Raw genomic sequence first — 72,089 nt, 5'->3', positions numbered from 1 at the left:
TCTTTCACGTAAAATTGAAACACAAGTGCATAAAACTAGGCTGTTCGGAAACCTCTGAGCAAACAATAATAACATGTTTAGGTTTCACCGAAGCGTGTGATATTTAATTTACTGTATAAGGTCCCATGCATGCCACAATAGTGAAACACAAGCAAATAAAGAAACGATCCGCGGCAATAAAAATTACCGCGATCGACTGCTTATCGGACTGCTGCAGTACGAGATCCCCATCCCCATCTATACATCATCTAGTTTTACGGTTCTTCCTCATGGGTAAAGTTCTCTGCATCGTTGGTAGGCCCATCTCGTAAAGAAGGCGCCTGCGCTCTGTAAATAATAAAGCTTTAAAACTGATTACGACGTGTAAGCAGCTTTCCATTACGATTCACGAGATGGTCCTGGTTCTTTGGTCCAGAGAGCCTAAAGATACAGTTCCTCCTTTAGCGCTAATGAATCGACGCTCTGGCTGATCACATTAAGAGGAAATCTTTGGGTGGAGATAGGCTCTTGCGCTCTTCTTCGGCCGGAGAGTTGCACCTTAATGCAACCATGCAAGTGCAAGTGTATGACGAACTCTTTTTTTTCGGTATCGGGAATGTGTTGAGGCGCAGCTGGAAGTTCAGTGGTCATCATCAATAAAAAGATTGTTATGGATGGATGCTGACTAAAGCCCAATGGATGATTCCTGCCTCAAGAGTTCTCAAGAAGATGGACTTATGTCAATTGTTCTAACTGCTAGGTACGAACGACTAGGAATGTGCCTTTTTACAGCATTCTTGAAGTAAATTACCCTAGAAGAATTTGACTTCATTGTATTCCTCCAGATCATTTCTAGAGTTACTTCTTCATGGTAGGACATCTTCGATAAAAAGCACATAATTGATGAACACGCCGATTCAGCTCATTAAACCTACTAACCTTGACACATATTACATTGAACCAGATAGCTACCTATGAAAAATCATGTTCTGGACAAGTTTCTGGGCATGATTCTGAACCGGAAAGTAAGCGGTTTCAGGATGTTTGTTCTAGAATGTAGGGATGTTCCGAAACTTATTATGAAAAAAAAGCTTATAAATATTAACATTAAAAATGTGCCTACAAAACATCGAAAAGAAAATCACAAGATATGAAAACTTCGAAGTCAGCTTCAAGGAACTGAGCATCCCTATTCCAGAAACAGACTCATTACATCAAGCTTTCAGGCTTTTTGAATCGGTAAAGCCGTGGCAAGTCATAAAACAGCAAACGAACCGTTGTTGCCTGAAGCCCTACAGGGAAAATCCGTGCTTCCAGGCTTGGATCCTATCAAACGTCAGTTCGTCAGTATGATGATTGAAGGTGCATCGACCCCTAGAAGAATCGAAATCCGCCAAGATGCATCCGCAGAAGCAGATTCTTCTGGTAACAAACTATCCCGATCAGTCTTATCGTGAATTCGCGAGACGACGCATGGACAAATTGGATCGGTCTATCAAGTGAATCTTCCTTTAAGAAAAATTGGTGCAACTATGGAACGATTGTTAGTGTTGATAACGGTTCTCTATCAGCCGGTGCATTTGGCGAAGGAATATCCGGAATCGATATTGGTGCTGTTGATTTTGGCCCTCATATTCCTACTTGGAATAACGGAAGTGTTGATTCCCAAAACGTTGCTGCCGAGACCGAGTGGGGCCGCCAGACCTAAAAGTGCGCGATACTATGTTAATCAGCTGCCCGGACCGCAATTTTTACCGTTTTTGGGGAATGCCCTGCAGATGGTGATGAATCGTGAAGGTGATGATATCATTGATGACTAGAGACCAAAAACAAAAATGTTGTTTTGGAAATGGATCGTTTATTGAAACATAGTAAAAGAAAATATTATTCAAGTTAATAGAAATTTTATCTATGATTTATTCTAGTATTTTATTGGACCGAATCGATTTTGGGGTCATTTTCGATTTTCCCAAACCCTGTCTAAAAGCTTTGTTTTGATTCAAAACTTATCCATGATTTTATGCAGAATTGTTTTGCAGCGTTTACATGAGTTAATTTTAATTTTAGGTTTTTATGGAAAAATTTAATATTTTGTACTGAAAATTTTTGGTTTCTTCTGTGAAACCGAGCCGAGCCGAGAGGGGTTTTGCCAATTTACAAATTCTTTAAAGAGCATTTTCCAGTAAAAAGATTTGTCGAAGACTGCCACTGCGTATCTAATTAGACAAAAAAAATTGTCAGCTGTTGAGTAGGGATATGTTTTTTTGCGCTGTGAAACAATCAATCCATTTGTAATCACTGCTGGTGCCTATCGAAGTATTGCTTGAAAAGTAGTTATGCAATACTTTGATAGGTATCAGCAGTGATGTCAAATGAATTGATTGTTTTTCAAAGCCAAAAGACCTACCCATATACAATAACTGATAAATTTTTTGCCTAATTAGATACGAAGTTACAGTCTTCAACAAATCTTTTCAGCGGAAAAGTTTGTTTAAAGAATTTATAAATTGGCACAAAAACCATAAGCGGGCTCGGTTCCACATAAGAAACAAATATTGTGTTGATTTTTCAGTACAAAATATTCAATTTTCTCATACAAACCTAAAAAAGCATCAAAAAGGGGGATCTACAAATCATTGAGAAGTTAAAATTCATGATCATAGTTTGAGTGTGCCGAATTCGGAAATTCTCGTATCTCGGGAAACGATTGAAAAATCCTGGCTTCTTTCGTCCATAAACCTAATGTTAAAACGAGCAAACGACAACGAGTATGTAAAAACAAACGATTCCAATAAATAAACACATTCGATCAACGTTGTGTATACACACAACTTATATGAAAGTTAAGTGAATTCTACTCGCGACGCGAGTTCTTTTTGCTACCTGAAATTCACGTAGGTCTCACGTGATTTTCATGGTGGCAAAAATTCATGTACATAAACATGTAGCGTTCTTGTGAAGATTTATCTGAGTGTGTGAATGAGTAAACAAGGGGGGAGGCAACCTGATTCTTTTTGCGAGCAATAATTTTTTTTCTTCTTTTTATCCATCGGAAAAGACGTTTGCTGTGTTTTTCTCCAAAAATAGTACTTAGTATAGAGTTGCAAAAGTAAAAATTACAAGCAATGACGAACCAGAATGATTTTGAGTTAGTCTGCTATCAACCATACTTCTCTAGCATTTGACATTAAGTTCGGGTCCTTGACAGTCAAATGGCAGGTTGGTTGTTGTCATTGATGGTTGTTAAATTCAATGACAAAGAATAGGAATGCCGTAATACGAGAAACGTTTCTGTGGTTATTTGAGAAACTTCACTTCTTCCAGCGGGGAGAAAGGAAAGAGTGGGGGGGGGGGCTTCCATACAACTGGAGTACTATTCTATCAAATGGAACCAAATTTGGCATGGCAGGATATTTTTGTACAAGAAATGCTTCTATAAATGTCTGGTACTTCTCACTCCTTCAATTGGGTGTATTGAATGGGGAAAGGAAAGAAGGTCTCCTTTACAATTTTCAGCATAATTGTAGAGCCGATCGAAAATATGGAATTAAATTTGGCATGTGAGAGTATTTGAATATGAGAATATTTTCTATGATGAATTGAGGCTCCTCCTAACTTTCACTAGATAAAAAGATATAAATAGAGAAGGGGCCTTCCATACATTTTTTTTACATAACTCGAGAACCAATCGAGAAAATGAAATCAAATTGAACATCAAAGGGTATTTGAGTATGAGCAATATTTCTATGAACATTATGTACTCACCTCTTCATCCAGTGGGGGGATAGGGAGAGGGGATAGGACTCTTTTACAAGTTTATGCATAACTCGGAATCTAATCAAGCAAATGGAACCAAAGTTGGTATTTGAATACGAGTAATATTTCTAAGATTACTTAAAATCATTCTAGAGAATAGAAGAAAAAGGGAGGGCTTCCATACATTTTTTTGCATAGCCAGGGAATTTATCTACCTAATGGACAAAACTGAGTGTTTTTGGGAACGAAAAAAATGGGTTTGATTATCAAAATCATCGACCTCGTTCCAGCAGATGAGAAGGACAGGGGGGCTCCGTTAACAGTTTTTTTTTGCATAAATCGAAAACGATATAATTTGAGATCTTCCTTTTCAGAACAGGGTCGGGAAGAAAGAGGCAGGTTATATTCATTTATAATTTAAGTTGAAATAACTCGAACACTCTAATCAATCAAATGGAACCAAATGTGTCATGAGACGATTTTTAGATGATTAAAATATTTGCATGGTATATTTTGTGAGCCCTTCCCTCATTGGAAAGGAGAGATGGTGGGGAATTGTTATCAATTCAATAAGAAAAGAGCTCATGAAGCTAATAAAACAGATTTAAAATTTAAAATCTTGAAAATAAATTTCTTTAGTGGGTTGATTGTCGCCTTTCATTATCAAGTTTTTTAGTTAAAACGACTTCATTTTTACATACCCAACGTTGCGAACCTTAAAGGATCTTCATCAGGAACAAAAATGTATAAGGTATAAGGTCATGTATAATGAAACAACAAAGATTAAATGATAACCCCACTTCAATAATTCACCGAGTGACTAACAGAACAACCAAATAAATAAATGGAACCAACAGTTATTGTAAAGATCGAAAATAAATGTTCAAATCTTTCACAAACATCAATGGATTAGCATCAAAAATAAATAAAACACTAAAACAGGGTTACACTCGTATCAAAACAGCAACTAAACAGAAAAAAAATTTGGATCTCTATTCCCTTATTTATTTATTTTTGTAGTATAAATAAAATAATTATAAATGCAACGCCTGCTACATACGAAACACAATTCTCAAATTAAAACAACGAATGTCTCCAACGAGCTGAAACTATTATGGGAAAAAGGATATACTAACGAGGACTACGCAATCATTCAACTACGCCAACAAACAACATTAGTTATTATAAGTTTGTAATCATTAAAAGATAACTTGATTTACGGGTGTTAAATAAAATATGAGAATTTTTTCAATCACATATAAAAAAATTGTTATTTTTTTACCATCGATTTCAGTATTTTCTATTAACAATACTAGCTGACCCGGTGTGCATTACTACACCTTGCAAAAATAAATGTTATTTGTAAAAATTTATTCAAATTTAGATATTTGTAAGCATTTTTTTTTTTAAATCAAACCTCATCATGGTTTAGAACCAACAACTTTGAGATGAGAGCTGCAGCTGGAGTTCAGAATTGCAATTCAAATATGGTATATATTATTTACTGAAGCTTGATCTCTAAACTTGTTTTTCAAGGTCTGAAATTAGTACTCTGTTTTTAAAGCTTCATAATGACTCAAATAATGTCAATATTTATGGATTTTCCACCTTTTTCCCCAAAATGGAAAGTTACGAACTTCTATAAAAACATTTGTCACATCTATTTTTGAGTTATGCTTAATATCCGTACGCAAGAAAACCCTCTTTTAAAATATGGTCCCTTCTTTTAAAAGCTCTTTATCTTAAACTTACATGGGAGCTCCCCCATCTTTTCCAATTTTGTTCCCCACTGCTTGAAGAAGGTAGGCTGATTTATCCGGCTCGAGTTTACATAAATTTCTAATTGAAAGAAAATGATCAGCATATTGCAATTTATTGCACATTGTACTTGATGGAAGTATAATTTTGAAAACCGATCAATAGCGTGAATCGGACAGTTTTTTGAGTATATTCCTGATTTTCTGTATTATGAGCACTTCCTGCCCCTGATTAGCTTTAGATGATGTATTTTTTAAGTTAAAAAAAATAAGCTATCGAAATTTGAAAAAAAAACGATGAAAAGGATTTTTATAAACATTATCAAACAGCTTTTTTCACCAACCTCGCCCTTCGAAGCAGTTTAAATATCTATCCTTTTGCGTCAAAATTATGTTAAAAAATGTATCGCCATATGCCAAACTCGTGGACATGAGACATTATAGCTTGAAGTTTTCCCAAAAAACACTTAGGGGCCGTTCAGATACCACGTGGACAGAAAAATGAGATTTTTGACCCCCTCCTCCCCCTCCGTGGACAAGCGTGGACATTTGGCAAACCCCTACCCCCTCCCCGGATGTCCACGTGGACAAATTTGAAAAAGTTTTTATTTTAAATATCTATAATTTGACAGTTAGAAAACACCACTTTTTGCCTTTTTGTTATAGAAATGACTGATTTTGTAAAACCGAATAAAAATTTCCTGATTTAAAAAAAAATATAAAATTTGAAATTTCTTAATTATTATATTTATCACTTGCTTTCAAGTAGCTACTTATTGTTTAAACTTAAACTGGAAAGGTATGCCACTTTAAGACTTTGATTTAAACATCTTAATATTTATTCACCTTTAGAAAATATTTTGAAAGTAAGTATGTCCACGTGGACATGACCAAAACCCCTACCCCCCTCTCCGTGGACAAGCGTGGACATTTCCATACCCCCCTCCCCCCCCTAAGTTGTCCACGTGGTATGTGAATGGCCCCTTATCAGGGTATGAAAATTATCGATTTCATACAGTGCATTTTTTTTCTTTTTAGTATATTTATTAAAGCAAAAAATATCAGTTGCATCACTAAAAAAAATCCTCCGCTGTTTTTTATTTTCTCTTTGAAAGTCAAATATTCAAAAAAGTTGGCAAAAACAAATTTCTAAGTTAACGTGTAGATGCAAAGCTTATTTTCAGATGCGACAGAGTAATGGCTTTAAAATGGATTTAATACGTTTATCTGTTTGTTTGTTTAATCAAGTTTCATTTATATATCTGCAGTATTCTAGCAGTATAAATTTATGTTTGTTATTCCACTTTTAACGAATGCTGTTCAAAGAAAATGACTTTCATTTACAAAGACATATAAGAATTTTAAATATCCGCTTCAGTTTAAACTTTCGGAATACCCCTTCTGGTCTTTTCAACATATTGAATCATTTTAAAGATGAATTTCTTAAAAGTTCGACGTTTGCCCTTGCCCCATCGTGTAAGTTGACAGGAGGGGATATTGTTTTGAACACTTTCGAAGTATACTTAAAATTTCTCATAAAAAATTTGCTTCCAGTTGAATATGAGTTTTAAAGTCTCACTTTTCAAAAAAGAAGCGGACCAAAAGTCTCTTTTATGCAGCCATGTAACACAAAAACACTTTTCATGTTAAGTACGTACTTAAATTGGTATGTAAGCAAAAAGTACGATGTTTTTTTTCAGAATTATTTAAAATCAAAAGGTCCCATTTTCATTTCTAAATTCGTTTCTGTTGTGTATTTGGGCTGAAGTAACAATTTTTAGAAGAAAACATAATTTTATATTTTTTTTGGAACAGAGAAAAGTTGAACCTTTGAATATGCTCTAGTGTTACTATAATGAAAATTCTTTCGAAAAACGAATTCCTTCACTTTTGGTCAATAAAAATCAGTTTATTTCACTGATACCTTTCACTTATGAACACGTCAGTCCTATCTTATCTAATTTTAAGAAAAGGCTCTTGATCAGTTCATGTGGCGGATCAGATTTTTTTATCTTCTTTTTCAGTTAAGTACATTTTTACATGATCAACAAAATGTTTCCGATCTACCTATGTAGACAGCTTATTCATATTTCTGTTTTCAATATAATTCAAAAATAACCTTGGGTTAAAAAATTGTATGTAAATTCTTTTAATTCAGTGTTTTTTTTTTTCAATTGTCCGCAAAGTGTCATACCATTATTTCATTAGCATCAGAACTAAATATATATTTTTTATTTCCACGTGCTGTGTACAATTAGGCAAGAAAAGCACATCTAGGTTGCATATCGCCCCCACGTGCATAAGAAATATAGATACTTGGTAGAGAAACAGGCGCCTAATTGTTCAATTTTTCCAGCGATCAACGAACAGCTTTGGTTACTATCCACTTGCGACGACATTTGCTTGACCATAGAGACGAAAAACAAACCCTTCAAAGAAAAGAAAATCTCTAAAAATGGATGCCATGACTTTTCAATTTCAGATTTTGGCAAAAAAAAATGTGTATGTTTTATTCGATCGGCAAAATGTCAATCAGGATAACGTCTAGGCGTCATTCATAATCATGTGCTGTACAAATGAGCTAGGAATCAAGTAGAAAAAAAATCACATCAAGGCTTCATATCGCCACCCCTTGCATTAAAAAAATGCTTGGTTGAGAAATACGCGCCAAAATATTCCCACTGATCAGTATGCTATGCCATGGTTACTATCCTCTCGCGACGTATGTTTGCGACGCCTCGACCATGGAGACGAAAAACAAACCGCCCAAAGGAAAAAAAAAACCTTGAGAAAATGGATGTCATGACTTTAATTTGTTTCGAAAAACTACATGTTTTGTATGGAAGCCCCCTCTCCATTAAGTCGGAGCGGTTTGTAACTATCATAGAAACCATCCCCGGCATCAAAAACCCTTAGATGCCAAGTTTCACGATGATCGGTTCAGTAGTTTCCGAGTCTATAGGTAACAGACAGACAGACAAACATTCATTTTTATATACCGTCAAATGGGGCATCATGCAACAGCGGGGTTCGATGCAACATTTATATAACACTACATTGAATCAATTTTTAATTTAATGTATTGTAATAAAGTTATCTTTTAATGATAACAAAATAATGATGACATAATTTCTCGCATCTTAAGCTAGTTGTCTTAAGTTTTTTGATTTTTATGTAAAACTAGCTGGCCCGGTGTGCTTTGCTACACCTTTCAAAATCAAAAGATATTTTCAAAAATTATTAAAATTTTTTATTGTTTTATTGGCATTATATTAATTTAAATTATAACATAATTCATAAGCAACCGCTATAAAATGAGAGCTGCAGCTAGAGTTTCAAATTGCAACACAAAGATAACTTAAACTAATATTTTGAATCTTGCTCTATAAATTTGTATTTAAGATATGGTAATTTTAATCTATCTGGAGGGTCACAAATCAATCGTACGCAAACAGTCTAACTTATAAAATATGGTTGTTTTTGCTTGATATGTTCTGGATTTATGCTAAAAAAAATGATAAGAGATCCCCCTCTCCTGTCCTTCCCTTCACCCCCTGCTGAATGCAGGTCGTGATCTTTAATAATCATTCCCATTTTTTTTCGTTCCCAAAAATCCTCTTGTATAAAAAATATAGTTCTATTGGTTGATAAGTTAATAAGCTTTAAAACAAAATGTATAAATAGCCCCCTCCTTTCTTCCAATCTCTTTATACAGTAAAGCGTTAGGGTCTATAACAATCGTAAAAACATTTCTCGTAATTGAGAACTTATGCTAACAAAATTGTATTAAGCTCACCTCCATCCTCCTATGTACCTACTCACTGAAAGGAGGATGGTGTTTCAGATAATTCAAAGAATCATACAAACATTATTTTCCATGGTAAGTTTTGTCTATTTCTCGGATTTTGTAAAAAAATCTTCCCTTCCTATATACCCAATTATATTATCCTACTGTACATAGAAAAAGTATTTTTCGTACTCACACTTTTTGATGCCAAATTTGGTTTCATTTGCTGGATTGATTCTCGAGTTATGCAAAACATTGTATAGAAGCCTTCCTTTCCCCCTTTATATCTTTTCCGCAGAAAAAAGGTGGGGCTTCATTTTATAATTAAAACATTTCTCGTATCCAAATACCCCCACATGCCAAATATGGTTCAATTTGCTCGATCAACTCTCCAGTTATATTGAAAATTATAAGGGGGACCTCTCCTACCCCTTTTCATCCATCGCTTTGAAGGAGTGAGGGATGCAGTAAAAAATGTACGAAACTCCCCTCTCTCTTTCTTTTCTCCCCGCTGGAAGAAGGGAGGGGTCTCAAATAATCATTAGAACATGTCACGTTCCCAAATAACCATCCATGCTAAATTTGGCTCCATTTGCTTTATTAGTTTTTGAGTTGTGTGAAAAAATATGAAAGAGCCCCCCCCCCTTTCAACTGAAAAAAGGAGGGGTCTCAAATAATCATTGAAATATTTTTCGTATCCAAATACCTTCTCCTGCCAAATTTGGTTCCAATATCTCGATTAGTTTTCGAGTTATTTGAAAAATTGTACAGTAGGCCCCCTCCCCCCTTCCTATTACCCCACTGAGAAGAGGGAGGGGTACCTTATATTTATTGAAATATTCCCTGTTCCCAAATACCACCCCATGCCAAATATGATACCATTTGCTTGATTGGTTCTCGAGTTATGCAAAAAATTGTCTTTTGTTTGAGAGGCCCCTCCTTCCCTTTCTGTTAGGGGGAGGGGTCCCAAACCATAATAGGAACCTTCCCCGGCCTCCAATACCCCCACCTGCCAAGTTTCACGTAAATCGGTTCAGTAGTTTCTGAGTCTATAGGGAACAGACAGACAGACAGACAGACAGACAGACAGACAGACAGACAGAAATTCATTTTTATATATATAGATTTAAAAAATCGAGCAATAAATGTACAAATTTTAACATTTTTTGATGCCGAAAAAAACTTTACCCAGTATGACGGATCGGCTTGATAAAATTACCTACAAACTTTTTACAGGTTTCCTCATGTTATACCAACATTGTTGGTGTAAAAATATTTTTCGAACAATCACCCAATTTTTTTAAATTAATATTTTTAAAATTCAGTTAGGTGTCTGGGGTTAAATGCAACAAAATGCAAATCAAAGAAATACCTTGTAAATCTCGTTTCCATGTGCTGGAATATGAATGTTTTGCATCACGCGTTTGTAAACATTTAAATTTCATTCATCTAAACATTTATTTTTATGATTTCAGCTTGTAGAATTTTTCGTAGTATTATTTAACCCCTAAATGTATGCAGCATCCTTATTTTCAGAAAAAATGTCAAAATTTGTTTTTACAGACCCAAAAACTACTGCAATTGGTGCTGTCATACGTAAAAGTCTTTAAGGCATCGCAAATGTATTAAAAACTATGAATTTTTGTATGTGTTCATAAGATTTACAATTAAAAACAAAGTTTGTTGCAAGTTACCCCATTTTCTAAGGAGTGTGAAAATCGCATGTTTTTAGAAAATTAAAAATAACTGAAGAAACCAATAATTTTTTTAACTACGCCAATTTGATGCCCCAGCATCCTTAAAACTTTTGATGCATAAAGGATACGATTAACTGTGAACATAAGTTTTTTAGAAGCCATTGAAGTTGAAAATTGTTGCATGTTGCCCCAGTTGCCGGTATATAGATAATGTATTTTCTTCAAAAAAAATGTCAGTGAATGTTTGAGTAAGGGCCGTGGTCTGATGTTCGACGCAACTTTGTAGCGATGCTCTCACAAGAACGTTTTACGGCACTTACGTCCATTTTCCGGATACAATTCCGGATTCTTGTAGTCAGTTGCTTCGTGTCCTTGGCCCTCCAATTGTTTATATACACTAGGGCACTGAGTGAGCCAAAGAAATCCTCTATTGGGCGGCACTGGGGCAAGTTTGTTGGGTTACGATCTTTCGGCACGAACGGTATCTTTTTCTCCTCAAGGTACGCCAGCGTCTTCTTGGCGTAATGGGAAGACGCCTTGTCCGGCCAGAAGACGTACACCACCGACACTGTGATTTAACCGTCTCAATCTGCTCCTCCGTGTACTCCGGCGACCTCGTCTTCTTGCTGCAGACGATTTCTTCCATCTTGAGGGTACGATGGATCAATACGTGGGAGCAGCCATATTTCTGACCGGCGCGCGTCACGCAGGCTGGTTGCGTCCTTGTTGTCAAACAGCTTCTTTAACGATGTCTTCCTCTGCTTCGTCATTATCGTCACCGGACGACCACTTCCGACCTTCCGCTCTACGTTCAGGGAACCCAGGATACGATATACCTTACTGACAGGTACATTTTCTTCCTTAAAATGTGCCACCGTGAACTTTTTTCCTGGCTGGAAATGCGTTTCGTAGAACCGTACAATGCGTTCGCGGAACACGTGCTGTTTCGACGCCATCTTTGCTTTGACTAAATTCAAACTAGCAAAACCAAACACGCCTACTGTTTCTAGGGAGCCAAAAGAGCAATTTTCTTGGAGAAAGAAAATTTTACGCTCTTTATTTGAGTTACTAAAAGGTATTGAAAACATTCTCATTTTTTTTTTAAAAACCCGTTACATAACACTTATTTAAAAATTAAATAAGTGCAGTGATATACAAATGTTGTATCTAACCCCGCTGTTGCATGATGCCCTGTTTGACGGTAACCTACAAAAAAAAATCCAACACATTTTGAAATAGTTTGAAAACAGAAATCAACAGCAGTAAACGGTACGCCGCACACAGGGTTAAATGCACCTAATAATCGATTAAAATTATTTGCGGACAAACGGTAAACGATGCCTTTTTTTCAGTGAGTTATAACCTCAAGACTTCGGCCGAGTTCATATAATTTTTTGAGTGGGTTTTGTTGGTCAAGTTATTGGCTTTCCATTGATAGATAAATTTAACATTAGTTTTGGATAGATTTTTTAGAAACTAGCAATCAATAATGAGCTTTTTCCTCTATAAAATTGAGGATTTTTTTCTTCGAATTTAAGTGATCCTAGAGGAAAAAGCTGATAATCGATTGCTAGTTTGCAAAAAATCTATCCAACACTAATGTTAAATTTATATATCAATGGAAAGCCAATAAACTGGACCAACAAAACCCAATCAAAATGTTATACGAACTCGGCCGAACTCTTAAGGTTATAACTTACTGGAAAAAAGGCATTATTTTGGATATTTTGTAGTAGATATATCTCCTTTCTTAGTTGAAATATGTATTAGACATGTTCCACAAAATTGTATGTTTCAACAATTTGAACAACTTTCTCAAATATATCAAGTTTGTAAATCGTATACTATTTAAAAAGATATTAAATAAAAACTTAGAATTACTTGTATAACTTTCAAAATGCTCGTAACTTTTATAATTTTCATGCGATGTTGATAGTGTCTACAACTAAATTTCTTATATTTTGAAGATCTACAACTTTTACTCAGACCTCAAGTCTCTAAACTAATGATTTTAAGATGTACTTTTTTTATTTCCCCTCCAGGTTGAAAAATCACTCTTTTCTTTCAAGAATTTTAAAGATCATCAAAGTAATATGGAAATGTTGTGAAGACATCAAATGTCTATCGTTTACCGTTTGTCCGCAAATAATTTTGATTGCTTATTACGTGCATTTGCCCCTGTGTGCGCCGTTCAAAAACGAACCAAAACACTTTATTGGTAAGGATCACTAAGATTCAGTAGACGTAAATCTTATAAGGATCGAAACGTTGGATATGTAAAAATAAAGTTGTTTTGGCAAAAAAAAAATTGAGACTGAAAAAAACTTAACAGTCGCCCCATCAATAACGAAAGTTAAAATTTCTCAAAATTTCTTTCTACGTTTCAAGTAGGAAAAAACTTGTTTGTATATGAAAATTTCTAATGTATGTAAAAATATAATTTCCAAATCTTGAAATATTTATTTTTTCTAAGGCTCGCAAACTCGCTCGCTCGCGTTTAGACGCAAACAGGATGATTTATGTGAGAATTCAAATTTTTTCCGTAGTAAATGTACAGTTTTGGTGTAGTTTTTGTGGAAGTTTGAGGTTAATTTTTGATATTAAAAAAAGGACATTTTCCAAGAGTAAGCCAGTTTATGACAAAGGCTAGAAACCCTATCAAAAGGTAAAGTTTGAAGAAAAAAATAAATGGGGAATAGTGTGAGGGCCTAGGAAATTAAATGAAGGTAGATTTTTTTAAACTTTTGTAGTTAAAATTATAATAGTAATGTTAAAAAATTAAGCCCCTTAATTTATGCAGCATCATGGTCCATCTTTCGATTTTAATTGTTGTTCGGCCATAACACATTATCAGGCATCAGAATGGGGGTAGGCTTTGTAGCGGCACGTTATCCAAACATACGGGAAAATTGTGCCTACAAAAATTTAGAAGGTGTTTTGTACCCAGCTAACATGAAATCGTTATAGAAATGATAATCCAAATCGATTAGTACCACATTCTCAATAACCATCGTAAACACCTTGGTATTGAGTGCTTTTCTATCATTCATTTACGACAAGCTTTGCCCAAAAAAAAATTTAATAGCAGTTTAGTCAATTCGTAAATATGTCTCCAAAAAGTTGAGAATATGCTAATTCGACATTTACGATTTGAGCGAACTGATTTACGATAAATGGGCGGTCCTTCAATTGACACTCTATCCAGTCTCTTCCTTTGATCGGTTCGTAAAAAGAAAATCTCATCTATAGATCTATGTATAGCGTGGATAATATCAACTGATGAGTTGGCATCGTGGTAGGACATCGGACAGCGAACTCGGAGGACTGGAGTTCAAATCTAGGAGAAATTTTTTCTTCGTTTATTTTGCTTTTTGTGGGAAATATATCGCCTCCACTTTTGTAGTTATATGCTATTTTGGTAAGTTTTATACAATCTTTACATCTGGTATATTTGTTTGAATAATTCTGTTGCTCCTGCGTTAAACCTTCATAAATGTTTGCTGGCTATCCTTTATGATCAAGAAAACTCGTTAAAACAGTCAAAATAGAGACTCATCAATGTTACCCCAAAGCATCAAATTCTTAACAGAGACAAAATTGAAGTCTAGTACCAGTTTAAAAAATATGAAATATGCCGCATTCCCCTTAACAGAAACAATAATCGAAAAATATTGAAAAAAGTGATCAATCTTACCCCGGATTACGGTGCTGTGTATTTCGAAATTATATCTCTGGTGAACGTAACGACTTACATAGTAGTCATGGTGGAGGAGAAATACAGGTTAAATCCCAACTTTCAAACCGGATAAATCGAGCTGCACATAAGTTAGGGTTGCCATCCGTCCCGCAAAAGCGGGACATGTCCCGGTTTTTTGTTGAATGTCCCGCTGTCATTTGTTGAATGTCGCATTCAAAAAAAAAGCGGGACATGTCCCGCTGTCCCGCTTTTTCCAAAAAATGTCCCGCTTTTTTTCTTGGAAAACTTTAACAAAGTTCACTTATTTACACTAGAAAAAATCAAACTTTAGCCTCAATTTGAAGTCATTCGTTCAACACAGAAGCTTTCAAAAACTTTTTCTCTGAAAAAGCAGCATTTTTCATATTTTCTATAAGGCAACTCTAATGTTCTTAGTATTTCAGAAAGATTCTGATTCAGTTAACCGTCCTCGGAGCACGTTTATCCAATGCAATCAATGTAAATAACTATGATAACTATGGTATGATGAAAATGTTGTTTAAGTTGCTTCCAAATGATTAAAGATCTTAGTTTTTCGTCTGAATCTTAATTAAACTGCCGTATATTATAAACCACTTTTTTTAGACTTAATTAGCCAAAGTATGCAAAGATGGAAGTTTTCTAATTTTTCAAGTTTTTAAATTTGAAATAGGGTTAGTTGCCCTACTTTGGACCCTTTAAGCGGTGGTTTTTAAATAATCACGCTTCTATCATGAACAAACGGGAGGTTTATATCTTTCAAGAAGTTTATTCATAGTTCATGATCTTACCTGCAAGTTTCAATGAGAATTTTCACCTTTATTGAAAGATTTGCAAAGATATGGATGATGAAAATTTCCATTTTTGAACCTAATGTTCCTATTTTGGTACTGAACTGGTTCATTTCATTGGACCTATAACTAAAATGCCTATAAGAGTGTGATTCTTCGAAAATTAACAAACAAATTTATTAAAAATGTAATATTTAATCAAATGTTATCATAAAAAAGTATATCAGCTTTTGAACGATTAAAACCACTTAAAATTCTGTTATGAATATTTGATACACTTTCACTTCCAGTCAGCTCTATCAGCAGAACTACAGCTGAAACTTTTTTGTGTTTACTTACTCGAAGTTTATTTGCGTAAAGTTGAAAAAAATGTTATAAATGTTCAATATTGGTTCTAAATTATGTCCCAATTGAAAATTCGCACCTTTGTTGATTTGTTTGGTTTTGAAACAAAGTTTTGGTGATGTCAGGTCTAAAGATGGAACATCAATATCAGAAGTCGCCTTAATTTGGACCCCCCCACTAATTTTCCGAATTTTCCATTGTTTTTCGTTTATTTTAGCAAAATTAGGAAGTATGGTTTATATTCTTCACAGCGAAAGTAATTCTCCTATAAACTTTGGCTTGCACTGTAAAAAACGTGATTTTTCCTTATTTACTATAATTTCTCATAACGTGCCCTACTAATTGAGGTGTCTGATTCGCCACTGATTAGAGGGTACATTATTAAAAACATTGAAAATTTTATCGGGAAGACTTTTTATGACAAAAAAACGGTTTGATAGGATTCAGGAAGAATAAGAGTTCATTGTGTGCTCAGCACCATCTTTATCCTATGCTAGCAATACGAATAATTTACAATTTCCGACAGTTTAGGACTAAAGTAGGCTCTAGGTCCAAAGTAGGAGCACTCACCCTTTATTTATTACTACACAATGGTTTTATACGCGGTATGAAATCCGCTGTTAACATGTAGGACTTAATATATTTTCTCTCAAATTCTAGAGAAACGTAAAAATTAAACGTGTTGATGGCAAAAGCCAAGGAAAATAGAAATCATGTGAGAAAAAAGTGAACGAAATAATTCCGTGTTAAAAAAACCTTAGTGTACTTTCTATGGATAACTTTAGATGATGTTTGGCTATACAATTAAGCTGTTTTTTTATAAATTTCTCAAATGTTCCGCTTTTTTCGGTTGTGGCCCGCTTTTTATCGTGAAATGTCCCGCTTTTTTTCTGAAAGTATCTGGCAAGCCTAACATAAGTAATTTCTCAGAATACACTTCACAAGAGTTGTTCATAATTTCTCAGAATACACTTATAATTACTAGTAAAGCGCTTTTAGCATAGTGCAAAATTTGAAAACCCTCAATTAGCGCACTTTTTCATTCGAATCAATACAGTTTGAGAAGCAACGTGCCTCTTTCAGCAGCACGTTTTCAAACCACGCGGCACGCTTTCTTAGCACTCCCAACGACCAGCAGCTTGCACGCAACATTGATAGTTTCAAAAAGGTTTTGTGCAACCAGGCTCGTTTCCAATTCGAAAGCACCATCAAATTGAAAGCTAGCTGCGGCTTGGGGCGAGCTTTTCGGAAAATTGTCTAGGGCTTCCAAACCAACATTTCTATGAACGGTGTTTGTCGATTGATATGAACAGTCTTAAAATGTTTAAAAAAATTAATTTGTTGAATCGATTTTTCACAGATGAACTGAGCAAAATAACCGGTGTTCGTAAACTGTATGGCCGACGACAGGGAATGTGTCGACTTTGGAACGGTTCAGTCCCCTACGTGTTGATCTCTAAAGCTCAGGTGATCGAAAAGATTTTCACTGGATCCAGTGGTCAGATCAACATCATAAAAGGTCGAGACTATGACTTCCTGAGACCATGGCTAGGGAACGGTCTCTTTACGCGGCCAGCTGCTGGTTGGTATCATCGACGGAAAGCTTTAAATCCTGCTTTTAACTATGGGATGCTGCTGGAATATCTAGAAGTTTTCAACAAACAGGCGGAAACCCTGGTTAAGCAACTGGAGAAGGAAGTTGACCGTCTGGAGGGGTTCGATTGTACCCGATATGCTACTTTTTGCTCATTGGATATTATTTTCGGTAAAATGACATAGCATTAAAGTTGAATAAAATAAATTTTGTATTTGTATTTGTTTTAGAAACCGCTATGGGTTGTTCAATCCACGCACAAAAAAATATTGAAACTGACTACGTCAAAGCACATCAAGAGTAAGTGAATTCATAAATCTCAGTCACTGTTTTTTTTTTATGAAAACTCGTTTTTTTTTCAGTAATACCGACTTTTTCATTTTTTTTTTTAATTATCTTATTTGTTAACAGGATTATTAAAATCGTCACTAACCGCATCAACAATGTTTGGCTACAACCAGAGTGGATTTTTAGATGGACCAACCTCTACCAACGTCATCAAAAGTGTCTCAAAGTATTGGAAAAATTCTCCGATAAGGTAATTCATCAGAAAAGGATTCAGTTGGGCAATCAAAAGCAGTCTACTAACATTGACTGCGAAAACAACGACATCGGAACAAAAAAGCAGCGAGCATTCCTAGATCTCCTTTTGGAAATTACTCAAAACGGAGTAGGCTTGACCGATAAGGAGATTCGAGAAGAAATAAATACCTTCATCTTGGGAGGCCATGAAACGACTGCTACCGCCATAAGCCTACTTCTGTTCCTGCTGGGAACGGAAGATCAAATTCAGCAACGACTGTTTAACGAAATTGACGCCGTCATGGGCCACGATCGAGATCGACCTCCTACGATGATCGAGCTCAACGAAATGAAATATCTGGACTGTTGTATTCGTGAAGCTCAGCGACTATTTCCTATCGTTCCGCTTATCGCTAGGCGACTCGTCGAAGACGTTCAAGTAGACAAGTACACTCTTCCAGCGGGAACTAACGCAGTAATAGTCATCTATCAGCTGCACCGAGATCCGGAAGTGTTTCCTAATCCGGAAAAATTCGACCCGGATCGATTCCTGCCAGAAAACGTTATTGGTCGTCACCCATTCGCGTACATGCCATTCAGTGGAGGCAATCGAAACTGTATCGGTCAAAAGTTTGCTTTACTCGAAGAAAAGGCGGTCATGGTGGCAGTTCTCAGAAAATATCGAATTCATTCGCTAGTTCGGCGTGAGGATCTCACCCTCTACGGTGAGCTGGTATTGAAATCCAAAAATGGACTTCCGATAAGAATTTCCCGGCGAGAATAAAATGAAAGCTACATAAATTCTAGAAGCTATGTTTTTATTTTCTTTTATTTTCATCAACCAGAAAGCAACGCCAATTTGTTTTCATTTAAATTGTCGTCTGATCCGAAATTAACACCCAAATAAACAGTTTTGACGCCGGTTTTGGTTGACCGAATACCGGTAGCTTACTTATTTAATTAGAGTATAGATACTAATAATATTAACATACTCGGCGAATGAGGAACTTGTGAGTGTCTTCCCATGGGCTACCAATGTCGATCGACACAGCCAGGAAGTGCCCAAAATTTGAACTTCCTGATTAGGGTTCAACGTATTTTTTTGTCATGCTTCCGCATCCGATTTTCCTTCCTTAGTTTTTTACTTATTTTTCCTCACTCACTAGCTTTTATTGGATTTTTGGGCACGATGATTTTTCTCTCTCTGATTTCTTTCATGATTAAGAAAAGAGAGTGAGTTTGACATTTCAAATTTCCTATTCGTACGTTCTCAATACACAATAAACCGAAATAAGTCATGATTATATGTGAAGTTTTGAAAAATTACTTTTAAAACAGTGCATTTTTTTTTTAAATAAACTGCTTATAAATTGCTGGCTGGTCGCCTAGAATGGGCCTAACTAGGAGTTTTCGATCTTTAGGAGAAGATCAATGTCTAAGATCGATTCAGATGGACGGTTGTAGGATCGATCTACCTTAAAAATTGAAGCTTGAGGATTGTGGTTATCAAAACGACAAAAAAAGAACACGAAGCTTTAAAGGTAAAGTAACTTTCTATCTTTGGTAGATAGAAATGCTTATAAACGCTTTAATTGAAGTCCTCAATTTATTGAAATACTCCAAAATTTGAGATTCATTTCTGTTTTTAATTCAATTGAACTTTGGTCAAATTACTCTATTGTTTAGCTGTACAAAATCAAAGAGAAAGCTTATGGAACTTTTTCTCAAATGAAAATTTCTTGCAGTCTTCGAGAAAGTCCTATATTTTCAATGTCTTTGTAACATTATACAGTTTTTTTTTAAAAAAAGCAAAAATTTTTCAACACTCCCATATCAGTCAAAATTAGTACTTAATTTTTTGTTATTTGCACCGATGTAATTTGTGTTGCTATCTGCTATTGGAAAAGGATCTTTCTTTTCATATTGTTTTTGAATTATTTCTAGAAAATCATTTTTAAGTAGCGTTAATATTGTGCCCTTCGAGCAATAAAAAACACTTTTAATTTTATTCATACCGATGCCAATTTGCTACTTTTCTCAACAAAGGATTAAAATTTAATTATAGGGTAGAGGCACTAGTTATTGAACAGGTACCAGATATTGAACACTAGTAAAACATTTACCGATTAAAACAATAATACACAGTAGAAAAATGAATCAAAATTCGTTGTGCCACTGTTGAAGCATTTTATACCTATGTTCAAATTTTTATCAAGAATCTCGGACTCTTAAAGCCACAATCCCCGAAACTTGAATATGTGTTCAAATTTTGACTTGGTTTTTCGACTGGATGAAGAAAACAGCCTATTTTTGATTGGGGGAAAAATTGGATAAAAGACAAATAAACGTCTAAGATAATGGTATGAGTGTTTTCAACTAAGTCTTTTTGAATGGTTTCTGGAAGAGTGGCAGCCTTTATTATCCTTATTTTCTTAAAATTTAACAAATTAAAGTGTTCAATCATTGGATCACAGAAAACGCCAATGTTTCAATTATTGAACGTTCAATCTTGCAGTACTCGTTTCGTAAAGAAATGCATGTACCAGTTATTATATCTGTTGGTGTTTGGAAATGTAAACAAACTGTTTCTTGGTTGCCAGCTCAACCAAAATCGCCCCTGCAAGGTATACTATCAAGCGAAATACCCCTGAATATATGCAATTATATTCAATGTTTACGTGCTCAATAATTAGAACATTGCCTGTTCAATATTTGAATCATTGTGTTTAATCATTGGGACAAAAGTAATTTTGAATAAAAAGGCTTAAACAATAATTTCAAAACACATTTCCACGAAAAAAATATATCGATTCGAAGCAGAGAAATAAGCTTAAGCAACGCTATCAAAATTTTATCAGAAAAACCTTTCGTTATTATTTATTGGCCACAAATGAGTTCTCGCTAACTTTCAGCTACTCAGTTCAGAGTGACGGTTACTCAGTTGTCGCCAAAATCGCACCTACTCAGTTCTGACTAAAAGGCCTTTACTCAGAACTGACTAACAGCCCTTTTCGCGACAAGTGAGTCATGGTTACTCAGGATGCGCGAAGAATTCTGACGCCGGGACCTATTATGTCGCACCAGATTTAGCTATGGACCATTATCACTCCGTCATAGAACCCTGTTATATGAAGAAAATCAGATTAATATTTAGAAATTACCTTTAAAATTTACATTTGCCATGTAAATTCTGCTGCACGAAAACAAACCAACTTCGACCGCCTCGCACAAACTAATCAACATTTACTCAGTTGTCGCCTTAATGCGATCGAGTTCTCTGAGTGCCAAATTTTCTGACGTCTGAGTAATTTTTTCGCTGATATGTGAGTTCAATAAGATCAGTCGTCGGCTGTTTCATACATGTGGCGACGTCTGAGTAAGAGGTAGCCGGGCTCTGAGTATTTCAAATTTAGCGAGTTGAATCCCAAAGATGGTGTTCAATATATAGTGTTCTTACCCTATTCGTTTTGGACTAAATAAGGTTTTGAAATAAGAATTTCCCTAATTTTTTGAATTAAATTAGGATTTTGAAATAAAACTCTTGGACCACAATTCTCAATGAGAAAAAAATTTTAGAATTGATAAAGACAACACCATAATTTCGAAATACTATTCTGAATAATATATGTAACAGTACACATATCTTCGCCACAGCTTGTGGCGTAGAGGATATACTTTAAGTCTTATAAGCCAACGCTCAAGAGATCGAATACCGGCCACGGCATACTTCTTGTGATTTGGTGGTTTTTGCATTGGTGAGATCCTAGCCATCATATCCTCGAAAGATGTACACTTAGAATTAAGTAAAAAGGAAACTCTTCGAAGAAACATCAAGTTTGCTTTTTATGTCAGTGTTTTAAAATCAGTTTTAAGTTCATAGCAAATTTAATCAAAAATTTATCTCAATTATTTATTTTTTGAACGAATATTTACAAAATGACAATCAACAAAGCTTCTATGGCACTATCTTGCGCTGATATGAAGAAGCTCCGGGAAAATAGATAATTGTTAAAAAATTTCCTATTATGTTTTCTCTATTAACAACAAGAGTATTGTTTTCCTTCATAAAGTGATATTTATAACGGGAGATTCCTTAATGGAGTCTTATAAGTAAATTTCCTCTTGGTATAAAAAATACGAAACTAATCTTTTATCAACATTTCATCTTTTATCAACATTTACTCACAAAGAATGTCGAAAAAGGTTTAGATAAGAACTGAGTTGAAACAGTTTAAATTACATTACATCTTTTGAAATTTTCAAAAAATACCTCAAATTTAGTTCAATGAGATCAAATTGGAGGAAAATGGGCAGTGTGCAGCTTCCCCCCTCGATCACCTCAAAATTCCCGTATTTTACAGAACGTGAAAATAAACAAAAATGAAACTTCCATTACTTTTTGCTCCGAAGGAAAAATTACTTGCGGTCTTCAAGAAAGTTGATCAATTTTGTTGATTATTATCTACAATTTTGCAAAAGACTGCACAAATTTTCGAAAACGGTATCTATAGAAGAACAACTATTCTATTTTGGATTCAGTGACTCCAAGTTAGTCATAATCAGCTCTTAAATTCTTTGCACGTCGAGAAATGTGAAATTTTGATGTGAAATATGATTTTCTTTTAATCTTTTCGTTAAGTTTCTGATTAGTTCAGAACTTTGCCAATAATATGGGGAGGCAATCTCAATATGCACTACAAAGTCGTTTTTTTTTTAAATTCTCTCAAATATGAGATTCAGGGTTGTTTTGACAAAAAGAAAAAGATCATTGAAGAAATTCGTGTAGTTTTTGGCAAAACTATAATAAATAATATATAATATGAAATTTAAAAAGGATTTCAATCAGCGATCAGATTGCGAGTTATATTTCGACTTCAGAGTGAAAACCGACAGAAGTTTTTTATATGTTTATTGGCCACGTTCTGTAAGAAAAGGAAATTTTGACGAAATTTAATAAAAGTTTTATCACTTTCATTATAAGTATTACTTTTTCGCTACATTTGGAAAGAGCTATGGAATGGGTGAAAGATGAAAATCAAACCCAGCAAACATTTTTGTAGGTATATTTCTCAACAACTTTGTTATACGTTTCATATACATTACAAAATGATCGTATGAAACTCTAAAAAACAGCATTTACCAACCAAAGTGGAGGCAATATACATAAATATACCGTATTTTTTTTTTCATCTGGAGGCAATCCAGAGGCAACCTAGGTTCGCTCTAACAGCTGTCATCGTGCTCATTTATTGCTCTAGAGGCAACCTAGGTTCGCTCGAAAAACGGACGGAGTCCAATGTGGTGGAAAGAAGGTGATGAAGAAACACGCACACTAATACAGAACTCGTTATTCGAGAAGAAAAAATGTAAACAAAGCCTACGTCACTTGCCAGGATGTTTATGTATCCTAGGCGAGAATCGTAAACAGCAGTTGGCAATGATTTTTTTCTCTATAGTTTTCGCTGTTGGTTGTTTGTTTGGAAATGCAACTGACGTCACGAATTGTCATGGTTTCAATGTTTACAATAAAAAACTTTTACTAACACTTAGAACGGGATTTCCATCGCCACCTGAGATGTGTATACAGGTTGGACGGAGTCGCCCTGAGAAGAAAGTCAGTTTTGCGAGAAGTTCACCAATACTCTCAACGTTGTTGTCAAAACATTAAACAGCTGTTTTTGGCTGAGAGCAAAACAGTTGAAATAATGATCGGGAAAATGATTATTGCCGTGATTTCGAACCTCTCAGTCAAGCAAAATCGTACTATCTGCTGTCCAGTGCAATCCGGACAATAAAAAAGTTGAAGAGGTTGTATATCAGACACAACCACAAGGTTTACGTAGAATTACGGCATTTTATTTCAATTTCACAAAAACTTAATAAATTATTTAATACGAATTTGTTGAATTTTAACTTTTATATTTTTTCAGGTTATAGCTAGTGTCATTTCTAGTTAGCCCTAACTCCTTAAAACTGCCACATGTAAACCATATAAGCACCAGCTCCAGCGCCGACTTTCTAAGCAAACCAAGCCCTAGTTGAACTTGCATGTGTTTAGTTCAAAAGTTGCTGAGCAACTAATCGAATTCGCTCGAATTTTGTTTTTATACGCCGAAAGTATCTTACACAGCAAAAAAAATTCTATAAGCATACGGAATCGAACACACGAGGGATCTATTTTTTACAAGTGTAATTTGAAAAGGATGTAATTTTAAACTGATTATGATTTATTTTTGACTGGTTTTGGAAAATCAGTGTACAAATACACCCTTACGGTATAAATTTACATGGCCTGATCTAGAAATTAATCCGTAAGCTAAAATAACATCGAAAATAAAGTAAATACGGACGGATCGGATCGACGGTTTTTTTTATTTTCGCTAGGTAATTAACTTTGAATAGAGATTGTGTTTATTAGAGTGGCTGAAAATTCTGTTACAAATATTGTTATCAGGTGTTCTGAAAAGCTTAAGCTCTGCTGAATTTTTGGCGAAAAATTTTCGAGTTTAAAATTTTGCAATATTCAAAAAATTCAAGCTTTTTCGCGCGCCTCCGAGCGGAAAAAATCGAAAAAAATGATTTTTTGCCGAAAAATTTTCAAGTTTCAAATTTTGCAAGATTCGAAAAAATCAAGGTTTTTTGCTTAACCAGCACGAACGGTTCTTGAAAATCAACGGTAGAAAGCAGTTCCAATCGGATTAACACCAGGAGACGGAGACGGAAACTCCAACATCGTGGTGAATTCTCTAAACTGGTAGGTATTAGACATGAATTAAAAATATTGATATTAAACTATTATCTTTTCATAATAGAAACGGCAGATTCTTGCAGTAGTCTGGATCGACGGGATCGACTAACGGTCTTGTCCTGAAGGAATTCGAAAATAGAAGACGTTGACCGCAGTAGGAACATTCCGGATAGGACATGATCACATTTCCAAAATTGATCTGTACGTTAGTAACCTGTGTATTTTTGTTTAAAATAATTTGTTGATTTTAAAATTTATGTTCAACTAAACAGCTGCGAAGCGTTTTATGTTTTCCGAAAGAAATAATCTGAGAATTTAATAAATAAAGAAGACATAAACAATAATTCATCGTTAAAAATTACACCCATATGTATTTTTACACGACCGTGGAAGCCCTTCGGTTGCGTGCATCTGTTTTGAATTATATTTACACTCCTCGATGTAATTTAATATCGAAAACGATGTTCCGTTTTCGTGCATCGTTTTCGATTTAAAATTACACGATTCTTTCTTGCTGTGTAGCGCTCGCAAAATGTAGGAAAAATTCAAAACATAATAATGAAAAAGGGTGAAGCATTCGAGCGAGTATCGACGAACAAAAGCTTGCTTTGATCCATTGGTTTTCCATCCGGATCAATTTAAAGTACACTGTCGACCAAAAGATTGGGATCACCCCTTTTTAAAACATGAAAACATACTTATCAAAACACATTTGTTAAATTTTGAGCAATAGAACATGAACACCCGAAACTTTTCATGTTCTGTTAACATTTTTGTTGTTTTAACGTGATCTTTCTTCGTATGGAATTTTTTTGCCCTTTGATAAAGAATATTTCCTAGAATCTATTGACATAAAAAATATGCAAACATAGTAAACTTTTTGGAGTTAATGTTAATGCGATGAGTTAGCATGTGTCGAATACTTATGTAAATCTGCTTCATGAAAACTTCAAGTAAAAATTTATTTTTTCCTGATCATTTTTCCCAAGATTAAAAAAAAATCCTGGAATTTTTTTTGCCTTAAGCGCTATCATCTTACGAGTTCTTGCGAATCTGATGGACTTAATATATGTTTTTTGCCAATTGCATACGAAGAAAAGATATGCGATGTGTCATAGATTTGGTGAGATATGGCGCAATTCGTGCCCTTTTATAACTTCGGATCTGGTGCAGTTTGGATCGATTGTCGGGGTTTTTTCGCTCGGGTGTTTTGCGCACCAATTTGTATTTGCGAGATCCAATTTGAGTTTCAATTTTCCCCCCTATAGTGCTGCCATAAGACGTAATTCTACGTCAAAAATCGTTACGTAACGATAAGCATACCTCCTCCCCCCTCCCCTTTGTCACAATCCGTAACGCTCGAGCTTATTCCATGCCCCCCTAGGAGCGTTACGTATTTAATGGATGTCCCCTTATCGTCATTTTTGTATTCAATTTTTAAAACTCTTTGTCAATCATGTATAGTCCTGAAAAGGACTGATCTTAGCAGCATTCTTTCCACCGGCTGCTAATTTCACTGAGGCCTTGTTGAGGATGAGAGCTCCGGTTGCTTGTTCTGGAATTGCAGATCCGTCTTGAAGTTCTAGGCGACCTCGCTAACCAGACGCTGGAAAAGCAGCTTGCGGATCAGCTGCTCTTCTGGTACCGCCGAATCTCACGCAAGGCAACGATTCCAGGCTGGAGTCGATGCGGTTTCTTCACTCCTCCGGCCTTTCCTACGGAATGCTGCGATGGAAAAGCAGCTTACGGATCAGCTACTCTTCTGGTTACGCAAGATCTCACGCAAGGCAACGATTCCAGGCCGGAATCGATGCGGTTTCTTCACTTCTCAGGCCTTTCAGGCAGTCTTAGTCGCCAGCAGCTACGGTATGCTGCGATGTTTCCCTTTTGAAAGCACGAACACAAATGAAAATGGGGCAGCGAAGAGCACTTGGTTTTATATCTTCTTGAAGGAGATTTCCGTGCCATCGGTATTTGCGCTGAATAAGTATTGGTGTACCGACACATAGCCGACCCAAAATAATACACGGAAAAGATGTCTGTGAAAGAGGCGTTTTTCGTGACGCGAGATTCGTTCGAGAATTTCAATTTGCACCCCTATAGTGTTGCCGTAAGACGTAATTCTACGTCAAAAGGCAATCCGGATGTGAAGAACCGAGTGAAGAAATCCAGAAGGGAGAACAAAATGACAGCTGCATGTAAACATTGCGCTCGTTCTCACGCACACTTACGTATGGAATAACTCGAAACCCGAAAGTCGTTTTTTTATTCGGACGGTTCTAGAGCCAAATCCGGAATAAAAAAAAATACGCCAATAGTAAGAATGCAAGAGAGTACAAGTTTTTTCTCTCAGCGCATGCGAACCGTTGCCTGCGACAATATTTGCTGCTTCTGTCATTGGGCAATTCTTGCAAATACACTATCTGATTTTTATCAATCTGGTTGCACTGCTGGTCGCAGAGAGAACATCAAAGCTGTTCTCTCACTTGTCCCACGCGGGAGAAAAAATGGAACGAAATCGTCATCAAAATCTGCAAACATGGCGGACTTTTTATCATATCCGATTTACTAAACCATTTATTCCGAGTTCGAGAGACGATTTTTACGACCTTTTACTTGCGTTAGTTGGAATTACGATTTCAATAACGTTTTTAATGACTTGAGTTATCATTTTTAATGCGATTTCATGTTTGCTGGGAACTGGTCTTGTTGTTTAAAACCTCTAACTGCGTGTTCGTAAACCGATTTTTTTTCAATCGAAGTGATTTTTTTTATCGATGCAAAAGCACTGGAAGTGATTTGACATCTTCTGAAAAAATCGATCGACTGATGCATCGTCGTAAGAATTGAGTTTATTTCAATTCCCCCATCATGATGAAATTTCCGCGGTGAAAACCGGGGGAGTCGGAATAAAAACAGTTCTAGAAGGATTTGAACAACAAGACCAGTTGGATATCCATCTTTCAACTATTCCCCATCGATTCCACCATGTTACAAACACTAGTTGTAGCACGTTTTTGAGCTGTTAACGAAATAAGATTTCCTGATAAATAAGGATATGTCTTGATTTTCGAGAGACCGTCTTTACAAGTAGGTATTGAATTATCCTGATTTAAAATAAAAATATTTAAATTGATATTGAATTCATAGTAAAATCGTCAGAATATCGAACAAATCTGTAATAAAAAGGTTTAACCGTAACGGTTTAATCTGTAATTAAAACATTTAAAACTGAAAAAATGATGAAAAAAGATATAAAAATACAACAAAACTCTGACAAAAATATATCAAAATCAAATTACATAACGATGACAAATTCGACAGTAAAACTACAAAAGATTAACAAAATACATATGACAAAAATCCGAAAAAAATGATGAAAATATGTTATAAATATATGACAAATATGATAAAAATATGACGAAATAATGAAAAAATTAAGACTAAACTATGGGCTTGTAATAAATCCAGTGTTATAAAAAAAAGCTTGGCTTTCGGTTTCCCATAATAATAAAAAAATGGTTAAGTATAGTTTATCGTATTTTAATTTTCTGGCAACAAATTACCCAACCTCCCTCGTTACAATTTTCTTTCGGACAAATATCGACTCGACTCCCGGAGGACCTTTTGAGCTTTGACCGGTGTCTCGACCATCGCTTTCGTCGCACTTCTCGATCTCGATTCGATGCATTTCGATTCGGCAGCCGGTTCCGACGCTATCACCTCGTTGGTCATAACCTGGCTGGAAAAGTCCCGCATGGCCGTGCGGTTGAACTTCGAGGGCAGCCCATCCTTTCCACGCACAAACAACCGTCTCAATTTTCGCGGTAATGGTTCATTCGAACCGACTAGGGAATAAACGCCATCCGAATAGGCGGGGGACGCCTTTATTTCTTTTTTCGGATTACTTGCGGAATTCGCGTGATAAGATTGGCACTGGTTGGCCCACGATTCCCGACCGAACGAATCACTACTGTCGCAGTTCAATCCCAAGAGTGTCCCGCCTCGAGAAGAAAGACCCGTTCTCCTCCAGTTCCACGTCACCTTTTTTTCTGACACTCGTGACGCACACTTTGCCGCAAACTTTTGCCTCGTTTTTGTTTTTTGTTGACCGCTTCCCGCTAAGAATTTTGTCCGATTTTTTGCCCAATTTGGCCATTTCGAGCAGTTATCGGGTCGATTTTGCCCCGTGATTTCCGGACTGGGATGTAATTATTTTTCGGTTCACGTTGAGGGTAACTTAATGAAAAGTTGGGTTTTTTCTAACAAAAATGTTGCCAATTTTGCTCAAATCATATCGAATTACAGTCAACTCAAACATTAAAAAAAAAAACAAATATAACACCAGCTCAGTTGGCAAGTTAGTGTCCTCCAGAGCTGATGTCCGTCATCAAACACAGTTGTACAGGATAAGTTTTTCAGTAATTTTCCGCCATCTGCATCTTTGAAAAAAGTCGTGATTGACATAATTTTACATTAAAAAAGACACAACTATTAAAAGATGTTGACAACCAAACGAAAAAAATCTGACGTCTATGACAAAAATACGATAAATTAAAAAAAGACCAAATAATGACCAAATAATGACAAAATTCTGACAGAACTAAAGCAAACCAATGTCAATTTTATGTCACAATCAAGTTTTTATTTGTCATTGTTTTGTTACATTTAAACAATATTTTGGTTTTTTTGGCTTTGTCAAATTGTTGTCAAAATTTCTTTTTTCATGTTTCAGTGTCAAGCTTTTTTTTTCTTTTTATTGTCAAACTACTGCCATCTGTCATATTTTTATGGTTTTTTTTAATATTTTGATCATGGCTTTGTCATTTTATAGTTAAATTATTCAAATTTTTGTTATATGTTTCTCATATTACTGTCATATTTTCATCACATGTGTCATATATTTATCCTAGTTTTGTCACATTTTTGCCATATTTTTTTATATTTTTGTTATATTTGTTTTCATAGTCTTGTTAAACTTTTTTCGTGCGATTTTCAGTCATTAACAATATTTTGAGCGAAGCTGCCATTTTGGATTTCGAGATGACGTACCAAAGTGTCATACAGCAAAATTTAACTTCTACTAATTGATTTCTTTGATCTTTTCCATATTGTGGGTGTTTCATGCGATTTTCAGTCATTTAAAGCATTTTGAAGCTAGGTGGAAGCCGCCATCATCGATTTCAAAATGGCGTCAAAAACATATTTTTCGACGTCTTCACAAGGTCCTGGCACCGAGTATTCATTTTCTTAAGATTCCTCTTCATAACTCCTGCGATCCTGGAAATCGCAAAGTTCCGTATTTCCCGCTAACATTTTCGATTCTGTAAATTATTTGCAAAGATTTTTCCACCTATGAATAATTTATGCAAAACACAGAAGGTTTTTTTTCAGTGTTTAACCACTTCGCGATTCGCGTGTACTATGGCCGACCTTCAAAAACGAACTTGTGAAATTTATCTGTAGAATGAACATTTCGCTTCGCAGTTCGTTTTAAATAAAGAAATTACAAAAAGTTCGCACCGCGCTCCCTGTGTCCGTACCCTTAGAATTAACTTTAAACGTGTTTGTATTCACACCTCCACAAAGTAAATTCTTTATGTGAAACCTGAAATGAATATAAATCCAAATAATTCGTTAACATTTGGCATCCAAACTGTACGTTGACACATCGAAAAAAAAAACTACACGAAATCTTCAAGTTCTAGTGCACTTAATTTGTTCGGTGACCTTATAAACTTCAGTTTACTTTTTAATAAGAAACATAATGAAACTATGTTTATTCTGGGTAGAAAATAAAGAAGCGCCGTACATAATTGGCAGCTTGATTGGGTAAACTCCCCATAAATTGTACCAATAAAAAGGGTAATTTAAATATAACCCCACGCAAGTGACTGGTTTATTGAAAGAAAATGCGATCTCATTTCCCTTGTTTCGTATTAAAACATACCTCCTGTGTTATGTTTCATAATGAAATCAACAAAAATCGTTCACTATTTACGTGCTGATTAACGTGTTGTGCTCACCCTCGATGATGATGCGATGCGATCGAAGCCAAAGATCGTGTCTTCGATCCACGCACAGGTCCCATCAGAGGTGTTCGCGTTCGTCTGATCGATCGTTTGTAGATTTTCGCTGCCTTTCTGCGCTCTTTAATTGCAGTAATTTATGATAATAAATGGTACCTTTAGCGCGTGCACTTCCCGCACAAAAGTTCACGAGCGGGAGGAAAAAGGTACCCCTTGGGGGCATGAAAGAATGAAACCATTACCTACTAGCATCCCTGATGAAGATGGCGCTCGTTTTGGTCGATTTTTGATAAGCCACTAATAGGTCGTAATGTCCGTCATCAAGCGAGAAGTTGAAGCAGTTGAGAGTAAGAACACGACCTACAGAGTTTGTGGTTTTCCGAAGCTGCGTTGTTGGAGTGCCAATCAGTAATCAGTCATCATTGTGGTCGGGACATGACATGATCGACCTGAGTGACGTTTTGATCAAGTGTGGGCAAAAACGACGCTGTAGGGATTCGGGTTACTGACTTCACAGTGCATTCTGTGGACTTCTTCGAGAAACGCCATCGGTTCCCAACCCTTCTTCTGGTTTACATTTCGTTCGATGAAATTTATTTCCAAGAATAAAAAATCAGTAGAATCTCTTATATGTGCTATTAAAGTTCCATATAGGCTGAATAAGGGTTTCTCTTCTAAATCCTGTTTAAGAACCACTTGTAAACACAGAGAATTCAGTCCAGTGAAAGGGAGCAATGTCATGGTCGCACAGACGGGGTCTGTAATTTTGACCCGTGAGTCCTATCCTCAATCAATGCACGCGAGCGAGTTGGGCGCAAATTGTAGGGGAAGAGGGGGCATAATGCCACGTTAAAAAGAAAGCCTTGTGTTAGAATACATTTGAAAAGATTAACTTTAATTTGCGATTGTGTTTGGAAGTTTGGTTTATTTTTTGTCTAAATCTGATAGTTAGAATAACTGGAAGGTAAAAACGGCCACAAATTTAATGAAGTTTGAAGAGTAGGTAGAAAATTGGATTTCAGATTCAGTAGGATCAATTTGTTGTTCGACCGGGAATAATTTTGAGGTTATGTATTGGCTTTTCGGTCTTATCAGGTCAATTATAACACTTTTTATATGTGCTTCATCCAACGTTTCGAATTATATTAATTCTTTATCAAGGAACCAAAATTAAATACAGGAGTATAAAACATATTTTCTCATAATTAATATTAACATTAATTACTCACTCGGACATTCGTGTTATTGTCCAAAGCAGATGCACTCCTACAGCGTTCATCAATCGTCGGGATTCTGACTATAAATTTTGAATTTGAATTCTCATTTCATGTCGGAAGTAAGGAGGAAAGCTTGCGTGTGACTTACGTGCCCAATATTCTGGTATCGGCCAGGGCGTCGGCGCCTACTCCGTCGTTTTGGAACACGTCCGTGGCAAAACTTCTATCACTCGACTCACTGTTTGTTATTATTGTTTGATTTTTCGTAGCGTTTTCTTTACCGCCAGAACCCGGCGTCCATGAGTGCTTGCGAGTGTTTGCGAGAGAGTGAAACACTCCGCCGTACGAGATTGCTCTCCCGTCTGTGTCGCTCTGGATGTTGACGGTATTCGGGGTACTTTGTATGTAGCACATTTCGAGTACCTCTAGGTGCCTACGGTGTTTGTTGGAACTGTCTAGGACGGTGGCTTTATCGAAGTCAAACATGTGCTCCTGTTCGAAACAATGTTCAACAACAGCTGACTGCCGCAGTTCCCTGATGCTGGGGTTTGACGCTGTGGCCCCTGTTGCTAATATGCGTTTCAATTTGGTGACATCACATCTATGTTTCGACATTCTAGTCCGTAGTTTATAGCTGGTCTGCCCAACATAGCATTTTGAGCATTCTTCATCTCGTTCGGGAGCGCCTGCGCATGGGATATGGTAGACCACATTGGAGCGATCGATCGGCGATATCGGATCTTTGACCACAGGCAGTAGGCTGCGTATCGTGTGCTTTTGTGTGGTGCCGATGCGTACATGCGGGTAGATTCAGTAGGGGCATAATGCGCATATGTGTGTACCCAATCGCGCCGTTTAACGTTTAATAAGTGTTTATTGATCCAAGTGCCTCCGAAAGTGTTTGCCAGGTAAATACACTTCTATTTTACTTCACAGATGGAAAAATGTATTGCTACGCGCAGTGCTGCCAGATATACTGAAATTCTTGTGAATAGTTAATTAAATCTATATTTAATTTAGGAATTTTAAATAAATTCGTTTATATTCAAGTTATGTTTTCCAACACAACTTATAAATATCTTTTAAATTGTTGTGATGAAACTGCATATAAATTTAAACAAACATGAAACATGCTTAAAGATAAACGGACATGACGCGTTTTGCCCCACCTAGACATGTTTGTTAAAAATCGTTCAAAATAACATTAAAAATAATTGAATAAGGAAATTTTTCGTTTTGTGATGATTTTCAAGACCAATTTTCATCATTGTAACAGATGTGAGGTAATTTTTTTTTTGCGATAGATGCCGTTATTTCTTACGAAAGTCAAGGCACAAATTGCAAGGAATATGGCGTGAAAAGTATTTTTGGATTTTTGCAGGGATTTATCGCATATTTGATGCTAATTTTTTGTACAAAAGGTTTCTACTGTTAATTAGAAGGGAATAGCTTACCGAATTCTTAAAATAAGTGTATATTTAGCTAGATATCGCAGTGGGGCGTTTTGCCCACACTGGGCATTATACCCCCAGTTCCCCTACTTACATGTGAGGGGAAAACACTCCCATTTGCTCGATCCGAATGATCTGTGGCATCGCATGTAACTTTTAGCAGTTCGTCAGACCCAGCGCAGCGGGGTGAGCGAATCCATTTCATTAATTACAATTTGATCGGTTCACCACTGGAGGATGCCTCGGAATGCGCCGTCGATGTCAGAGGTTCTGAAAGGTTCTGGAAGTCTAAGGGTAGACTACAAGTTCAACAATGTGCAGTGGTGGTGACTAAATGGGGCGTATGTTTGTTTGATGAGACTTTTCCATTCTTGGAATATGATTGCCGGGGTCAGAGAAAAAGAAGACATGACTTTTCATAATTGTGTCTGATTGATGGATTGCGCGGGACAGCAAGAAAAATCTCTTAATTAAGCTTAATACACTCGAGTTATGTGCACGGATGTGGAAGCTTCGCGTACTTAGTGGGAAATTATATGCCATCAGCTAATCGTTTTGACGGGTTGAGTTCTATTCCTCTTACGGACCTTACAGGTCGAAAGTTTGGATTTTGAATTTAAGGAAATAGTTGTATCAAAAGTTCATATCCAGTTCTAAAATTCATTCCTCTTCGAGACGGAAAGACACACTCAAGTGCCCAAAATCATGAATCAGAATTATTTGCGAAAATTCTCGAATTTTGAAGTAAAATTGGATCAATTGGCTTTCAAAGTGTATGCCATATCAATCGGCTCTTTGCGGAAAAAACTCTATACAATGGTCCTAACAGGTGTCTTACCTGGTGATACTTTTTAAAAGTTTTTATATCAATATCAGAATAATTTGTACTGCTGACTATATACGAATGTAAACCCTAATCCGTCCCAGAAATTTTTTGCCGGTTATAATTCATGGATTGCTAATTTTTTCGCTTAAAATCGATATATCTCTCTTGTTCCTCAACCGATTTGTATAGCATTTGTAGATTCTTAAACCTCACGATGCAACTCAAATATGTTTTCAGACAATATTCAGCTACAAAAAAAAAGTTTTTCTTTATTCAAATTCTAAGAACAAACCTTAAAAACATGCTTCGGAAAAAATACTGCGACACAATGTACAAAATTATATTTTTTTTTTTATTTTTCTAAGATTATGATCAAAACAAATGCAAAAAAAAGGAGTTAAAACCATGCTTTGTAACCGGTTGGTTAGAAATCATTTAATTTTTGTTTTATTTTGTAGTTCCGTATATTTAGATCTAGAAAATTCATGTTCCTTGTACAGTATCATAACAAGATAGCACCACAGTAGGCTATATTTTTACTTCTGGCTGCTGTCAATTAACAGAGGAGAAAATGGAGGAAAGAAAAAGAGAAAATGGAAGGTTAAAGGGAAGATTTACTTTCTTTATTATCAGGCGTCTTTGTGTGAAATCATAGTCCTCGTTTAGTGTTTGTGAAGTTCCAATTCCATTCTCGCTGGCGCCGACTCCGTCGAAACGCCCACTCATCGACGGCTCTCCTGCTTCCGGAATTGGCGATTTGCAGCTCAAAACGACTCTCAGAGGGCCCTGCGATCAAAATGATGATGTTATGGACTCAAGTGTCAAAACACGTAGTAGTTTTCGAAAACACAAGATAATTTTTGAAAATTTCGCAGTTTTACAAAGTAATTAGACGGCTTTGATTGGATAATATGGTAAGAAAAAGTGAATTCTTGAATCGCCTATACCTTTCGAAACATGATCATCATTTAATCTTCATTAATTTTCAGTTTCAGACAGTTCAGGATGAAAAACAACTAACCTCATTCGGATAACAAGTGCCAAAGATTGTGACGGAACGGAAAGGATGTTTTGTTAAAAACCGCATCGGCCTGACGAAATCACACACCACGACAGAGTTTTACGAGCCGCATGCGACTCAGCATTAACTACTTTAAATCTAAATATTTATGCATTGCTATAAAAATGGTCAAAGTAATTTTGAGTCATCAGGAATTTACCAGTAATCAGTTATATTTTGGTAAAAAAAAAGTTAGTAAACGGACAAATTTACCGTACATTGTTCTTTACTGTTACATTGTTCCAATTTTCAAGGGAATTAACAGGACGTAACTCTTTTCTGATTTGTGTCTGCGACCCTTTAGATTAGAAAATAAATACTTACGCAGCCCGGGGCATCGCTCAACATCTTCTTAAGCAACCCACTCACCCCCTGAGTTTGACATGTGCTTTCACTATGGTTTGAATTTGAAAATTGAAAATTGAATCCGATAAAAAATACAAGCGAAATTGTATTTACTAATGAAAAAAGCATCGAAACTAGTAAAACCAAATTTTTCTCAACGCTAAACCTGTTCCAAGAAGCTTCAGAGTTAATCCTACCGGTAGCTGCACTCAGGGAACTTCAGAGTGTCGTTCGGATCCACAGCATTTCACCACAACCAACCAGTTCAACATTAAAAACACAAGTTTTCCACACTGTCAAGAGGAAATCTACTGCAAAAAAATATGAAAAGGTCGCCAGAATAACGCCTTTTCGTCAGGAAAGCGAAATACAACAGTTTACTGGTACACTTGAAACTCATAAGTAACAAAACCTGTTTCAAACGCAAAGTTAAAGGCCACCTTAAGGATAATCTCAGGACTGAACAACCTCTCAGGAAAAACAGCTGTCAAACTCGCCTGTAGGATCAAAACGGTTTTGTCCTGTAATTTACGGGTGTTTTGAAATATTCCTGAACGATCGAAATGAGTCTCTCCTATGATTTGTTGTGTATTTTTCTAACCCTTTTCCTCCTGGTTCTAATTTTTTTATTTGCACAATTTATCCCAAAGCCTTAATAAAACAATGTAATAGTTTAAAGAATTTTAATTTATTTTCCAGATATTTCATAAACCAAAATTTTCACAGCAAACGTCTTAACACGTTCGTCGCCACGGCACCCATATTCGGATAACGGGTGTATTTCCTGGGGGGCCCCGTCACATCAAAAAGCGTGTGACGCTCTCTTACTTGAGTTTACCGCTCAGCTTCGCCACACGTTTCAGATATGGGAGTTCTCCCTCTTTGCTTTCTCTCTCTGAAAAATTCTTTGGGTCCGGCTAGTAAAACTACCAAAATGAGCGTGTTAAAGGAATCCTGCCGAATAAGCTATCAGCCAACTATATTCACTACTTTACTTTTTCACACGGACGGCTACCATATGAAAAAATGACGGAGTAAACCCTTTTGAGAGATTTAATTCAATGCACTGATGAGCAAGAGAAATCAATTCTGTTGTTTTTTTTAACACAGGATAAAAAAGGACAGAAAATTTAACAGGAATAGCGTCTACCGCGATTCAGGAGAACACTCTCCAGAACTTACGGGATTAGTTCGAGTTCCTGTGAGTGCAGTCATAGAAAAGTCATCCTTCGTTGCAGGAGAAACGAAATGTCACGAATTCAGGGTTGGCTTTCGTTCAAACTTAAAGAAATTAGTACAATTTTCATATAGTTCGAAGAATCATTATCCCATGCAGAATAATTGCAGAATTGTATTAATGTGTAGGTACACTTCAAATCACAATCAAAGTTTATCGTTCGAGCTACACCAAACGAAAGGTTCTCGTAGAGCTTAAGCTGAATGGGATCGTTCCATTATATTCCATTACTTATTCATTGAAACGATGTGCTTAAATCGATAGCCACCCCGAGAGCCTAAGTGATACAAAACATTTCTGCGATTATGTACGCCCATTTATTAAATCGCACATATTGATTAGTCTCATCCGAGCAGCCAACGAGATAGGACAAACAAGCATAAATTTCATATTATCATACAACGGAACCATTACACTTAAACTCAATCATGTCAAGAAACAAAGGGGGTGGACCTGATCAATGTCTTAAATAAGTATCAACAAAGTATAAGAGTCAATTGTCCGGCTTACTTTTTACCTCTTGGCCTGCGTCTTGAACAGTGAAGTCAAGATCAAGTGCGTCGACGAGAGGCTTCCGATGTTTTTATTTTTGGTTTATGGAACACCGAGCTTGACCCCAACGAAGGTGTAGTGAAAGCCATTCTGGAAACATATAGGTTTAACCACTTATTGAGGGTTGAGGGCAAAATTTTACGATTTCCTTGCTTGGTTAACCCTTTTAATGCAAAAGTATTTTTGTGAATTTATCCACAATAAAAATAAATACAAATATGTATCCAATAACAATAGTAGGGGTTGCATGGACGTTTGAGTCGTTTTTTCGATCACTATTTCAATGTCTCAATCCTTGAAGGGTTAAACGGAGTAGGTGAAGCCGGAAAGACCAAAAAGGAATCATTGATAAATGATAAATCAGGTGGATCGATGGACACTCAGTGCAGCATGAAGACCGAAAAATGATACAATCAAACAAAAACAAACCAAAAAACGTCGTAGCTCAGGTAAAATGATACCCATTAAGGTGGGCGATATCGTTAATTGACACCTGATGCGGATACCTACATGAGGGTGAGATGATTTCTGAAAGTTTGATGACATTCCGTTAGAATTGCTCCGGAAGTGTGCGGTGGATAATTGAGAAAATCTCGCAGTCTTTTGGTGACCTTTTGAGACATTTTTTCTTTAAACGATGTACATTAGAAAGTTAGTTATCTAAAGTTTAAATCAATAAAAAAATAGTTTTTAAAGAAAAAATATTCGAAACTTTTATTAAGTTTTAGAGTAACAATTTTCATAATTTCGACCAATATGACTTCGACTGTTATTTTTTTATTTTTATCAACAAGAACAAGAAAAATAACCGGGTGATTAGCATCAAATATATAACCCCGCCTAAATGAATGGAAATACACCTTGCCAGCTCAATTCAAAATAGGTTGAAACATAAATTCAGAGGAAAGTTTTAGTCGCCAAACTTCCTCCGACGAGAGTGAATGCAATTGCAAGGTCACCGACTTTGGCGCTAAGCGTGGACTTAATCATTGACCGGGGCAGCACGGTCCGGCTAATATCGTTGAATCAAAGAACGTGATGTAGCGGACAATGAGGCCTCCCAAACGCGAACGTTATAAAAGTTGATAGACCCGTTTGTTGTTGGGGTTTTTTTTTCTGGCAACCCACACCAAGATCAACGACAAAAGCCAAAACAGAGGAAGGTCCAAAGCAGAAGTGAATCAAAAAATTTAAGTCCCCACCTCCCTCGTCAAAACTTGCAGAATTATGCAATTCTCCTTTTGAAAAGAGCGGGTCTTTTGACACATCTCAGCAGCAGCTGAAGTTAGAGCTCGTGCGAAGGTTCGTTGCTGCTACTAGGCAGTTGGCGTTCAAGTCTTTCGTTGCCAAAAAAGAATGCATAAATTGTCGTTTTGTTGTTAGCTTGGAGATATCTTAGTTTCCTGCCGTTTGTTATGGTATAGACAGCGAACGGTGACACGGTGAGATCAACTTTTCAGCTTTTTTGGAGTGACATTCGTTAAAAAAAACTTGATGATAAAATGAGTTTGGATTTAACACCCTACTTGAAAGATGATATGAATCTCTTTTCTATTGAACTTGAAAATGCCAAACTCTCAATAGAATTATTTTATGGCTTTCGAATGGCTTAAGGAAACTTTGAAAAAAGTGAGCTGTTTTTTATATAGTTTTAAGCCAGACAGACAGACAGACAGACAGACAGACAGACAGACAGACAGACAGACAGACAGACAGACAGACAGACAGACAGACAGACAGACAGACAGACAGACAGACAGACAGACAGACAGACAGACAGACAGACAGACATACTCGAGCCCTAGTTCTAGTTCTTGTTCTAGTTCATGTTCTAATTCTAGTTCTAGTTCTAGTTCTAGTTCTAGTTCTAGTTCTAGTTCTAGTTCTAGTTCTAGTTCTAGTTCTAGTTCTAGTTCTAGTTCTAGTTCTAGTTCTAGTTCTAGTTCTAGTTCTAGTTCTAGTTCTAGTTCTAGTTCTAGTTCTAGTTCTAGTTCTAGTTCTAGTTCTAGTTCTTGTTCTAGTTTTTGTTCTAGTTCTAGTTCTAGTTCTAGTTCTAGTTCTAGTTCTTGTTCTTGTTCTAGTACTTGTTTTGGTTCGCGATCTAGTTCTAGATCAAGTTCTGGTTTAAGTTCTTGTTAGTTCTAGTTCTTGTTCTAGTTCTTGTTCTAGTACTTTTTCTGGTTCGCGATCTAGTTCTAGACCAAGTTCTGGTTTAAGTTCTTGTTATAGTTCTAGTTCTAGTTCTTGTCCTTGTTCTAGTTCTAGTACTCGTTCTAGTTAAAGTTTTTGTTCTAGTTCTAGTTCTAGCTCTGGTTCTATTTCTAGTTCTTGTCCTTGTTCTAGTTCTAGTACTCGTTCTAGTTAAAGTTTTTGTTCTTGTTCTAGTTCTAGCTCCAATCCTAGTTCTTGTTCTAGTTTTTGTTCTAGTTCTAGTTCTAGTTCTAGTTCTAGTTCTAGTTCTGGTTCTAGTTCTAGTTCTAGTTCTAGTTCTAGTTCTAGTTCTAGTTCTAGTTCTAGTTCTAGTTCTAGTTCTAGTTCTAGTTCTAGTTCTAGTTCTAGTTCTAGTTCTAGTTCTAGTTTTAGTTCTAGTTCTAGTTCTAGTTCTAGTTCTAGTTCTAGTTCTTGCTCTAGTTTTTGTTCTAGTTTTAGTTCTAGTTCTAGTTGTAGTTCTAGTTCTAGTTCTAGTTCTAGTTCTAGTTCTAGTTCTAGTTCTAGTTCTAGTTCTAGTTCTAGTTCTAGTTCTAGTTCTTGTCCTTGTTCTAGTTCTAGTACTCGTTCTAGTTAAAGTTTTTGTTCTAGTTCTAGTTCTAGTTCTGGTTCTATTTCTAGTTCTTGTCCTTGTTCTAGTTCTAGTACTCGTTCTAGTTAAAGTTTTTGTTCTTGTTCTAGTTCTAGCTCCAATTCTAGTTCTTGTTCTAGTTTTAGTTCTAGTTCTAGTTCTAGTTCTAGTTCTAGTTCTAGTTCTAGTTCTAGTTCTGGTTCTAGTTCTAGTTCTAGTTCTAGTTTTAGTTCTAGTTCTAGTTCTAGTTCTAGTTCTAGTTCTAGTTCTTGTCCTTGTTCTAGTACTCGTTCTAGTTAAAGTTTTTGTTCTAGTTCTAGTTCTAGTTCTGGTTCTATTTCTAGTTCTTGTCCTTGTTCTAGTTCTAGTACTCGTTCTAGTTAAAGTTTTTGTTCTTGTTCTAGTTCTAGCTCCAATTCTAGTTCTTGTTCTAGTTTTAGTTCTAGTTTTAGTTCTAGTTCTAGTTCTAGTTCTAGTTCTAGTTCTAGTTCTAGTTCTAGTTCTAGTTTTAGTTCTAGTTCTAGTTCTAGTTCTATTTCTAGTTCTTGCTCTAGTTTTTGTTCTAGTTTTAGTTCTAGTTCTAGTTCTAGTTCTAGTTCTAGTTCTAGTTCTAGTTCTAGTTCTAGTTCTAGTTCTAGTTCTAGTTCTAGATCTAGTTCTAGTTCTAGTTCTAGTTCTAGTTCTAGTTCTAGTTCTAGTTCTAGTTCTAGTTCTAGTTCTAGTTCTAGTTCTAGTTCTAGTTCTAGTTCTAGTTCTAGTTCTAGTTCTAGTTCTAGTTCTAGTTCTAGTTCTAGTTCTAGTTCTAGTTCTAGTTCTAGTTCTAGTTCTAGTTCTAGTTCTAGTTCTAGTTCTAGTTCTAGTTCTAGTTCTAGTTCTAGTTCTAGTTCTAGTTCTAGTTCTAGTTCTAGTTCTAGTTCTAGTTTTAGTTCTAGTTCTAGTTCTGGTTTTAGTTCTAGTTCTTGTTCTAGTTCTAGTTCTAGTTCTAGTTCTAGTTCTAGTTCTAGCTTCTTCTCATGTTAGCAAAAACTAAAGCTTAAGAAAAGGCAAAATCTAACTTAATTTCAAGCTTTTTTGAATGTACAAATTCCCATACATAATTTAAATTAAGATTATCTACGATAAGTCTTTTTTTATTCCATTTTCCACCATCTGAAAAAAGAATAAACATTAGGTATATTTCTTAAAAAATCCAAATCCGGAACTCTATTTTATTTTCCAGCTCTAGTTCCAGGAAGTCTAAGTATAAAACAAAAAAATCAGGGTTTTCGAATAACCTTTCCTTAGGATTAAGTGCAATGCGACACTCTAAACGTAGCGCTACACAAATCTACCATCTGCGCAACAAACTCGTTTGATCTCTGCTGCCTCAGCACGCAACGCGCAACCAGCAGCATCTTAAGTTATAAATATATGTTTTCGTGCTGGGCCGACTCTAGTCTCGCTTTAATCTTTCGGCCGGACACGTCGGGCGATCTCGAAAAGTTTTCGCGTTTTACGTGGAAACTCGAATCCACCAAAAAAAAGGCGGGCAGGGCACCTGGTAGACATCAACCGAAACCGGACGTATTCGGAAGGGAGTTCCTAGTGTGTCTCAACCGCGCCGGAAGAAGTTGGGTGAAAAAACGAACCGGAAACGAGGGAGAAAAACGGCGCGAAAACATTGCGACACTTTGCTCGAGTTTAGTGAAGGCAGTTTTCGGTAACCTTAAGCTTGAGGTTGTTGTGATAAGGCAATTATTTTTCGAATTAGAAAAAAAAGGTGATACAAATAAGTGAAGTGTTTCCTAACGTTTGAAATATCTCGTTTTGTGGATCATAACTAATAAGTCGAGCGAAACATGATTGAGAGCACCGTGAAGGGCAGCTTTATGCTGTCGAAGGTTGCGAAAATTTTTACATATTTTTCCCCCATCACGCTGATTTTGGTGACCGCTATTCTGGGGGCAGTTTATGTGTACAACAAACGGCGCGGCAGGTTGGTGAAATTCATTGAAAAGATCCCGGGACCTGCGAGCATGCCATTGATTGGAAACAGTTTGCATATCAATGTCGAGCATGATGGTAAGTTAATATTTGTAAACAGTTCCTAAGTTCTGATTATGATATATTTTCAATTATATTACCAAGTATTTTGTTGAAAACAATTCATAAAAATTCTTATGTTGGTAAGTTTAATTTAAGAAAAAAAATTCTAATTGACTTAAAAGGCTTCAATTGATTTACTCTCAATTTTATTATTTCGACCAAGGTATGATATCTCTAAAACTTAGCATCCCACATGGCTTAACATCAGTAAACCAATAATCGTTAACAAATAAAAATCATTTCTATTTTTCAACGACTTTACATTAAGTCCTAGTATTTTTTTAAATTTTTGGAACTATTTATTTGGAAAATTTCGAAAAAAAACTGACTGCACTGTGTAGAATGTCAGTTTTTTTCTTCGAAATATAAAAATAAAAAGTTTATTAATTTTCTTCAACTTCTTTGTTAATCTAGCCCTTCTTGATGGTTTCATTTTCAAAAATAAAAATTAAAAAAATCTATTTCAATAACATTAAAATTCGTTTTATTTCAATCCTTTCTCAATTGCACTGGCTAGCCCTTTGCTTCTGTATTGAATATAGTAAAAGCGAAGATGAATTCGAGGAATTTACTCGGGTGCTCATTAACATTTATTTTCGTATGATAAAATCTACTGGGTGGTCTCAGCCGGCAGGATGTACCTACTAGGTGCGAATACCTGTTAATGAGAAAATCAGTTTATGATCGATTGCCCTCTACGCAGCTCGATGAATTTACTCATCTCATTTAATTTTTTCTCAAAAAAACCACAATGATTTCTTAACAATGTATGATAAAAAAAAATGTTTTCTAAGAAAACAAAGACCACACCCAAGCATTAAAGAACTCCTGTGTGAATTAGAATTCAGTCGAGTAACTAAAGTTTTGACATAGCTTCCTACAGCGTGTTTGATATACCAATCGAATAAAATATAGCATTTTAATTTTAAACACATCATTAAAAGCCTAGATCACGTAGCACTTGCTGGGAGTTCTTCCAGCTGTCTAGCATAGATAATTTGATTTTCTGATTTTCGATACATTCCCGGAATAATGTTGACAATGGCTGTCAATATGGACTTGTATAAACAGAAATCCTTTTTTTTTTTTTTTGGCTATTTGCTCAACAGGACTTGAACTAAGGTGTTGGAAAATGTTCATAAATATTAATCGTTTCGAAAATTGATCTTATACCAATTCAATCCAAAATCGTGTCGTGGAACTTTTCAATTTATGATTTTTTTTGGTTTCATTCCATTGAAAGAATGAGTTTGTACAAGTTTCGTATGTCGTTTACGCGTAGCAAGTGGAAACAGAAGGATAGATGAGGTACAAATTTTCAAGTAATTTAAATTGTTGGATTAAACTTCCTCTGTGTTACACAAAAAATACTTGATGTTTAATCTAAATTTTGTATGGATAAAGGTAGTAGTAAAATATCGTCATTCAATCTAAAAACATATAAATATATTTTAAATGAAACAAATTTCAATCGAACCACCAGAAAAACTACGAGACTCTATCAATCTAACACTGAAAGCTTTGTTCATTTAGAAATGGGGCAGATACGAATGCGTGTATTTAAAAAACTATACGTTTGATCGAAATACTTTCTATGAAGAAAATAAGGGTAATCTTATGGTCACTGAAGTAAATTGAAAAAAAAGATATTTATCTTTTTTGTAGGAAATATTTATGCTTTATTCTTTGTATCTCCCATCCGCCGGCGCACACTTTTTTCAGTCATTTTATCGAATCAGTTTTTCCACTTTGCTAAATCTGTATTTTGGATGACTGCATCCTTCTTCTTCAATTTCCGTTACATTGTCGGCCCAATACTTTTCTTTTGAAACAAACTGAAGGCAATTTAGAGGATTCAGCTAAACACGAATCTGGCATCCATTATTGATTTGGGACCTTCCATATAGCACGAATCCAATTCTAAATTATGTTTGGGTTATTTTATCTGTTTTGAATAGATTTTTAAAATAAATTATATAATCTTTTACTATACAGCGTTTCCGCTGTTGAAAAAACATCACAAAGTTTACAAACGACTCCTTGATTGGACTTAAATATTTTGCTTTTTAAACCTTTTTCCTTCAATTAAAAATCACAAAATAAAATAATTTATTTAAAAAAAATATTAATCTACCTCATTTTCTTCTTTATCACTTTCATCGGAAACGTCTTCTTATTTTCTTAATTCAACATTTGTTTTCTTATAAGAAATATTACTTTATATCTCATATGTGTTCTCTGAACCTGCTAGTGTGAATATTTTTGTTCAAGAGGACAATTAAATTCATAACTTAGTTCACGAAAAACAACTTATAAGACTTTAAATTGTGTTGTGGAAAGCTGCACATTAATGGAATAAAGTACTTTATTTTCAAAATTGTCAGTTTGCTTTAAAACTGAAATGAATATGATTGAAAATGTCTGAGGCAACTGAATTTGAAAGAATCTAGGTTATTGAACAATCTTCACTTGAGTCGAATGGAGTTACTTGAGAGGGGAAAACAGAAACATGTTTGGCATTAATCTCACTTTGCTCGAAGCCCAAGATAATGTATGTGAATTGCACATCATTGATAATAAAACTACAAAGATGCGTAATTGTAACTTATTTTGTTTTGTTTCTTGTACAATAAACAATAAACTTGTACAATGTATCTACAGACCCCGTTCATTCTTGGCAACATCCGATTTTGGCACATGTGCCAAATCGATTGGTTGTTTGAAACGACATTAGGTGGTATGAAAAATCCCTAGCAATTGCTTTTGCTCAACTAAATCGAGCATTCGAGCAGTCGCAGAAAGCAATTGCTTCGGTTGATATGAATAAAGTTTTTTCTGACAGCTGTTTTCTCAGTCAGGAGCTTTTACTTTTAGAACAAGCTAGTTCGGTATGAATAAAGCCCAAATCTGAAGCAATCGCTCGAGAAATCTCCTAGCAATTACTTTATTTTCTAAGCATGCTTGGTAGCAGACTTTTCCAATAAACAAATTCTTCAACAACGTCATGAATTTATAAAATGAGCAATATTACACTTGTATACAATTTAAAATGGCATTTTCAACATAGATAAAGAACAGTCGAAGTGATAACCCAACTTTTTTCATATTCCTGTCGTTGTATGAAATGATTCGTCTAAGATGAAACAAAACAAATCAATTAGTAAATATTTCAAATTAAAAAAATCCGGCTACAGTGGAAGAAGTCCCAATCGGCTTGAAGTTGGAAGAAAGTTGTAATAATTTAAAACATAATTCAGATCTCCCAAATTTATATGATTTTTTTTATAATTCCAAGAATAAAAAAAACATCTAAGTTAAGATGCGCGCCTATTGCCTATTTTTTTTATATCGTAACGAGCCTATAGTAAAAAAAGAGACGAAATGTCACGATTGGAATTTTTCATTTTCTGTCAGTTTCATTCCAATCGAGCAAAACCAAGCAGTCTTAAAGGTAGCCCAACAGCAGGGTTGCAAGCTCATTATTTCAAAAGGGATCAGATTGCGCTTCTTTGTTTACTATAGTTTCTTTAATATATCGGATTATCCCGATCCGAAAACGTGTGGGAGAGCTTATGATAAATGTTAAAAAGCTAGGCCATTTTTTGTTTGACAATATTCAATTTTCTTTAAACATCAACATACGAGCATGTATTGACTTAAATTTTTCCGATCGTTCTTACACCCACCACCCGCACCGTCGATTTCATGGCTATTTTAGCCGTACTTTTCAATTTTTTGATCGTCTTCTTTCATTTTACTTTAGAAAATTTCAGATTCTGCTGGTTGGATAGCTCTATTTTTCGAAGCAAAAGCTATGTTCTAAGACTTTAGTACACATCTGCTAAGCAAACGTTTATTCATACCAAACTAAGCAAATACTTTGGGCTTTTGCTTTGCTTGATTTCGAGCAAAGTAAAAGCTACCGAAGCAATTACTAAACCTTATTCATACCACTAATTATCTTAGAGTTTTCGCTTTAATAGGGCCAAAATAATTAAGACAAAGACCATAAATACGCTTTTACGTTTTTAAATGTTGATAGAATACAACATCAAACACAAAAATTTATGGAAAATTATAACAAAAAAACTCAAAAATGACAAAAACTATGAAAATTTCATAAAATTTAAAAAACAAATACAAACAAAAGAAAAAACAATATTTAAAAAATGATGGGGAATAACAAAAATAGAGAATATGACAAAAAAAAACAAACATTATTAACAAACCAAGAAAAGTGTTAAATGCTTCAAAAGCATTTTTTATAAGAACATGATAAGAAAAAATAAAAAAATGCCGAAAAATGGTCAAAAATTGACTAAAAATTATCATGAATAATACCTAATTTTTTGTAGAAATAAGTAAAAAATAGTTGAGAAAAAAATCCGTTCGATTTGGCAACATTCGATTTTGGCAACACAAAATGTTCGGGCGTGTTGCCTAAATCAAATTGGGGCTGTTTTTCTTTTATACAAACAAACAAAATAATTCATATTTACCTGTAGACGCGCTATTGTTTGGAAATTTCAAGTTTTTATTTTACTTGAATTTCATAACTTCAACCAACTTGTATGATAATTCATTTTTCGTTCAACAATTGGAAACGGGATGAATATTTTTAACTGGTAGTGTTTCAAATATGTCAAGTTGTTATGCAATACAAGGATAAATTTATTGACGACCCTTTTTCAGCATTCCTCATTATTTTTTTTTCTCTTTTTAATCATGCTCATAAAAATGATTTCAGTTTTTCATCAGTCAACTTGCGCAGCTTTACGCAGCGTCGAACCATATTCATTGAAAAGCTTATAGATTCATCTGAATTTTTAATACAATCACTACCGTGGCAAACTGTGACAAACCCAACATTTTTACGGAGTTTTTACAAAAAAAAACACTTTTTGCTTAATTTTTTAAACATTCGACCTACTGTGCTCACATTAAACTCTTTCTAATGAAAGAAATTTGTTATGAATTGTGTTTCAAATTTACGCTAACAAGATTGAATTTATCGTTGTAGCTACAAAGGGTTTCAAAACAGGGCTCTTCCTCCAAAAAATATCAATGAGCCTCGATTAATCATACTTTGAAAATCATAGAGAAATTTCATGATATAGGATGTCTCATTGTGTCTAAACACGGTTTTGATACAAACTTGCTTATTCCGGATGACTTTAATACAGCTGATTTCTGCTGGGTGTTGTTGTTTACAGTTCAACTCGAAACTCTGTGTATCGATCGCGAGGTCTACTATTCAAAATTTCCGTGAAGATGAGAAGCATTTCCCCGGAAAAGCACACAATATTGTGCACAAATCCTCACTATCCACAACATTTCGCTGAGGAAGTTGGCGAAAATAGAAAAAGTAAGCACTGGAGCGGTCTGAAATTCGATTCGGAAGTATGCAGAGAAAAGCAACTTCGTGGGCAGAAAATAATCTGGGCGGAAACCGGGTCCGGTGAACAAAACTGTGGACTGGAGAGTCATGCGTGCTTACGCCAGTAAGAAAACTGCCTCAGTTCAGGATGTGGCCAAAACATGGATCCCCTCTCAACCCTTTCCATCGTGCCAAAGTAAGATTGGGTCTAAAGTAACGTCGGACGTTCAACATGGTTTTCTCAAGAAACGCTCAACCATAACGAATCTAACAGAGTTTGTATCAAGAACCTCACAGTGGATGATGCAAGGTTTCCAAGTTGACGCAATATACACTGACATGCCTTTGACGTAATCAGTATAAACGCTCTACTGTCGGCATTATGCAAGAATGGAATAAACGGATCATGTTTTGAATGGATTCGTTCGTACCTGATCGAAAGAACGCAATATGTCAAACTGGAGAACGTGAGATCTAGAAGTTTCTCTGTCAACAGTGGTGTTCCACAAGGGAGTCACTTGGGACCCCTTCTTTTCATCACTGTTATGAACGAATTTCCTGAAGTGCTGACTGATGTATTTGTGCTGGTTTATGCCGATGATTTAAAAATGTTTTTGCCTATTCGTCACCCGAAGGACTGCGTGACTCTGCAAAATTCCTTAGATACACAGGTTCGCAGAGTGTTGCAGTAGATTCGGCCTAAAGATCAATTCCTCGAAATGCAACTTGATAACATTTTCTCGGAAAATAAGCAATATCACTGATGAATACCGCTTGGAAAACGATTGCATCATTGCTCGGCAAAACTCAGTGAAAGACTTGGGAGTGGAGTTGGACGTGGAGTCAACTTTTTTCAAAACACATCGAAAAAGTTGTAGCAAAGGCAAATTCTATGTTCGGAATGGTTAGTAGAATCTGTCGTGAGCTGGATAATCCTTATACGATTGACTCGATCTATACTGGATTAGTTAGGACCGTCATTGAATATGTAGGCATTGTGTGGCGACCGTATTACAACATACACTGAGGTTTTTTTTTACGCGGTTTTTTTTTACACGGTTTTTTTTTACGCGGCTTTTTTTACGCGGATTTTCGAATTAACGCGGTTTTTTTTTACGCGGATTTTCGAATTAACGCGGGTTTTTTTTACGCGGATTTTCGAATTAACGCGGTTTTTGAGAGAAAATATTCTAAGACTTTTTCAAAGGAAAACACTTAGAATCTTTTTGTAGTTGGGAAAATCTTAGCTCTGAGACTAAGAACGTGATACATGATATCTGAGTCCTGAGACCTGAGACTTGAAACCTGAGACCTGAGACCTGAGACATGAGACATGAGACATGAGACCTGAGACATGAGACATGAGACCTGAGACATGAGACCTGAGACATGAGACATGAGACCTGAGACCTGAGACCTGAGACCTGAGACCTGAGACCTGAGACATGAGACATGAGACATGAGACATGAGACATGAGACCTGAGACATGAGACATGAGACCTGAGATATGAGACCTGAGACATGAGACCTGAGACATGAGACATGAGACCTGAGACATGAGACCTGAGACCTGAGACATGAGACATGAGACCTGAGACTTGAGACATGAGACATGAGACATGAGACCTGAGATATGAGACATGAGACATGAGACCTGAGACCTGAGACCTGAGACATGAGAGATGAGACTTGAGACCTAAGACATGAGACATGAGACATGAGACATGAGACCTGAGACCTGAGACCTGAGACATGAGACATGAGACCTGAGACATGAGACCTGAGACATGAGACATGAGACCTGAGATATGAGACCTGAGACATGAGACTTGAGACATGAGACCTAAGACATGAGACCTGAGACAAAAGACATGAGACATGAGACCTGAGATATGAGACCTGAGACATGAGACCTAAGATATGAGACCTGAGACATGAGACCTGAGATATGAGACCTGAAACATGAGACCTGAGACATGAGACCTGAGACATGAGACCTGGGATATGAGACCTAAGACATGAGACATGAGACCTGAGACATGGAACATGAGACCTGAGACATGAGACATCAGACGATCTAATTGTTTTTATCTTAAAAATAAACTATCATTGTACGCAAATTTTTAAATAATCATGGTTCTTTCGCATTTTTTTAGTAACGTGCTTTTTTGCTCGAATTTTTTAACTAAAATGGTTTTTTTACGTGGATTTTCGAAATTCGGGGTTTTTTACGCGGATTTTCGAATTAACGAGGTTTTTTTTTACGCGGATTTTCGAATTAACGCGGTTTTTTTTTACGCGGATTTTCGAATTAACGCGGTTTTTTTTTACGCGGATTTTCGAATTAACGCGGTTTTTTTTTACGCGGGTTTTTTTTTACGCGGGACGAAATACCGCGTAAAAAAAAACCTGAGTGTACACAACAACGGACTAGGGAGAGTTCAGAAGAAGTTCTTGAAATACGCTTTGAGAAATCTTGGATGGCAAGCAGAAATGCCGGAGTATCGAGTCTTGTGCATGCTGGTAGGTTTGGATACGCTGTAAACTCGAAGAAAATTGATCGACGCACTGTTTCTAAAGGATTTAATCTGTGGAAGACATTATTCGCCCTATTCATTATCTCTTATATCTCCGTACGAAGGCCGCAGCAGTTTACGAAGCGTTAGGCCGTTTCAACTAGCTAATTGGATCCAGAATTACGCCCGAAACGAACCGATGTACCGAATGATGGCATTTTACAACGCAAACGTCGATATTATTCAACTAAGCATGACCAGAGAACAAATTAAAAGTAGAATTGTGCAGTGCTCTTTTAAAAAATTAACAATTAGTGTAGTTATTAAGTGTGATTTATATTATAGAATAAGATCAAGGGCTGAAGCCTGGGATCTAATCAATAAATAAATAAATAAATAAATAAATAAATAAATAAATAAATAAAAAAATAAATAAATAAATAAATAAACGTTGCCAGAATTTTTTTAAGCACGTATCAGAGCCGGACAAATCCGAGCAATCTTATAAATAAAAATGGTGGCGTATTCTTCGTAACACCTTCAGGACGGTCGGAATGAAGGGAAATTTGGTATTTGAGGGTTTTTCGGGTCAGAGATGGTTTGAAGAATAGTTTCAAGAATCTCACTTTTTATGGAAGGGGGCTTATCTTATACTAAAAATTGAGGGGGTTTTCTTTGTCACACCATCACGTATAAACAGACGGTCGGAATAAAGTCGAATTTCTTATTTAAGGGTTTTTTGGGTCAGATATGGTTTTGATTAGTTTTAAAAATCTCACTTTTTACGGAAGGCCACCCATACAAAACCCACTTGAAATTTTACACAACTCGAACAATTTTATGACGATTTATGACTCGAACAATTTTATGAAAATTAATTCACGAGCACGAGAACTCTAAAACGTGTAGATGAAGTTAAACATTTTTCAACGATTTATTAAGTAAAAGGTAACATGAAGTTTACCGGGTCGGCTAGTTTTATCTAAAAACCTGGTAAAATCTTGGCATTTGGTTTCAAAATTGACAACCAAAGATCCGGGCACATTTTGTCAAAACCCTGAAATTACTCAAAAAAAAAATCAAGAAAAATCTTTCAACAAACCTTTTAAACCATCAAACCCTTCATGATTATTTTTGCAAAACTAGTTCAAAAATTTCGTTTTGGGGACATAAATTAAAAAAAATTAACAACACAACTTGTTTTTTTATTTTGTTTGATGTGTCAAATAATGTGAATAAATCCGGACAAAATTCAGTTTTTTTCGATGAAATCCGGTCAACCGGGCCGGACCGGACGGTTCTTATATTTTGTATTGAATACCCGAGCAAACCTGATTAAAACCGGGCAATTTGGCAACCTTAGTCTAAAGACAAGAAGCCTAAAGACAAGAAGCCGAAGCCGAGTAAAACTTCAGCTACTTCCGTCAAACCAAAAAATGTCGCAGCCCGTGGCGAAGAGGATTGCCTTCAAGTCTTCTAAGCCAACGTTCAAGAGATCGAATCCCATACATAGTACACTTTCTGGTGGTTTTAGCATTTGTAAGATGCTAGCAATCATATCCTCGAAAGATGTACGCTAGTTAAGTGAAAGGAATCTCTTCGAGGAAACATAAAGTTTCATTGAGATCCTGTATGTGTTTGTGTTCGTTTTTTTAAAAAGCTCGTAAATTACATGGTACATCTGTTCACGTCCGAGAGTGCCTGAACTGTCACCTGCTGCCCATGATCTGCAAGCATAGTCACTAGTCACCCATTACTGTTTTGGCTGGATTTGGCATTAGTTCACTTCTCAAAACACACGATGACTTGGTAGAAATCCAACAAAGTTCAGATATTATATGTTTCAATAAGCAGAATGAATATGCACATGTTAACCCTAACCCATTCCTGGGTGTCAATATGACATTATTGAACAATTGAAGGCTTGTAACAATTTTCTGGTGCACAAGAATGAAAATGAAAAAAAAATCTCCTGGGACAGCCAATGAATTCATAAAACACTCCCTGAGAGCCCCGACAAAAAATTCCCATTGAGCGGGCCATAGATTCCACAAATGGCTTGTGCAAATTTGATGATTCCACGACGATTGTTTGATTCTATGCTCGCCCACACACGATACAAACATATTTCACGCAAACACAAGCGATTACTGGCTAAAACAGCAACAGCAAAAACAAACCCCCCTCTACCCGGCTAGGGCTGAGTAAATTGCCTGAATTTTGTGCAAACATCACCATACACCATGTCACAGAGGGTGGTTTGTACAAAATATTTTGATCCCGACCGATTTAACTCAAACCGTTTGCGCGATCATTCAAAAGGTTTACACGATACAAATCGTATTCACAGTGACATAATTTCATTGAAATTCATCGCATTTGCACAAATGTGGTGTAGTCTATGGCTTGCTTTAGATACCTATGCCGTCTGTTTAGAACACTTCGCTTAAAATCGCTGTATCTCGCTTGTTTCTAAACAGTACAATTTGGAAATTTGTACAAAATTTATAGTTTTAGAAACCGTTAGTCAAATATGATACTCAAACAATATTCAGTAACAATCCCTCTTTATTTGTAATTCCAGGTCGAAGAAAATAATTGGAAAACTGTAAATCAGTTATCAACTGCTTAAAAAAAATTCACTAAGTGCCCAAGAAAGCTGATGTCGAAAGCTTTCTGTTGGACATTTGGATGTATTCTTTGTTTTTCTTCCAATGAGAGTTTCAAAAAAAAGTTTGAAACAGGTGTACGTACTTTTCGATCAATCAATCACCAAAATTGTTTCAGTCACTGGAGAAAAAATTTGAACAGTCAGTCAATAATGAATTTGTTATTTTAAGCATCATTAGAGTCTCAAAATACGAAATCAAGATTTTTAAATCTGCGTTTCCTTTGATCTAAAATTTGTTTATAAAATTCGAATTTTAAATCTGATCGAGCTTTTAAAATGAATTCCATTTCTCAAACCTAAATGTTTTCCAAAATCTGAGCCTTTATATTAATCATGATTAGTTACAAATGAGATATTTAAGGACGACTTATGTTGTTTGTCATTACTTCAGAAACAACACAATCGCTCATAGTCTATGGATAAGTTCTTAGGACTAGTGTGCTAAAAAACGTAGAACAATTTTATTCAAATTTTGTTGAATACCTAATAACTTTTTTTTATAAATTACATTTTTTCTAAGTTCAGCATCCTCAATCTTGCTGTTATTATAAATTATAGCCTACAGCTAGAAGGAGAGCTCTAACATATGAATTAAATAAAGACCCGTTTATGGTAATCTTTTACATCCCCAGCTCACTACTGTTACATAAAAAAACAAGCTCAAGTATCATAAATGAAGTTGCGCCATACCTCACATCTCCCACCCAAAGGTTGACCTGATTATTGCTGAACTTGACCAGACAAGCTGTCGCTACCACCTAGTTGGCACCTTTCTCCCCGGTATAACAAGTTTTAATCGCGAGATCAACGACCAACTAGTCAACCGACTGATTACCTTCCTCTTTCCTTGTGAAACGGAACTGTAACGACTGTCATGTGCATACCCATTTCTGCATAACGAAAGTCACGGTCACCCCGATTAAAGATGAAACGGCAGAAGTTCATCATTGGGGAAGGTAAAGAGAGGTTAGGTACTTGAAGAGGAAACTACTTTACAGTCTCATGATTCATCACCTGAGGTGATTTTAACGCCACACCAAGCTAGATTGCATATAAACGAGCGGTAAACGTGCGAGAAATTTAGTGAGTCACATAAAAGTTTTGTGTTTGTTTGTACACAGAAGAACAAGGCAGGCCTACTAAGTTACTTTATGGTTGAGTTGGAGGAATCTTCCGACTCGTTTGTGGGGGCGCCCGGTCATAAAATGTAATTATTACCGAACACAGGAGGCACTTGTTGTTGCAGAAGAAGAAGCAGGCCGTTGGCGTTTTCACTTGACCGCCGCCAGATGTAAACATTGTTGGCAGGATCGTCAATGGTGGTTAATTTTAGTGCGACTACTTGGACATGCCGTATACACAAACTCGAAGTTGAGACAATTCCTCTGTTTGTCTATCTATTTTGGGGGCTTTTGGGAGGCCAACACGGTTTGTCAAAGCTTTGTTTTAACTGTGAGAAACAATCCATTAGAGGAGATGTGGGGGGTTTCAGCACCTCCAGCAAACTTGACAAAACGCAGCGGAACGTCTATATACCGTCATTTTTTGAGGTAAATAATTTCGCAATACTGTCAGTCGACCTCCTCGAAGAAGGCGACAAAGCTGATACACCGCCACCAGCGGAGTAGATTTCGTCGATCTGTTGTTGTTAGTGCTGAACCAGCAACAGTTAATCGAGACTTTGATGAATATGATCAAACAACTGAGTTAGGTCATAGGCATTCTCCGAAAATAAAACGCATAAAAACGCAAAGATCGACAGAAACCGAAAGTTAACGGCAGGCATGTTTTTTCATATTATTTTTCTTTTCTACCGTTAGGCCTGCGCCAAACTTAGTCCAACAAAGATCGACTAAGTTAGTCGGACCTTCGCTTGGGTTGTTGTCATCGATCGGTGGTTATCTGAACTGTATTTGAAATTAGGCACATCAAAAGAAGAAAAAACAAACCTGTTAACCTTGAATGTTTCGGAACGTAGGTTGGGGTCCAGTTCCACTCGACTCGAGAAGATTCCTTGAAAAGAAAAGGAAAAAAACGATAGTAAAAGTTTTGTATCTGCTATAGGATTTTAACGAAACTTGTCTCCTGTTTAGGACGACCTTGACTTCAGATGGACGATAAATGACATCACCCATAAATTAGAAATCTGTAATAGTATTTGGGTGTCCGAATAATATTTGAATTTCAATCATGTTTATCTTTTTTGCAGAAATCTTCAACCGTATCATAGCTATTCGGAAACTTTACGGAAGGAATCAGGGATTCAGCCGAGCCTGGAATGGACCAATGCCGTATGTGATGATCTCGAAAGCTAGTGCTGTGGAGGTAAGAAGATAATGTTTACAGAAAGGCTAATGTAAGTTTTACAATATTAACCTTCAAACCTATCGCTTACCAAAATTCTTCAATGCACTTTCTTCATTCTTACAATTCATTGGTTGATATTTTTCGATCAATATTTTAAAGAAAAGTCATAGTTTTCGATCGACCAAACAAATATGAAAACAAAATTCTTAAATTCTAATAATTACACCAAGTCGTGCTTAAAATATGGTACACTTCTACCCTTTTTGCTCTGAGGGCTCCAATTTCTTGGCGTAAAAACACTAAGACGGGGCCCCTACGTTGAAAAAAGTATAAATTTTCCAACAATACTCCGCCTATATTTAACTATATTTCTGATTGATTCTCGACCAACTATGAATCTGAAGATTTTAACTATATACAATACACCCATGGAAGATGTAACAAAATCCAATGCCTGTTTAACAAATCTCTGTGCCGAAAATGAGCTGAAATGTGCACTGTTCCAAAAAAAAAAATGTTTGACAAAGCACTACTAGCGAGCTCCCAACCAAAATAACAATGACCACTATATTCAAGCGAAACAAGAAAAACTTTTTAAGGGATTTTCTTCCTATTGGATAATTCATCCCAGAAACAAGAAAATGAAGAAAAAAAACACAGTGCCGTAGGGAAGTGAGAATCGAACTCACAACACCATTTTTATATCGTCTTGCCAATCCGACTTTTTAACTAGTATACTACCTCAGAATATGGAGGAAGAGGGATATTTGTCCTAGGCTTTCTGCTGTAAAACTATCAGTCTTGCATGCAAGCTTGAGTACAATGATTATTTTGTACTCATTCACTTGTAGGATATGGCTTTTGAATGTTTTTATTTATATTTTAATTTGATGTTATTCAATATTTATCAATATTGAATAAAATCAAACTTTGATAACTGATAAACTAGCAAACCCACTTGCAAAACGAAATCTAATTTTAAATCTATTTATTATCATCCATTGTAATAAGCCATCAGATGTTGAATAAATATTCTTGTTTTCGAAATACATTGCTTTAAAAAAGGAGATTTTTTAGGTTTTAGTTATCTTAGAAAAAAAAATGATATTATTTTTTTAATTTGCTTAGAAATATTTTTTATGTTTTGATAACAAATATCTAAGATGTCTTTTAATGTTAGATTTCCTCTGACAATTCTAGACTTTCTGACAGCCAGGATAATCTACGAAATAACTCACAACTAGTTTTAAACCCCAATATACCAAATTTTCAATAAGATACCTACCAATTTTATACTTAAGTTGATCCAATTGGGAATTTAAAAAAAATAAAATAAATAAAATTTACAAAATTACAAATTTAAAAAAAAATGTTGTCTGTCTGTCTGTTTCCTATAGACTTGGAAACTACTGAAGCGATCATCGTGAAAATTGGTCTTTGAGAGTTTTTGGAACCGGAGATGGTTTCTATAATAGTTACAAACCTCTTCGATTTCTTCTAGAGGGGAAGGGGGCCCATTTGAATTATTGTTAAATATAACATAATTTGAACTATTTTGAAATTATTTGGCCCACCTTAAAATTTTAGTGGTACAATATGATATAAACTATTTTAAGACGCTTAGAGTTTTTGTTCAGGAAGGTTTCCATACAAAATAATGGAATGCTGAAAACACTCAACAAATTTCAAATGAGTTTCTTTTATGATGCACGTAATGCTATTGGCATGATGAGATGGTTAGTTGCAAATAAATTTTGATATCATAAGGTGATTTATGAGACCCTTACGGTTTATCTATATATATAAAAAGCAATTTCTGTATGTTTGTTTGTTTGTTTGTTTGTTTGTTTGTTTGTTTGTTTGTCCTCTATAGACTCAGCCGTCTTAAGAGCTAGAGATCTGAAATTTGGCATGGATGCTCATTAGGACCAGGAATGATGAAAAATGTTATAGATTTTTGGATGACCCCTTCCGAAGGGGGTCGTTCATACAAGACAAATATTGTTTTCGCGTTATTGACGTCATTTTCCGTCGGATTGTGATGGAAATTTGCACATGAGTGTTTTGAGAGACGAACAATCGATTACAGTTATCAAATTCAGGGTTAGGGGTCGGCCAAAGGGGTCGTCCATATCCACTGATTAATGTTTTTGGGATATTGGCTTTATTTTACATCGGATTGTTATGAAAATTTGCACATGAGTGTTTTGAGAGGCGAACAATCGATTACAGTTATCAAATTTATACCGTATTTGTTTTCACCACCCGAAAGTGTTGCACCTTCCACGCTGAAAACGAGCATGAATCGAGTGTTGCACCCACCTTTGTTGGTGTACGTGAAATCGACAGTGTCAACAGAAAACATCAAGCTGTCAACAATCCATTACAGCTGGTATTTGTTTTCGTTTGACTTCGAAAATTGAAATGAAATTTACTTTAGTTGATCATTATCTTTTAAATAATATGAAAATTTTAGCATGAATTTATATACTATGTTGAATTGTGAAGATTTCAGATTTATTTTGCTTGATAGATTCGCCTCTGGCTCTGATGATAACTGCAATACCGGCTGATTCTGGGTGGTCTATGTTTACTGCTGCTAGACTGCAGTTACCCCAGCTTGAGGGTTCCGGTATTTTGAACGTTTATTCCTCGCAAATACCTCGAGTACCTATTTCCGTTTTCAGATGACAAAAGAAAATTCTTGGAAGTCAAATTGGCGAACTCAGATCGCGGAAATCGGGGGAGAAAATTTTGCTAACAGACCGAAACGAACGAAATTCAAGCTCCCAATGCGGGTGTAGTCTCGAACTACCGTTTTTGAAGGGCAACGGGTGGGAATCCGGGACTTGGCGCAGCTGAACGCTTCTTGCTGTGGAGACCAACTTATAGGACCCTCCCGAACAACACCAGATCTTTGGGTTGGCCTTTTTGCACTCGGATTTGCTGCCCTTTTTCAGCATCGCCCGGAACCGATTGCAGCAAGCCTTCTGGGCACATTTCTTCTTGGGAGAGTTGTTTGCTTTGGAACGTGCCATCCAGGTGAAATTCTCCGCCTCTGTTGGAAACGGCACTGGTATTGAATCCGGAACAAGTTTCCGTTCTTCGGGATAATAAAGAGAAAAATCAGCTCGAACGCAATTTTCGCGGTATAGAAATAAACCAACCAGCTGATATTTGTTTACATCGGGAAGCACGTGCTGTTAAAATTCATGATAGTATTGGTGAGAGCGCAAGCAACACCGAATATTTTCAGAGTGTTCCACCCTCCACTTTATGGTGCACTACCAGTGGACTACTCATCGTGAAAACGAGCATGAAAACAGCAAAAAGTGCACTACCGGTAGTGCCCCGGTGCACCACCACACGAAAACGAATTCTCTATTAGAGTCAGGGGTCGGCCAAAGGGGTCGTCCATATTCACTGATTAATGTTTTTGCGATATTGGCGTTATTATACACCGGATTGTGATGAAAATTTGCGCATGAGTGTTTTGAGAGACGAGCTATCGATTACAGTTATCAAATTTGGGGTTAGGGGTCGGTCAAAGGGGTCGTCCATACCCACTGATTAACGTTTTTGCGATATTGGCTTTATTTTACATTGGATTGTGATGAAAATTGGCACATAAGTGTTTTCAGAGTCGAGCAATCGATTACAGTTATCAAATTTAGGCTCAGGGGTCGGCCAAAGGGGTCGTCCATATTCACTGATTAATGTTTTTGCGATATTGGCGTTATTATACACCGAATTGTGATAAAAATTTGCACATGAGTGTTTTGAGAGACGAGCAATCGATTACAGTTATCAAATTTAGGGTCAGAGGTCGGCCAAAGGGGTCGTCCATATTCACTGATTAATGTTTTTGCGATATTGGCGTTATTATAGATCGTATTGTGATGAAAATTAGCACATGAGTGTTTTGAGGGACGAGCAATCGATTTCAAGTTTCAAATTGCGGATCAGAAGTCGGCTGAAGGAGTCGTCCATACCCAACTTTAATATTTTTGCGATTTTGACGTTATTCTACATTGGATTGAGATGAAAATTTCCGCATAGAAGTTTTGAGGGACGCTCTATGGCTTTCAGGTTTCAAATCTTGACTCAGGGGTCGGCAAAAGGGGTTATTATCTGTTCACTGTTTTTACGATATTTTCTTGATTGAGCATAGAATTGTAATGAAAATTGACACAAGGGAGATTAACCGAAAAGATAATTGATTTCAGGTGTCAAGTTTTGAATCGTGGTCAAAAAAAAGGCCGTCCATGTTAGTTGCTCACTGTTTTCGCGATATTGTCGTGATCATGCATCGGATTGAGATGAAAATGTTCAGATGAGGGTTATAAACTATGAGCGATTGACTCCAGGTAGCATGTTCCGTGTAAAGGGTCGGCGAAAGGGGCGTCTATATTCACTGTTCACTGCTCCTGACGTTATTTTACATATAATTTGAAAAGAAAAAATGGCACAAGGGAGTTTTGAGAAACGTAAAATTGGTTTCAATTATCGAATTTCGGGCCATAGGGAAGAAAAAGAGGGTTTCATTTTAAGTTCAGTGTTTTGTGCAATGATTTTTTAATTGATACCAATTTAAGTGTGAAGGTCAAGCAAAAGAGTCGTGCACATAAACAAATAGCACATGTTTCTGCCATTATGTCTAGATTTTGCAACCGATTGAGAAGAAAACACTCTCACATAAATTTTAATAAAAAGCCAATAAACCGTTTAATTTGAATTTCAAGCAATAGTAATAGTAGCGACTTTAAACACTGTTGAATTTTTTCCCCAAAATTGTCGAAAGAATGTTTCGAATTCATTTTCTAAACTCATTTTGACGTACCAATGATTTTAAGCGAAACGAAGTTCGTACGGGATCAGCTAGTCTATATATATAAAAAGCAATTTCTGTATGTTTGTTTGTTTGTTTGTTTGTTTGTTTGTTTGTTTGTCCTCTATAGACTCAGCCGTCTTAAGAGCTAGAGGTCTGAAATTTGGCATGGATGCTCATTAGGACCAGGAATGATGAAAAAAGTTTTCAGATTTTCGGATGACCCCTTCTGAAGGGGGTCGTCCATACAAGACAAATATTGTTTTCGAGATATTGACGTTACTTTTCGTCGGATCGTGTTGAAAATCTGCACATGATTGTTTTGAAAGACGAGCAATCGATTTTAGGTATCAAATTTTGTGTAAGGGGTCGGTCAAAGGGGTCGTCCATATTAACTGTTCACTGTTTTTGCGATATTGCGAATTTTCATCTAAATACATCGTATTTAGATGAAAATTGGTACACGATAGTTTTGAGTGACGTGCAATCGATTTGAGGTATCAAATTCAGTGTAAGGGGCCGGCGAAAGGGATCGTCCATATTAAATTTTCAGTATCTTAGTGATATTGACGATTTTATACATTGAATTGGGATGAAAATTTGCACATGGGAGTTATTAGGAACAAACAACTGATTTCATTTATCCAAACTAAAATCAGGGGTCGGCCAAAGGGGTCGTCCATATTAACTATACACTGTTGATGCGATAGAGTCGTTATTATACGTCGGATTCAGACGAAAATTGGTACACAAGAGTTTCGAAAGACGAACAATGGATTTCTGGTATTAAATTCAGTGTAAGGGGCCGGCGAAGGGGATCGTCCATATTAACCTTTCAATATTTTTGCAATAACGTCGTTATTATACATCGGATTTTGATGAAAATTTGCATACGGTAGTTTTCAGGGACGGGCAATCGATTTCAGATGTCAAATGTTTTGCCCGGAGTCAACGAAAGGAGTCGTCCATATAAATTAATTTTTCATTGTTTTAAGCAATATTGACATTATTGTACAATGGATTGCTTTGAAAATGTGCAAACGAGAGTTTTGAGGGAAGGGCAATCTATTTTAGTAATTAAAAATTGTATAAGAGGCCACCGAAAGGGGTTTAGCTTTTTGCGTTCTTATGCAACGATTGAGTCGAAATTCAAACACGGAATTTTTTTGGCACGGTCAATTGATTTTACTTACTTTACTTAATGATCCCGCGCCGATCCTCCGGTGCATAGGGCCGTGGTAAAAGACCTCCACTGTTGACGATCCGGAGCCAGCGTCTTCACCTGGTCCCAGTCAAGATTCTCGTCGACAGTTCGGATTTCAGCGGCTAGGCTTCGCCGCCACGAATTTCTGGGTCTGCCTCTTCTTCGATGACCTTCTGGATTCCAATATAGCGCCTCTCTGCAAATCTCGTTTTCATCTCTTCGCAGCGTGTGCCCAATCCATCTCCACTTACGTTCCCGAATCTCGATTTCTAGCGCCTTTTGATGACACCGGCGATGTAGTTCCTCATTCGAGATCCAGTTGCCAGGCCACCAAGCGCGGATGATATTCCGCAGGCAGCGGTTTACAAATACTTGCAGTTTTCGCGTCGTTACCGCATATGTGCACCAAGTTTCGCACCCGTACAGCAATACGGATTTGACGTTTGAGTTGAAGATTCGGATTTTTGTTCGTAGAGAGATCTGGCGTGACCGCCAGATGTTTCGGAGACTCGCAAACGCAAATCGGGCCTTTCTGATCCGTGTTTCGATGTCTTTTCTGGTACCACCATCAGGCGTAATCTGGCTACCAAGATACTGGAAGCACTCCACTTTCTCAACTTGTTGCCCAGCTACCATGAAACTGGAGGAATTTCCTGTGTTGATCTCCATCGACTTAGTCTTTCCGACATTGACTTTGAGACCTGCTGCCTTGGAACTTTCGGTGAGGTCGTCGAGTTTGCTCTGCATATCTGGTTGTGTTTGGGCGAGCAAAACAATATCGTCAGCCAGGTCAAGGTCGTTCAGTTGCTCCATTGTTGAAGGATTCCACGGCAATCCTCGGTTCGGTGCACAGTCAATCGATCCAATCAGAATCTCATCCATTACGATTAGAAAAAGTAGCGGTGATAGAATACATCCTTGTCTCACTCCAGCAGTTACCGGGATTGGTTCGGACAAGACACCGTCGTGCAAGACCTTGCACGAAAATGCCTCGTACTGTGCTTCGATGAGATGGACTAGTTTCTCTGGGACCCCTCGTCGCCTTAGAGCCGCCCAGATGTTTTCATGGTTAAGTCGATCGAATGCTTTTTCGAAATCAACGAACACCAGCAGAAGAGAGTCCTGGAATTCGTTGATTTGTTCCAGTATGATTCGTAGCGTTGTGATGTGGTCCACACATGATCGTCGAGATCGAAATCCAGCTTGTTGCCGTCGGAGTGTAGCGTCTATTTTCTCCTGGATCCTGTTCAGAATCACTTTGCAGAGTACTTTGAGGGTTGTACAGATCAACGTTATGCCTCGCCAGTTACCGCACTCTGTCAGGTCTCCTTTCTTCGGGACCTTAACGAGGATACCCTGCATCCAGTCGGCCGGGAATGTTGTAGTATCCCAGATGTCAGCGAAAAGACGGTGCAACATTTGTGCTGATAGGCAGGGTCGGCTTTCAGCATTTCAGCAGGGATGCAATCGATCCCAGGTGCTTTGTTGGATTTCATGTTTTTGATTGCCGCTTCTATTTCAGCCAGCGAAGGCGCTTCCGAGTTGACGCCATTGATTCCTGTTGATTCCTGTTTTCAAATTTAGAAGCAAACGACAGACAGATCGTCCAATATTTTTGCAATTATTACTCAACAATGAATTCAGAAGTGCATCTGGAAAATGTTTGGCAATAGACTTTCATACAAACTGTTCTTGACATATTCCAAGTTTAAAGCGAAACGGAGTTCGTATGGGATCAGCTAGTACCTATTATAAAAAATGGTTCTGATAGTAAACAAAAAAAACATATAAACAGCACGAACATTTTGAAGGTTTTTTCCATCCAGATTGGTAAACTAACTAGATTCGATATGATAAGATGATTCACTTAACTGATTAACTGATAATTAAAAAAAATCACAATTAAATTCAAATTACCCTTTTTTTAATATTCATGAAGATTAACGTTAAAATATTGACTGCTGCCAAAAAATCTAATTTTTTTCAGAAATCTTGAAAATCTATTCAAACTATGGAACATGAAGACACGTTGAAGCCTTTTTTGAGGAAATAAAATCAGATATGAGAGGTTCCTAAAAAACGAAAAAAAAATTAAATAGAACTCGAAACAAAGATTGAACAAAAGTACAAGGAGGATGACAAGATTTCATCGTGTTTGATATAAATTGTGAAAAAAAATTCCATCACTTGAGATCCGAACAACCAAATGGAACGAATTTTGGTATGGAAGACCTCTCCATTCTTTCACCGTGGCTATCGCAAGGGACAAGTGGGGCTCTCATAAAAAAAGTTGGCACAGCCTGAGAACTTATCAATATATAATTTTGTTGTATAGCTTAACAACTTATCAACCAATAGAACTCAATTTGTCACGAGTGAGTTTTTGGGTTCGAAAAAATAGGTATGATTATTAGAAATTCCTACCTCTCCTAGGGGGTGGAGGATTTCCATATATATTTTTTTCATAAATCGAAGCAAAAGGCATTTGGCATAACTCGAAAACTTTAAAAAAAAAACAAAATGTGGCATGTGAAGTGATTTAGATACTCCCAATGTAGATAGATCGTGAGCCCTTTCTATTTTGGAAAAGGAAGAGAGTGGAGAATCCACACCAGTAGAATATATATTTTATCGAAATTTAAGAACTCATGAAGCTTTAACAAATGGAATAAAAATTTCAGATGTTGAAATACAATTCTAACTGTAGGGATGAGATGAAGGATATGAAGAAAAGAAATCAAATTTAATTAAAAATAAATTAAAATAATAGTTGTATTCGGCAACACTGAAGATAAATATAATAAAATAAATTTCATTGGCAACGTTTGCTATTTTGGCAACACTAGGCAAACAAACAAAACAAAGTCAGTCATCGATCTATTCTTGTGAGCGACAGACGTGTTTAAGTGAATCTCTGAATTGCGATTCGTAAAATCACGACACTAACCATCAAATTTCAGTGAATAATATGAAATTATTTTTGTATTGCAATTCAAAACATCAGCTGCATACCTAATTTTGAAGTTGTTGCTTCTGAATAATGTTGAAATTTCATTTTAAATAATGCATGCAAAAAATTAAATTGGTAATCATTTATAACTAATTTACCCAGCAAAAATAAAATCGCATTAAAAATGATAACTCATGTAATTTAAACGTTACTGCGAATCGTAATTACAACTAACGCAAGTAAAAGATCGTAAAAATCGTTACTCAAAGTCGGATAAAATGGTTAAAATCGGATATGATAAAAAGTTCGCCATGATTGCAGACTTTGAAGACAATTTCGTACGGTTAGCATGCGTTGAAAGAAAAAAACGTGTACTCTCTTGCATTCTTTCAGTATGTATGAATAAGGTGTCGAATATCGTCCAATTCGTATACTCTTATCGCTTTAGCCAGAATTAGAAAATTTGTATGTATATTGCCTCCTCTTTGATAGGTAAATGCTGTTTTTAGTGTTTCATACGATCATTCTGTGATGTATATGAAACGTATAACAAAGTTGTTAAGAAATATACCTTCAAAAATGTTTGCTGGGTAATTTATATTTGGAAGGTGTAGCGAAGCACACAAGGTCATCTAGTACAAAATTTTAAAAAAAACTTACCAAAAAGTGACAAAAATTCTAAAAAAAAAAGCTTATAAATTACACAAATGTCGAGATAAGCATTAAATAACGAAAAAACAACAGCTTCAAATATGACAGTAATCATAATTAACTAAATAGACAAAAATAGCAAAAGCGAAAGAAATGATGACTGACGAGATGAAGAAAGTTCATTTGTCAACATGAAGGTTGGAATGACCTTGAAGCTTAAAAGATTTTAATAAAATATTATTATTATGATTACTATTCGTACAAGTAATTTATTTCCACCAATGGGGGGGAATGGAAGGGAATGAAAATAAAGACATTAACCGGCTTTGTTAGTGTAGCAAATAAAAAATCCTTGACCCTCAGCTGTCCCTATAATTTTTACCCGTTACAGTTCCTGGAGTGTTAATTTGACACTCCTAACTAAAACCAATGCATCTTTTTTGTTTCCAAACCGAATTTTACAAATTAATAGTTTTGGAAACCTCGTAGCGTAACTCAAATATATTTGTCAGACAATATTCAGCTGCAACATTTCAGTTTTCCATTAATCAAAGTCTAACACAAAAAAATCCAAAAACATGCTTCGGATAAAAAACTGTAGATCAGCTATGGAATGTTCAAAATAAATTTCACTTAGTTTCCAAGAAAGCTGAAGTTAAAAGCTATTCTTTTTTCCAGCATTTAATAGCTTCCAAAACAAATTTTTCGGCTATTTGCCTAAGACTTTCATAAACTTTAAAATGAATAGTTAGTTGTAGCTGAATATTGTCAGAAAAACATAATTGAGTTACGTGACGAGTTTATCAAAACAATAAATTTTGTACAGATCGTTTGAGAAACAGGAGCTAAAGTCTGCTTCATTTAATATTGGAACAAATTCTTTTGCTCATTGTGGCGCTCCTAGTGGACGGATTTGGAAACTTTTTTCACCCACGTGTCGGGAAATTCATTACCTTTCACCATGTATTTATGTCATAACACCAAACGATAGCATTTTGTAAACAACCGCCATGGAAGCCGAACGGAGAGATCAAATTGTGCACAGTTTTCTTGAAAATCCATTGTTGTCGGCATCGAAGCTAGCTAAACAGCTTAATATGCCCAGAAAGACCGTATGGCGTGTTATCCAGCAGTACAAGGAAACATTGACGACGGCTCGGAAGCCGCATTCGAAGCGTCGGAGTGGAACTGTCGACCGGAAACTGCGTGGGAAAGTCATCAAGGCCGTCAAGAGGAATCCCAATCTTTCAGACCGCGATTTGGCCAATAAGTTCCAGGCCGCTCACAGTACGGTGCGACGAATTCGTCTCCGGGAAGGAATAAGGTCATTCCGAGCCAGCAAACAGCCAAATCGGACGCTGAAGCAGAACAATGTGGCCAGAATCCGTGCTCGAAAGCTGTACGACCAAGTGCTGACCAAGTTCGACGGATGTATTCTGATGGACGATGAGACCTACGTGAAGGCGGACTTTGGGCAAATCCGAAAATTGGTCAAAAATTTTATTTGGCGACGGCTCGGGGGGATGTACCTGCAAAATTTAAGTTCGTGTTTGCGGATAAATTCGCCCGCAAGTACATGATTTGGCAGGGGATATGCAGTTGTGGACAGAAAACCAAAGTCTTTCTCACTGACAAGACAATGACATCACAAGTCTACAAAAAAGAGTGCCTACAGAAACGGATTCTGCCGTTTATTCGTGCCCACGACCGTCCAGTAATGTTTTGGCCGGACCTCGCAAGCTGCCATTACAGCAAAACGGTTATGGAATGGTACGCAACGAACGGGGTCAGCGTAATACCGAAGGACCTCAACCCCCCAAACTGCCCCCAGTTCCGGCCGATAGAGAAATACTGGGCAATCACGAAGCGGAGGCTTAAGGCAAAGGGAAAACTTGTTAGGAACATGACTCAAATGAAGAACTGGTGGAATCAAATCGCCAAAACGGTGGACGAAACGGGTGTGCGCCGCCTAATGTGCCGTATTACGGGAAAAGTACGAGAATTTCTTCGAAACAGCAATGAATATTTTTTTTTTTTTTTATGAAAGAGTAAAGAAAATGCTACATTTGTATGAAAAACAAATTATGAATTCGTTAATAAATGACTGAACTACACGCAATTGTTTGTGTTCCAATATTAAATGAAGCAGACTTTAAACAGTCATTTTAGGCGAGGAGTTACTTTTAACTTTCAAGGTCTAAATAGACAGTTTTTTCCTGGGCTTTCAGGGAGCGTCCATAAAAAAAGTAATGATGCAAAATTAAAGATTTCAAGAATTCATTGAGGGTCTCCGAGAGATTTTTTTATTTGGATGTACCCGAATATAGTTACAAGTCGCCAAACTTCCAATAGTGGCATATTGGCACTCAAGATCGGATTAAAGTGAAACAAAACGTAAGAAATTTCTACGCATCCAAAACTTCATAATACAAACAAATTATGGCTAAAAATCATACGTATGCATTCTAGGATTACGATTGTTCAAAAATCAAGCGTCACGAGACGACAAAAACTTTGATTCGAAATATGCTTTCCGGTTTTTAATTTATAGAAACCATATTGAAATATTTTCACTTTCATGCCATATCTAAAAACAGACTCTCTTAAAAAAATCTTCAAAATATTTTGATTCAAAAACAATTAAGAAATCATAAATAACTGAAAGGAACTCAATTTACATAAAATCTAAAAACTCAATGGTATTGACCTACGTTGCTCTTTACTGCTCACGTTCGGATTTAAACCTAAAAGTTAGGTTGTGTGACAGAACCAAAACTGGTTTTTAAGTCGTTCTGAGACAGATTTGAATCTGCTGAAAGCTGCTTCATCCAACACGAGAAATGTCAGTCTTTTTTTGAGTAGCTTCACCACATTTTTCTTGAATTTCTGGTGCATTCTTCCTATGTCTGGCTTCAGTGGATTTTATTTTGCATTCTTTGGGCTAACCAAAAAAGGTGCGAAATGAGATCAAATCAACTGAATTTCAATCAACAAAGCTTATTTGAGCAACTGGGTAACAGCTAGGTGTTATTAAATTCCTTCCTCAAAGAGTGTCAGAAAAAAATGGATAAGGGAACCAAATAAAGCATTTATTTTTATTTTGAGACGAATCGCTAAAACAGAAGCCTCATGCAATCCTCGAAAAAAGGAAGTCACCACGCCACCCAACCAAGATTAAAAGTGCTACCATTTCAAGTTCAAGAACCCCTTCAAACAAGTCAAGCAATTACTGTCTGCGGTAGTTACTACAATGTCTAGGTACAAATACAAAGTCCGTACCTACTCGTGCTTGACTCGACCATTCATGAAAATTTCGACTCAATGAAGTGAACAAAAAAACTGTCTACCACAAGCTTCAAGCCGACCAATTCGCGCGACTGCAGGGCAGTCGTTTTTTATAAGCTTTATGCTACAAGTGACTTTTGGTGGGCTGCAAGTACTTACTTGTACACACCTTTTCAGCAAGACCATTACGAACTGACCTATGCCAATATGGAACCGGTTAAATTTATTGCTCCCAATTCGAAGAAGGAAGTGTAGTTTTTGTAGCTGATCGGACAATGATTCAATTATAGGTCCAGTTTTGTGGATCAAATGAGATGTTTCTGTTATTCATGTCTTAAATTGGATTTGTAATTTAGATCTACGAGAATCGACAACCGGAAAATGGGGGTGTGTTAAACTGAAATTGGTTTAGTCTCCAATTGAAAGTGTTCAAAAGCGATTAATTAAATAACAAATAGGTTCCTCAAGCTACTAATCCATCTCAAGCCATCAAGTCACCCAATTAATACCTACTGGCAATCACAATTTAAATAACACCATGTGACTTCCAGTAAAAGATCTACTTGTTCATTGAACTAATTATTCAAATTGAATAACATCGTCGTCGTCGTCGACGTCATTCGTACAATTAAATCGACAATTGTTCGATTTGCGAGTTCTGGGATTTCTTGAGCCGGTTTTCAGCAATCGATTTCTCAGACCAGCTTCCTCGAGAGTTTCAACGATAACGATACATTGCTCCGACGAGGTCTTTGTTCGTTTCCTCAATCTTCGATTCTGGGAGACATCAGCAGCGAACTTGAAAAGTTGAATTTCCGTCCCTTCCGAAAAAACTGGTTTTTCGTTATCCACTAATTGGGTGCTTCATTTTGTTGTTTTGGTTTCTACTTTGTGAGCAATTGAGAAACTGTCGTCATTGCCTGATTGTTAGAGAAGTTGTTGCAATTGGCCTTAAAATTGACAGTTTTTTTCTCAGTTAAAGTTTGATCAGTATTGAATTTACTGATCAAACTATTATGAAACACATTTTTTGTTTTTTTTAGAAAACATTGATATGATAAAATTGTCCTTATTGTCCTTATTCAAATTTTTACTCCGACAAATTTGAATTTCAGTTTTATTACTAGTTTTAAATTTTAACTGTCCTGTTTTGAGAAGTAGACCTTTAAAAGAAATATAAATTCTTTCTGAGATTCTCTAAATTTTGTTCAATATGAGCCCAATATTTTAGATTAGAGCTCAGGATCGTTTGGAAGGTTTCCTTTTCATTCCCAGATGGGCAACCCTATAGTTGTTGTATTCACAAAAAAAAATGCGGAAAACCCCAACCTTGGAATTTGTCTCTGCTGTGTTGTGAATCAGCAGATGTGTCTAAAAAGCTAGGATTTTATCGATCGCTCATCCGTAAATGCGTTCTTCTTTTTTATTCTCCACCAAGAGATATATGTTGAAATTTAAATTTTCAAGTGTCTGACGTCAATAAAACCTTCGTTTACTTGTTTCATGTGTTCAAAAACATGTCATGGTGTTTTTTAAAGATTTGAGGGCATTGAAAAGAGTGTTTCAAATTCAAATTGGTATAAGTACATCTACGTTTCAAAAATATTTGAAAAATCCGAGCATTTTTAAAATATGAATTCAATATCGTTCGTCCTCCGGAAAGTCAAAAATCTTTCCGCCGCCCCAGATGACATCGGATGCCCTTTCTATAAGAACTTTCCACTCTCTACTAAGCTATCTTTCCTTGATATAATAAACAACATATGGAATGAAGGTGAAATTCAACTGGGGCATCATGCAACACTTTTCAACGTCAATGGCTTCTAAAAGCTAAATGTCCACAGATAATCATACTGCTTGTACATCAAAAGTTTTAAGGTTCATGGGACATCAAATTGACGTAGACCGAAAAATTATTGATTTCACCAGTTATTTTTAAATTTACAAAAACATGCGATTTTCACCCTACTAAAAAGGGGTAAGTTGCAACATACTTTATTTTTAATGAAAAATCAAATGAAAACGTTTGAAAATTTATAGTTTCGATATATTCGTGATGTCATGTCATAACGCATGAAGCACCATTGTAGTATTTTATGGATGTGTTCGAATCATGCTGGGCCACACAGAAAAAAATCTGAATCCTTAACAACACTGAAATTGAAAACCTGTATCATTACATGACGTGGAACGCGATTTATTGATGTAAATTTACGAATTAAAAAAAGTTGAATCCTTAACAGCACTGAATTCGTATGACACAAATATTACTTGACACGGAACGCGATTATTTGATGTAAATTTACACCACATATGATGTAAATAAAAAGAAGCATCACATACGAGGGAATTTTCAGTGCAAATTAAATATTACACGTCTTAAATATTTTACATGTCTTTAAATTTTACACGTCTTTTGAAGTTTACAGACGTGGAATATTCAACTCGCACTGAAAATTCCATCATATGTGATGCTTCTTTTTCGTTACATCATATGTGATGTAATTTTACAAATTTTTTTGGTCACGCACAATTCTAAACAACACTGAATAAGAAATTTCTTAAAATTACACGTCATGGAATGTGATGAGAACATTGAATTTTAATTTAATAAATATTACAATACACTGAACGTGATAATGTCATGTAAAATAATGAACTGTCAAGAACAGGGTCAAAGTGTCAAGTCAAGTCGTGCATCAAAGTATTTTTTTAAGCAGTTTTCCCGCGAGAAAGGTTCCCAGAGATCTTTGTGGTTCTGGAAGCGGCTCCAAGTTGTTCATCTTTGGATCCGGTACTTCGGGGAAAAAATGAAAAGTGTGAATGTGACTCCTAACAAAAAATATGTGAGATTAAAAAAACATTGTCACTAAATAAAATAAATTGAATTTATTACAAAAAGGTTTTATTTTTATTATGACATGAGATAATTCCATTATTGAATCATAAATACCAATAAATAAAACAAAAAATATTCCAATTGGAGTTTTTTTCTTCCAATATTCAGTGATTTTATAATTTACATCATTTTCATTTTACATGCTGCCGAATTTTACATCATTTTTTATTTTACACGTTGCTACATTTTACTGTCGTGTAATTTCCAACTAGCACTGAAAATTCCGTCATATATGATGCTTCTTTTTATTTACATCACATGTGATGTGATTTTACAGATTTTTTTCGTAGTGTGCATGTTCAACCATTAATGCTTGAAAAATAACCATAATGGCAGTTTTGTGGATCAAGTCGTTTTATGAGTTTTCAGTGAAAACTCATAACATGAGATTTCGTGGAGAACTCGGATTATGGCTATTTTTCAAGCATGATAAAAAAAAGTGAAAATAAGCAGAAATTTAAAGTTTTTTTCTTTTATTTGAATAAAATTAAATAAATTAAAAAGAAAATAACCAGGATTAATGTAAAATTACAGAATTCAATCGGTGGTCCCTTTATTAGAGCTTTAATAACAGATTTTTTCATGTTGCACCTGTCCCGGTTGCTTCTACCGGTATCCCCACTGTTGGATGCTGGCAATAGAGATACACATTTATTCTACACTGTCTGGGACGAATCGCTGGAAGTCATAGGATCAGTCTCTTCGATTTCCAATGAGCCCCCATATTTCTGCAATGAAAAACAAAAAAAATATTTGTATGACATGTGTGATGGAGCAAAGGAAGTTAATTGCATTGAGGCAATGTAGAATTTAGCTTTCTTTACCTTTTTGGATGATGCCAAAGCAATCCATTTTCAGCATTCTTTGCCAGTATCCGTAGAACTGCCGGTATTCGGATAAAGTGTAGCAATTTTAGGCAGTGCAATTTAGAACCAGCTTCACCATTAGATTTCGTCACATCTGCATCGCATTGGTTTTAATATTGCCTAAACCTGCAACCTGGCAACAAAATACAACGCTCATGACTCAATCTGAAACAAATAATTAATACATTTTTTTAAACAATTACTCTTAACTCAGATCTTTACCTCTAACTTATGTCTCAGGTGTTCTCCAAATCCGTATCCT

At 36.1% G+C, this 72,089-nt stretch overlaps 2 protein-coding genes across 2 annotated transcripts; both read left to right on the top strand.

Annotated features, from left to right (window-relative positions):
* Positions 1–1,439: 1,439 nt before the first annotated feature.
* Positions 1,440–18,727, top strand: LOC129756258 (cytochrome P450 4c3-like). Its single transcript, XM_055753072.1, has 4 exons — positions 1,440–1,776; positions 17,188–17,592; positions 17,652–17,721; positions 17,833–18,727. Exons 1-4 carry the CDS (start codon positions 1,512–1,514, stop codon positions 18,725–18,727), a joined length of 1,635 nt encoding a protein of 544 aa, XP_055609047.1. The 5' UTR covers positions 1,440–1,511.
* A 22,911-nt stretch (positions 18,728–41,638) lies between these two features.
* On the top strand, positions 41,639–68,317 carry LOC129759286 (cytochrome P450 4c3-like). Its single transcript, XM_055756704.1, has 3 exons — positions 41,639–42,248; positions 55,047–55,162; positions 68,240–68,317. The coding sequence occupies exons 1-3, from the start codon at positions 42,026–42,028 to the stop codon at positions 68,315–68,317; spliced, it is 417 nt and encodes a 138-aa protein (XP_055612679.1). The 5' UTR covers positions 41,639–42,025.
* Positions 68,318–72,089: the final 3,772 nt, after the last annotated feature.

This window comes from Uranotaenia lowii, chromosome 1 (assembly GCF_029784155.1).
Source record: "Uranotaenia lowii strain MFRU-FL chromosome 1, ASM2978415v1, whole genome shotgun sequence".
NCBI lineage: Eukaryota > Metazoa > Arthropoda > Insecta > Diptera > Culicidae > Uranotaenia > Uranotaenia lowii.
The sequence above is the reverse complement of the archived record's forward strand: the minus strand, read 5'-3'. Positions and strand labels throughout refer to the sequence as shown.

Bases quoted from the DNA above. Each gene is read 5' to 3' on its own strand.
- LOC129756258 (XM_055753072.1), top strand. From the start codon at position 1,512: ATGGAACGATTGTTAGTGTTGATAACGGTTCTCTATCAGCCGGTGCAT. The intron at 1,777-17,187 runs GTGATGATATCA...GATTTTTCACAG, and splicing joins GATGGTGATGAATCGTGAAG to ATGAACTGAGCAAAATAACC. The intron at 17,722-17,832 runs GTAAGTGAATTC...ATTTGTTAACAG, and splicing joins TACGTCAAAGCACATCAAGA to GATTATTAAAATCGTCACTA.
- LOC129759286 (XM_055756704.1), top strand. From the start codon at position 42,026: ATGATTGAGAGCACCGTGAAGGGCAGCTTTATGCTGTCGAAGGTTGCG. The intron at 42,249-55,046 runs GTAAGTTAATAT...TCTTTTTTGCAG, and splicing joins TATCAATGTCGAGCATGATG to AAATCTTCAACCGTATCATA. The intron at 55,163-68,239 runs GTAAGAAGATAA...ACACCTTTTCAG, and splicing joins CGAAAGCTAGTGCTGTGGAG to CAAGACCATTACGAACTGAC.